At 43.6% G+C, this 71,664-nt stretch overlaps 2 protein-coding genes and 1 pseudogene across 4 annotated transcripts; 1 reads left to right on the top strand and 2 right to left on the bottom strand.

Annotated features, from left to right (window-relative positions):
• Positions 1-13,010: 13,010 nt before the first annotated feature.
• On the bottom strand, positions 13,011-23,872 carry LOC100627608 (protein SSX1). Its single transcript, XM_021080554.2, has 8 exons — positions 23,821-23,872; positions 21,172-21,307; positions 20,611-20,725; positions 20,167-20,247; positions 17,616-17,665; positions 15,368-15,506; positions 14,141-14,245; positions 13,011-13,555 (listed from the first exon to the last, which is right to left on the bottom strand). The coding sequence occupies exons 2-7, from the start codon at positions 21,238-21,240 to the stop codon at positions 14,145-14,147; spliced, it is 555 nt and encodes a 184-aa protein (XP_020936213.1). The 5' UTR covers positions 21,241-21,307; positions 23,821-23,872; the 3' UTR covers positions 13,011-13,555; positions 14,141-14,144.
• A 7,341-nt stretch (positions 23,873-31,213) lies between these two features.
• Positions 31,214-32,414, bottom strand: LOC100627709 (retinol dehydrogenase 12-like; annotated as a pseudogene).
• A 7,972-nt stretch (positions 32,415-40,386) lies between these two features.
• On the top strand, positions 40,387-62,832 carry ZNF630 (zinc finger protein 630). Of its 3 annotated transcripts, none has more exons than XM_013990881.3 (4): positions 40,387-40,722; positions 60,052-60,178; positions 60,429-60,524; positions 60,707-62,832. In XM_013990881.3, exons 1-4 carry the CDS (start codon positions 40,387-40,389, stop codon positions 62,428-62,430), a joined length of 2,283 nt encoding a protein of 760 aa, XP_013846335.2. In that variant the 3' UTR covers positions 62,431-62,832. The 3 variants fall into 3 exon arrangements, with proteins under 3 accessions (XP_013846335.2, XP_013846334.1, XP_020936045.1); XM_013990880.3 differs by lacking the exon at positions 40,387-40,722 and adding an exon at positions 40,780-40,974; XM_021080386.2 differs by lacking the exons at positions 40,387-40,722; positions 60,052-60,178 and adding an exon at positions 40,780-40,974.
• Positions 62,833-71,664: the final 8,832 nt, after the last annotated feature.

Genomic DNA, 71,664 nt, shown 5'->3' with positions numbered 1-71,664 from the left:
CCATGGCCTCACTCGGTGGGTTAAGGATCCGGCGTTGCCGTGAGCTGTGGTGCAGGTTGCAGACGTGGCTCGGATCCCGCATTGCTGTGGCTCTAGCGTAGGCTGGTGGCTACAGCTCCGATTGGACCCCTAGCCTGGGAACCTCCATATGCCGCGGGTGCGGCCCTAAAATCAAAAGCCAAAAAAAAAAAAAAAAATTTGCCTCAATAGGAAAATGGACATTTTGACGATCAAGGATAGAGGAAAGCAATAGAAGAACCAGTAGTAGAATAGATTAAGGCTAATATTTTTGGACAACGAAGGCAGTTCAGGTGATTTTTGCAGTGAACTGCTTAGCTCTGTAAAATATATACTTCCTTCACTTCTATGAAATCTTCAATAAATTATCCTTTAAATAAATTATCCACAAAGATTGCCTTGGGGAACAACAAAAAAATTTTTTTTGAGAATGAAACAGATTGAGTCCTGCACCAAAATTGGTGCAAGGGAACCTGCAAAGCAGAGCTTAGGGAAGCAGCCAGGTTTCAGAAGCCCGCTACATGAAGAAGCCCAGGCTGGCCTGTTGGAGGATGAGACCTCAAGAAGCAAGGACTCATTCTAGCTGAGGCCTCAACCCACCTGCCAGCTGACTGTAGTTATACCAGTGATCCCAGGCAAGACCAGTAGAAAAATTGCCTGGCTTAGCCTAAATAGGTGGCCCACAGGATCCTGGGCAAATCAAATGTTTCTTGTTATAAGCAGTAATAATAATAATAGTAATAACCATTTAGAAAATGAAATGGAGAAAAATTACGTTCATATAGTAACAAAAATGCACAACCTATCTTAAAAGAGACAATTGGGAGTTTCTGTTAAGGCTCAGCGGTAATGAACCTGACTAGTATCCATGAGGATGTGCCTTCCATCCCTGGCCTCGCTCGGTGGGTTAAGGACCCCATGTTACCTCGAGCTGTGGTGTAGGTCACAGACGCGGTTTGGATCTGGTGTGACTGTGGCTGTGGTGTAGGCCAGCAGCTGCAGCTCTGATTCGACCCCTAACCTGGGAACTTCCATAGGCTGCAGATGCGGCCTTGAAAAATCAATCAGTCAGTCAATCAATCAATCAACAAAAAGAGACCATTGGAGCAAGAGACAAATATAGCGCACATGCCACCTCACATCCCACTGATTCAGGAGGAAAAGTGTTTTTAAAGATAAATTCTTTTTAATATTTTTATTGTGTTTAGAATTCTGGGTTGACAAGTTTGTTTTTTTTCCTCTCAGCATTTTATTTTATTTTGTCCTTTTGCCTTTTCTAGGGCTGTACCTGCGGCATATGGAGGTTCCCAGGCTAGGGGTCGAATGGAGCTTCAGCTGCCAGCCTAGCCACAGCCACAGCCACGCCAGATCCGAGCCATGTCTGCGACCTACACCACAGCTCACGGCAACGCCGGATCCTTAACCCGCTGAGCAAGGCCAAGGATCGAACCCGCAACCTCATGGTTCCCAGTCGGATTCGTTAACCACTGAGCCACGATGGGAACTCCTCTAGGGGCTTCTAATGACCGTGAACTCCCTACCTGCTACCTGAGAGGGGCCCTGAGGATAGGTGTGGGGAATGCTCAGAAAGAACCAAATCAGAGCCTGAGGTTCCTTCAGCCTCCACAGTAATAATGAAAGAGAGAAACACATTTGTAGAGAGGGGACTACTTGTAGCCTGTCATCTGCTCCATGGCCAATCGCGCCACAGTGAGGTTACTCAGATGTCCTACTCACTCGTGGAAGGTCTGAACCAGTAAGACTTTTTAAAAAAATAATAGCACCTATTTATTTATTTTATCCTTTGCCTTTTTAGGGCCACGCCCACGGCATATGGAGGTTCCCAGGCTAGGGGTCGAATACGAGTTGTAGCTACCGGCTTACACCACAGCCACAGCAACACCGGATCCGAGCTGCATCTGCAGCATACATACACCACAGCTCACGGCAACGCTGGATCCTTAACCCACTGAGCAAGGCCAGGGATCGAACCCATGTCCTCATGGATTCTAGTCAGGTTTGTTAACCACTGAGCCACAACGGAAACTCCGAACCAGTAATACCTTGATCCATGCATTTTATGAATACAATATTTAGATAAAACTGTAAAACATGTAAAACGTTGTCCAAAGCATCATTGACCTATGTCACGGACTCAAAAACTCTGTCCCCACAAGCACATGTGTGGCCCTAAGGGAGACTGCATCTTAATAGAGCCAACAGAGTAAAGTGAACTGGACTAAATCTAGGCAATATTATGGAGCCAGTGGTTTTGTCTATACCATATGTAGTTTTTTTTTTTTTTGCCTTTTGAGGGCCGCTTCCCATGGCATATGGAGGTTCCCAGGCTAGGGGTCGAATCGAAGCTGTAGCCGCCGGCCTACACCACAGCCACAGCCACTCGGGATCCAGGCCACGTCTGTGACCTACGCCACAGCTCATGGCAACGCTGGATCCTTAACCCACTGAGCAAGGTCAGGGATCGAACCCGAAACCTCATGGTTCCTAGTCAGATTCATTAGCCACTGATCCACGATGGGAACTCCAAACACTGTATGCAGTTTTGTACGTAGCAACTGTCTCCTAGTCTCCTGTCTGCCTCTGTCCCCCACCCAGTACCCTCCTGATTTCTAAAGTCTAGTGTCCTATCAAAAGTAGATTTTTTTTTTTTTTTTTTTTTTTTTTGCTTTTTGGGCTGTACCCGCAGCATATGGAGGTTCCCAGGCTAGGGTTGAACTGGAGCTGTAGCCACTGGCCTGGACCACAGCCACAACAACTCGAGATCTGAGCCACGTCTGCGACCTACACCCCAGCTCACAGCAACACTGGATCCTTAACCCACTGAGTGGGGCCAGGGATAGAACTTGCATCCTCATGGATCCTAGTCGGGTTTGTTAACTACTGAGCCCCAACGGGAACTCCAAAAGTAGGAATATTATGATGACTGCTTCCCATACAATTTCTTCCACAGTGTGGTTGGTTGGCTGACTTTCAATGCAAATGGCACCCGCCCCCAGCAGTGTACCCCAGCCTTCTGTCTCTAATGGAAAACCACATCTGTCTCCCTTTATTGTTCCTTCAGCTGTGTACCTGAGCATGGGGTCTGGCCACTTCTCTGAGTCTCAGATCACCACTGCTCTCACGGGTCCTCGGGAGAAACAGAGACAGGAGCAACAGATACCTAGAAATAAATCTAACCAAAATGTGCAGGAGTTCCCACTGTGGCTCAGTGGGTTAAGAACCTGACTAGTATCCATGTGGATTCGGGTTCGATCCCATTGTGGCTCAGGGGGTTAAGGATCCAGTGTTGCCATGAGCTGTGGTGTAGGTCACAGATGTGGCTTGGATCCCGAGTGGCTGTGGCTATGGCTGTGGCTGTGGTGTAGGCTGGCAGCTATAGTTCTGATTCACCCCCTAGCCTGGGAACTTCCATATGCCGCAGGTGCAGCCCTAAGAAAAAAAAGACCAGAAAAAGTGCAAATGGTAAATGCAATAAATTATAAAACTTTATAGAAGACATAAGAAAGATCTCATAAATGGAGACATAACCTAAGTTCTTGGATAGGAAGACTCAACAGCATAAAGATATCATTACCCCCAAATTGATTTATGAATTCAATGAAATTCCAGTCCGAATCCCAAAAGGGACTTTAAAAAAAAAATCGTGCAACTTGACCAGCAGATTCTAAAATGCACCTGGATGTGCAAAGGAGCTAAAGAAGGACTTACCTTCATATTGTGGAGCTACGGTCCCTGACATCGTGTGGGGTGGGCACAGGGATCAGCAGACTGAACATGGGACTGAAGAGAAAGCCGAGAAACACACCCAGACACAGGTACCCTTGACATTAAGCTGAGCAGGCCCTTGGAGCCGTGTGAACAAGAGGACACACTCACTGTCAACTTTCTCCCTTGAGATGATGACAGGAACCCTGTCTCTCGCTTTGTCAGCTGTTCCCACAGAGTTCTGTACAGTCAAGTCTTAGTAAGTGCCTTGGGATGAACTGACTCAGAAACTATACCGTTTTCCTACTTGCCTCCCCTCGCTGAGTGCCTCTGTCTAATGGCTGAAATCTCTCCGTGTATTGGTTTGCTTTGTTAATTTATTTTTCTGCTTTGCTTTTCAGGGCTGCACCCGCAGCATTCTGGACATTCCCGGGCTAGGGGTCTGATCGGAGCTACAGCTGCCAGCCTGCACCGCAGCCACAGCCACGTGGGATCCAAGCTGTGTCTGGGACCTACACCACGGCTCACGGCAATGCCGGATCCCCAACCCACTGAGTGAGGCCCAGCATCCAACCTGCATCCTCAGGGATGCTAGTCGGATTTGTTTCTGCTGCGCCACAATGGGAACGCCTGTTTGTTTCATTTTTGGGGGTTTTTTGTTTGTTTCATTATTTTTTGGTTTTTTGTTTGTTTCATTTTTGGCTACCCCACAGGGGCATATGGAGTTCCTGGGCCAGGGATCAGATGAGTGGCAGTTATGACCTATGCTGCAATGCCTCAATGCTGGAACCGGCGATTGAACCTGAGTCCTGGTGCTGCAGAAGGCACAGCCGATCCCATTGTGCCATAGGGGGAAAATTCCTGAAATCGCTCCATTTCAATACCATTTATTTAGCCAGAGGCTTCAGCCTGGGCACTGCTGACATTTGGCGCTGGATGATTCTTTGTTGGGGGGACTCATTGTCCTCTGCATTATAAGATGTTTAGGGGCATCCTCGACCTCTGCCCACAGATGCCTATAATCTTCCCCCGTCAAATTGTGACAACCAAAAAATGTTTCCAGACCTCCTTGGATGTCCCCTGGGAGACAAAATCCACACCCGCCCTCCCCCATTGAGAACCACTGGGATGGGCACTGCCCCGACACCGCATTCTCTTTTATGATGCCACACCCTCCTTGTGACTGACTTTAGAATAGTCACAAATGCCCTAGCTCTTTCTCTTCCCAGAGGACTGTGCTCTCTCACCCCCTCGAAGGTCAGACTTGGCCACTGGATAAGCCAGTTCATGCTTAGCGACATTCTCTTTTCCCTCTGCTGGGCCTCCCGAGTGGTTGCACTGTGTCCCTAGGTCTTAGCATGAGGGTGTGGATAATGCAGAGAAGAGCCCCAGTCCACCTGCGGCGGACAAGCAGCATGAGTGAGAAATAAGCTCTGGTTGTCTGTCATTTCTGTATAACCCCATCTGTTCTGAGCTGCTATCCTGCCCCACCAAAAGGATGAAGCCTGGTGTGAAAAAACAGAAAAAAAATACGTAGATGGGTTTCTGCCTCTGGTTCCTGGCACAGAACTCCTATAACCTGTGCAATTTCCTATGTGATAAGAGCACTAGCAGTGTCTTTTGTTCTAAAGAGGTGGCTCTGGAGGCGGGGCTCCTGCAGGAGGGCTGGTTACCAGAAAGACCAAGCCCTGATTACAAGCTTGAAATTTCCAGTCCCATCCCCCATCCTCCAGCAAGGGGAGAGGGTTGGTAATGGAGTTAATAATTGATCATGCCTATGTGAGGAAGCCTCCATAAAATCCCAATAGCATGGAGTTCTGGGAGCTTCCGGGTTGGTGCACCATCTACACTGGGAGAGTGGGCACGCTAACGCCCCATGGGGACAGAAGCTCTTGTGCCCCGAACACTTCCAGACGTCATGGCAGGTATCTTTTCATCTGGCTGTTCACCTCTGTCCTTTATCACATCCTTTATTGTATGATAAACCAGCACGTGTGTTTCCATGAGTTCTGTGAGCTCTTCTAGCAATTGACTGAAGTCAAGAAGGGGGTCATGGGAACCTCTGATTTACGGCCAGTTGATCAGAAGGACGGTGGCAACCTGGGTCTGCCAGTTGGCATCTGAGATGGAAGGGGCACTCTTGTAGGACTGAGCCCTTACCAGGTGGGGTCTGCGTTCTCCTTAGTGTCAGGATTGAATTGGATGGTAGGATTCCCAGTTGGTGATGCAGAGAAATGCTCTGCTGTGGGGAAAAAACCCTACACATCCTACAAGTGTGGTAGTAGTGTGAGGTAAAGAAGAGACATAGGAGTGTTCTCCCCAGACATCTGGGCTGGCCCACCCCTCCATACACCCCTGCCCTGGTCGGGCCTGGGCCAGGGGAGCAGGAAGCCTCCAGGTGACCATCTTCCAGGGGCCTTGGGCTCAGTGGGGCATCATGGAGCCTTCTTGAATATTCCTGGAAGGACTCTGAGCAGCCAGTCACTTGGTGGATGCACACTGGGACCCTGGAGAAGGACTCTGCAAATGCAGGGTGTGACTCATGTGCCATAGAATATTTTATGGCTCCGGAACAGAATTGCATATCCTTTTTTTTTTTTTTTTCTTTTTGAAGTCTGTCAACATTCACCTTTAAGGCTTCTTGGTTTCATGCCAGGTACAGAGACAACCTTAGCCACCCACTAGATCCTACAATCATTCTCTGCTATGTAATTTTTTTTTTTTTTTTTTTTTTTTTTAGGGCCGCACCCGAGCATATGGAAGTTCCCAGGCTAGGTCAAATTGAAGCTACTCCACAGCCTGCTCCACAGCCATCGCAATGCCAGTTCTACCTACACCACAGCTCACAGCAACGCTGGGTCCTTAACCCACTGAGTGAGGCCAGGGATTGAACCTACATCCTTATGGATACTAGTTGGGTTCGTTTCTGCTGCACCACAATGGAAACTCCTCTGCTATGTAATTTTATATAATTTTATGTTTAGTAATCTATTATATTGACATTGATTTGTGTACCATGAAACGGATGTAATTTTATTTTCTTCTGATTTTATTGTTTTAGTATTTTCTTTTTTATTTTCTATATCTAGGCTATGAACAGATACTACCTTCTGACAAGAGAGTGGCTACCTTCTAGAGTAATTTTGACCATAGTTAATGGTAATAAATACCATCATGGGAACCTGGAGAAGAACTTTCCATATGATGGAAAACACTGGAATATTCAATACATTGTGTTAAGGCTTTGGAATTTTACCCTAGAAAGGGCAAAAAAAATGTAGGAATATTTACCCCGAATTTTTTTTGTCTTGTCTTTTTTTTTGGGGTGGGGGCTGCACCCGCGGCACATGGAGGTTCCCAGGTTAGGGGTCGAATCGGAGCTGTGGCTGCCAGCCTATGTTACAGCCACAGCAATGCAGGATCTGAGCCGCGTCTGCAACCTACACCACAGCCCATGGCAATGCTGGATCCTTAACCCACTGAGTGAGGCCAGGGATCGAACCCGAAACCTCAGGGTTCCTAGTTGGGTTCGTTTCCGCCGAGCCACAACGGGAACTCCTGATTTTTTTCTTTTTAAAAATATACATAATAGGAGTTCCCGTCGTGGCACAGTGGTTAACGAATCCGACTAGGAACCATGAGGTTGCGGGTTCGATCCCTGGCCTTGCTCAGTGGGTTAAAGATCTGGCGTTGCCATGAGCTGTGGTGTAGGTAGCAGACGCAGCTCGGATCCTGCGTTGCTGTGGCTCTGGCGTAGGCTGGTGGCTACAGCTCCGATTAGACCCCTAGCCTGGGAACCTCCATACGCCATGGGAGAGGCCCTAGAAAAGGCAAAAAGACAAATATATATATATATATATATACACACACATAATAAATATATACTTTTTCAGATTACTTTCCCTTATAAGTTATAAAATATTGAGTATAGTATCCTGTGCTATAAATAGGTCTTTGTTAGTTCAGAATTGCATGTTCTAATGAATTAGAATAAAATAACAGTACATCACAGAACGGAATAGAAAATATTGGAGGGTACCATATGTATAAGTGTCAGTATTGTTTTGTGAAGTATTCGTATTTATTTATTTATTGTCTTTTAGGGCCACACCCGTGGCATATGGAGGTTCCCAGGCTAGGGGTCTAATCGGAGTTGTAGCTGCCAGCCACAGCCAGAGCCACAGCAACACCAGATCCGAGCCACGTCTGCAACCTACACCACAGCTCACGGCAACGCCAGGTCCTTGACCCACTGATAGAGGCAACCTCATGGTTCCTAGTAGGATTCGTTTCTGCTGTGCCATGATGAGAACTCCTATTTATTTAGTCTTTTTAGGGTCACACCTGCAGCATATGGAGGTTGCCAGGCTAGGGGTCTAATCGGAGCTATGGCTACCAGCCTACACCACAGCCACAGCAACACCAGATCCGAGCCTCATCTGTGACCTACACCACAGTTCACGGCAAGGCTGGATCCTTAACCCACTGAGTGAGGCCAGGGATTGAACTCACGTCCTCATGGATACTAGTCAGGTTTGTTACCGATGAGCCATGATGGGAACTCCCAGCATTTGTTTTATTTATTTGTTTATTTGATTTTTTAGTTTTTGGCTATGCCCATGGTATATGGATGTTCCTGGGCCAGGGATCAAAGCCATGCCCCTGCAGTGACCAAAGCTGCTGTAGTGACAATGCTGGATCCTTAACCCACTGTGCCAAGAAAGCATTTGATTTAGAGTTATTTGTGAAATGTGTTCTTTACTGTGGGTCTTAGTCAATAAAGCTCAAAACTGTTTTCTTGTGACAGATATACTGTTTTCTCTCACATGTCCTTTCACTTTCCCGTTTCTCTACTAGGAATGGGGATTTGCTTTAGAAATAGTTTTTTTTAATTATTGAAAGAGAAACAAAATAGAAACTGGAAGTTTTTTTTCCATTCTCTTGGGACAGACCATGATGGAAGATAATGTAAGAAAAGGAATGTATATATGTGTTTGACTGGGTCACTTTGCTGTACTGCAGAAATTGGCACAACATTGTAAATTAACTATATGTATATTTAATTGCTGCACCTGTGGCATATGTAAATTCCTAGATAGGGATTGACTCCAAGCTGCAGCTGCAACCTACACCACAGCTGTGGTAATGCCAGATCCTTTAACCCACTGTGCCCAGAGGGGAACTGAATCTAAGCCTCTGCAGTGACCCAAGCTGATACAGTCAGTCTTTTTTTTTGCTTTTTTTTTAGGGCTGCACCTGCAGCATCTGGAGGTTCCCAGGCTAGGGGTCCAATTGGAGCTACAGCTGCTGGCCTACACCACAGCCACAGCAACACCAGATCCGAGCCACATCTGCAACATACACCACCCCTCACGGCAAAGCCGGATTCTTAATCCACTGAGGGAGGCCAGGGATTGAACTCGCAACTTCATGGTTCCTGGTCACATTCATTTCTGCTGCACCACAACGGGAATTTTTGCAGTCAGAGTCTTAATTCTAAATCAACTATACTTTAATTTTTTTAAAAGGTGATTTTGGACCCTCATCAGAAGAGCACATGTCTCCACCTTGGACCCTAGGCTTGATGAGGGGAGGAGGCTGATTGGGGGTGTACTTGGGACCACATAAGGCTGACTTCTGGGGTCAGACCAGACCATAGTTTTCCTGCATCTCAAAGTTTGGATCTGTCACATGGAGAAGGAGGAGGAAGAGGAGGAAGAGGAGAAGGGAAGGAAGGGAGGCAGGGAGGAAGGAAGGAACTCTATCTACCCAAGGAACCTAAGGAAAAATGCTCCGTGTCATGACTCCAGAGGGTTTTCAAGCCACCCTTCCCTGCACCTGTCTCTTGTGCTGGGGAATCCAGCCAGTGGATACCATCTTACTTGGGAGAAAGAAAAATCAAATCCTTCTGTATTTCTTTTGCAGGTTCTCTTCTTTATTTGCATGGAGAATAAACTATGCAATGTCTATTAGCAGAACATTAAATCTGGGTAATGGAGAGCAATATCGGAGTAAAATAGAATTTGTTTCCTCTGTGGCACGGGTAGAGTGACCTCACTGACCTGGGCAGCACCCACCTCTCCATGCAGTGCCAGGCAGGGTGTGCTTACAGTTCTGGGGGACCTCTGCCCCTGGACAGCTGATGCCCTCATACCCTCCTTCCTGGCACCCTCTCCTGCCAATGGCTGTGCCAGCGCACACTTGACCCTGGGTCTCCCTTGCCTGTCAGCCCCTCTTCCACCCCCCTTGTGTATCTCTGTCCTCCCCTGCCCCCACTACCACCAGACCCTGCCTCTCCCTCCCTGCACGCTCCATCTCTGGGATGCCTTGTCTTGGAAAAATGACTCCATATCCTCAACTCTGAGATTTGGGGCAGAACTAAAAGCTCATTCAGGTCTCTCTCCACCCCTCATATACATACCTATCGTCCTCAGCATCTCTGAAGTCACAGTGAGTTCCAAACCCAGCCCTTCTTACACATGCCAGCTGTAGGAACTCTGATAAGAAGCTTGACATCTGCCCGTGTCTCCATCTCTCGGGCATAACATCTCTATCGACATATAACACCTATAATATCATAAGGATGATAGTGTCTGTGCTCAGAGGTTGGTTGTCAAGATAAATGGGAGATGGAGTCCCCATCCTGTTGTAGTACAGCAGTAATGAACCCGACTAGTATCCACGAAGACATGGGTTCAATCCCTGGCCTCGCTCAGTGGGTTAAGGATCCGGCATTGCCGTGAGCTGTGGTATAGGTTGCAGAGGCGGCTCGGATCTGGCATTGCTGTGGCTCTGGTGTAGGCTGCCAGCTGCAGCTCGATTTGCCCCTTAGCCTGGGAACTTCCATATGCCTCAGGTGCGGCCCCAGAAAGACAGAAAAAAAAAAAAAAAAAAGATAAATGGGAGAATCCTTACCAGGGGCTTAGAATCAGACCAGGCACTTTGCAAACATAAGATGGATATTAATGCACTTTATATGATTGTTATGGAAGGTGGGCTGAAAGGGGGAGACCCCAGTGGACCTGACCTCCCTCATTCCTGCAGACTTGGTTCCTGGCCTGGGGTCCAGACCCCTGGGCCTGGGACCTGTCCCACACAAATGTATGACCTTGAGTGACAAGACATTATTCTCAGAGGAGTAGGTGGGGACCCAGGCAAACTGGGATGTCCTTGCTATGCGGCCTCCAGGAGCTTGCTCTGTGGGGAAGGGCATCCCCATGAAGAAGGCTGTGCCTTGGGGAACATGTTGATCAGAGTTTATGTGGGCGTCCACATCTGTCCATACACCCAGCCATGTCTTCTTCCTCACCTGTCTGTCCTGGCCCATGACAACTCCCAGCTCTAGAGCTCCACAGAGTGGTGCTTCTCTGAGGCTCTTCTCCATCTCTCAGAGCAAGGTCCTCTTGGGCAGGGTCCCCTATCCCTGAGGGCTTTGGGAGACTGAGGCCCAGGGCTGCTGTGTGGACAATGATCTTGCAGTCCTGCACCTGTCAGAGAGTGTTCAGGGGATGGGGTAGACCCACTTTTGGCCCAGAAACCGTGGCTCCAGCCTGGAGTCACTGGGACCAGTTAGAGTCCAAGGAGAGACTTGAATCTCCTTCTCCAAGAGCCAATCATTTGCTGGTTTACGGTTCCTCCCACCTTGGATCCCAATCTTTTGAGATGAGGGGATGGGTCCAGAGGTGGGATGCAGGCAGAGCTAGGGGAGATGGAGGCCCCTGCAGGAGAGTGGAGACCATCCAAGGTTGGACGAGAGCCAGGCGGCCAAGGTAATGGGCAGTGGATGGTCAAAACAGTGCAACACTGCCTCCATCTGGGGCTGCTGTTTGATGTCCCATGCAAGTCACCTTGGATCTCTGTTGGTAGCCTTAAGGTCTCCCGACACACACAGGGGTTTGTTATGAAGTAGACTCCTCTCTTCCCTTTCCCAGAGCTCAGGGGTCCCTCTGGCAGGGGATTGTCCCATTCACAACACTTCCTCCCCACCCCAGCTCCCAGCCCTTGGTTGTAAGATGGGCAATTTCACGCCTTTGTCCAGTGGGCTTTTCTATCTGTTGCTCCCCCGCATCATGACTAAATGGACTCTTCCATTTCTGTCTACCACGGGGCCCCACAGTGGACCTCTCCTTCCTTATTCCTCCACATTCCCATTCCCCAGTTGATGGCTTTATTTGCGAGGCGTGGGGGGTGCTGTGCCTGTGGCATGTGTATATAAGTTCCCAGGCCAGGGACTGAACCCAGGCTGCAGCAGCAACCCTAGCTGCTGCAGTGACAACGCCGGATCCTTAACCCACCGTGCACGAGAGAACTATTCCCTGGTTGACAGTTCCATCTGTCTTTGCCCACGTACTCCTAAATAGACTGTCCTGGCCCCTGACCCTGAAGATCTTACAAAGAGCAAAGGCCAAGGTGTCCAACCACTGGCAGAATCCTGCCCCAGGTCTGGGGTGTAGAGCATCCATCAAAATAAAAACTAGAGGAGTTCCTGCCGTGGCGCAGCAGAAACAAATCCGACTAGGAACCATGAGGTTGAGGGTTCGATTCCTAACTTCACTCAGTGGGTTAAGGATCTGGCGTTACTGTGGCTGCAGTGTAGGGAGTTGTGGTGTAGGTCGCAGACATGGCTTGGATCCTGTGTTGCTGTGGCTGTGGTGTAGGCCGGCAGCTGTAGCTCCGATTGGACCCCTAGCCTAGGAACCTCCATTTGCCATGGGTGCAACCCTAAGAAGCAAAATAAATAAATAAATAAATATAAAAAGAAAATGAAAAGAAAAAAAAATTAAAGGGGAGTCCCCATTGTGGCTCAGCGATAATGAACCCTACTAGTATCCATGAGGATGTGGGTTCAATCCCTGGCCTCACTCAGTGGGTTAAGGATCCCAAATCGCTGTGAGCTGTGGTGTAGGTCACAGATGGGGCTCGGATCTTGCATGGCTGTGGCTGTGGCATAGGCTGGCAGCTGCAGCTCTGATTCGACCCCTAGCCTGGGAACTTCCATATGCCACAGGTGTGGCCCTAAACGAACAAACAAATAAGTAAATAAAAAAAATAAATAAAAACTAGAAACATCCCCCGCTTGACTGTCACTTCCACGTGGGCAGGGACAGTTGTTTATCTTGTTCCCTGATGACCCAGAACAGCGCTCAGTTCATTGTTGGGAGAATGAACCCTTGGACACAGCGATTCCCCTTCTAAGGATCTGAGCTAAATAAACACTCACACATGGGCACGGGGTTGTGGGCACAAGCACAGCAGGAGCAAACAACTAGGAAAAACTTGTAAATGTTTATTCATTGTCAGTATCTGACGCAGGGTAAATTGATAATGGAGCTTTGTAGCATGGGGCACCTGCTGAAGAGGAAAGAGGGTGAGAGAGACTTGTCCAGGACATGCTGCTTGTCCCGGAAAAGCAGGTGAGAGATGCTCATAGTGCTATCTTGTGTGTGTGTAAGTGCAGAGAAAAACATTTGGGATCAAACATCTAGAACTGCCCTTGGTAGTCACATCTGGAGAGGGAGATCAGTGCCGTTCTGTGCAAGGTATACCTGACAATACTTGTTTTTTAAGGTAGATGCATGGATACACAGACAGAAATACATCTTGGGCATATATCTTGCTCATTAACACAACTCTAAAATCTAACAGCACATTTGGCGCATAGTAAAACAAATCATGTTTAACTTTTCACTGTTGTGAACTCTTTCTTTCACTCGCTATACACCTGATGGCCAGGAGTTCACAGCCATGCCCATGTTCATGAAAGGCCACCAGGTTCTGCTTCTTATCATGGGCACTTGTCACATCTCTGAGGCTGAGGCAAGGAAAGAGAAAGAAAATAAGTTGCCGGTGCGCTCCCGTTGACTGATAGATCGCTATTCAGCTCCACATTCTGACCTGCATGACCCTGTGCACTCTGGTGATTCTGCCCTGCCTCAAGGTCTATGTGCACCTCCCACTGCTCATGTGAAGTTCCTGGGCCAGGGATCGAACCCATGCCACAGCAGTGACCCGAGCCGCTGCAGTGACCATGCTAGATCCTTAACTCACTGAGCCACCAGGGAACTCCTCTCGCTGCTCCTTAAGACCACCCTTCAGGCTGCAGCAACTCCCTCACCTGTCCTGTGCATTTCTAGGCTAAAGCAAGGTATGGCCTACACATCAGGGGCCCACCTGGGGTTTAGGAGCCCACAACATCCCGGGTAGGGAGCATCTCTGGATATACAGAGCAGGGAGTAGAAAAAGCACGAGAAACCTCATCGTTTAGCCTCAGAGCTGCCTCTCCAGGGATTTGGAGAAAGGGGTGATTTAGGGAACAAGTGACAAGGTGGGATGTAAGTACCATTAACAGAATGGTGCATTTTGCAGGGATGTGGGGATCGACTGAAGGGTCACTTACAGAGTTAGTCATCTTCCTCGGGATCGCTGATCTCTTCATAGATCACTGGGTACTTTCTTTCCCGCAGTCTGTGGGTCCAGACATTAATCTTGCTTCTCCCGGATCCTGAGGTGGAGACACGTTGGTAAATGGGGGTTGGGTGGGTTGGGGAGTGTTGGGCCCTGTTATGTCAGATAAGGAGATGCCTCCTCCCTTCCAAAAGGCCATGGGCCTTCTGTAGAGTCTGTTTTCCCCACCTTCTCGCTCAGAGAGGTTGAGATGTCAGATACTAAATATACACCAAATGCCAGTTAGAGTTGTAGCTTCTGGCTCCTTCTATTGTCAGGTTATTTATTTATTTAATTAATTCATCTTTTTAGGGCTGCACCTGCAGCATAGGGAGGTTCCCAGGCCAGGGGTCCAATCGGAGCTGTAGCCACCGGCCTACGTCCCAGCCACAGCAACACCAGATCTGAGCCGTGTCTGTGACCTACACCACAGTTCACAGCAACACCGGATCCTTAACCCACTAAGTGAGGCCAGGGATCGAACCTGCATCCTCATGGATGCTGGTCTGATTCGCTTCTGCTGAGCCATGATGGGAACTGCTATTTTATTTATTTTTATTTCTTCTTCTTCTTCTTTTGGTCATGCCCATGGCATGCAGAAGTTCCCAGGCCAGGGATGAACCTGTGCCACAGCAGTGACAAGGCCAGATCCTTAACCCGATGAGCCACCAGGGAACTTCCACTGTCGGGTTTAGACTCCCAACCTCTTTACTTACCAGAACATTCATTCAGACCTTCTTTCATTCAGCGGAGATTTGTTAAGGGCATTCTGTGTGTCAGGCATTGAGCTGAGGGTGGGGGTAAAACTTTAAGACATGCTCCCAGGGTATCACAGACGGAATAATCACCTGAGCACCTTTCATGTTGTCAGGCCTTCTAGATTCATCCGAACACCTTGTGAACAAACTGTGAACTCAGATTCTTCACTTCCCTTTTACAGACCAGGAATCTGGAGCCCAGAGAATTTGGAAGACTCGTCCCCATTTACACGGCTTTCATATCAAGGACAGCTCAAGTCTGTAACTCTGGAAGCCAGTACTAATGTCTCAGCTGGAGCTGGGCCAGTTCCTCTGTCCAGTCTGGCCCCCAGGCCTGTGCAGGATCCATCGCCTGCGCCCGGCACACACTTGAACACGGCCAGGGAAGCCAGAGCCGCTGTTCCCAAAGAGCATCCTCTTACCTGATGTTTCCTTACTCTGCTGAGCAGAGGCACTCGCTTTTCCCAGGAGGCATGGCTCGCTCGGAGCCTTCTCTGAGCCAGATGTTGTTGGTCCTAACTCCAAAAGATTTTTTTCCTTTTCGGGCGTCTTGGGCATCACCTTTTTTAATGCGGAGGTCACACAAAAATGGTATCAATGGCATTTCTAGCGTTCTGTAGAGCTTACAAAGTATCTTCACAACACAGTACCTTAATTAACATGCGCCACAAGACAGGGAGATCATGATATTACCTGTACCTAAATTAACGAGGAACCGGGGAAGTTAGGAGGAAAAGGAATGGCCTAAAGGAAGGGTGTTTCCAGAACTAGAACGCTTGTCTTCACGCTCTTTCCAGACTGACACTCTCGCCAACGGCAGAAGTCTCCATGTGAGCAGGAGTATGGTACACAGAAGATTTGGGGAAGTAGACCATTCTAAGAATCCACGAGGTCTGTGAAAGCCAGGAGGGGCTTCTATAAAATATAATGGATCGAATATAAGCTAGTAGAAGGCTGCCAGGACGGTCAATGTAAAAATGTACAGAGGAGACACAGCGCTGCTGGGCAAATGGTATGGGGAAGATGAGTATTAGGGAAGGGAGAGGAATGGCATGGTTCGTGGAAATTAATGTCGATGGCAAAGAAAGTGGTGCCAGATGTCACACGCTCTCCTACCCCGGCATGAACATTTCGTGTGGAAGTAGGTGACACCCTGTACCAATTCTACTTCTGTCAGGGTGTGTCACTGGCCAACCATCTTAAGCTAGCCTTCATTCGGTGCCTTCGTTTCTGCAACAGTGAACAATAACTGTAAAACTGGCTCCCTTGTTTATGGATCAGTGAACAATAACTTTATTTTTTGGGTTTTTTTTAGGGCTGCACCTGCAGCCTATGGGGGGTCCCAGGCTAGGGGTTGACTCGGAGCTGTAGCCGCTGGCCTACGCTGGAGCCACAGCAACTCCAGAGCCGAGCCACGTCTGTGATCTACACCACAGCTCATGGCAATGCAGGATCCTTAACCCACTGAGCAAGGCCAGGGATCGAACCTGCATCACATGGATGCTAATCAGATTGGTTTCCGCTAAGCCACAACGGGAACTCCGAACAATAACTTTAAAACCAGCTTCACGTCCTACTGTACAGCACAGGGAACTATATCCAATCTCTTGGGATGGAACATGATGGGAGACAATATAAGAAAGGGAATGTGTGTGTGTGTGTGTGTGTGTGTGTGTGTGTGTGTATGTACATATGACTGGGTCACTCTGCTGTACAGCAGAAATTGGCACAGCATTGTAAATCAACCATAACCAATAAAAATTTAAAAACCCAGCTTGGCAAAAGAACTTTCTGAGCTTATAAAGGCTGTTCAAATGTAGTAGTAATAAAAACGAATACTTCCTTTCATGATCCTTCTTTAAATTCTCTCCTCAACTGTGTCCACACTGGCACCCAACCCCCATATCCCTTTACCCTCTAAACTAGAGTTTACTCTGCATCTGTGGAATAACTTATTCAATAAACCTCTGAGGGTCCCCCTGGGCTGGGACTGAGGCTTTAGAGATGCCTCGGGTGCAGACAAGACCCCGAAGGAGCTCACAGTACGGAGGGGCCGACAGTCCAAGTGATTTCCAAGCAACAGGAAAGGGGCCCTTTCACTGAGCAGAGGGGAGCTGGTACTTCCTGCTGTGAGAGTGGGTGTCTAAACGGAAGCCAAAGTGTCAGCAGCATCTGTGGAGTGTGACCCTAGGGAAAAGCCTGAGCTTCATAAGCATATGAAAAAGTTCATGAATTTGGAAATGGTTTGAGACTTTGGATTAGACAACTAGCACTGCCACGGTGGTCTCAAGCAAATTATTTAACATCTCTGTACCACAATATCCGCATCTTTACTATTATTTAATAATAATAATAATAATATCCTCGTTATTATTGGGGGATAATAATAGTAGCAACATCACAGGGGTTATCCCAAGGACTAAATAAATTAATCCAGGTGAATTGCTTAAAATAATATCTGGCATCACTCTGAAAACAAAAGAAGTATCAGCCATCGCACTTGTTAATTATTATTAAGCTGTTGATACTACATTAGGCATCGTGATAAAGAGATCAGGAAAGGGAGGCAGTCGGGGCCAGGCAATTTTCAATACTTTCCCACTTTTACCCGTATTCACATCCTTGGAGAGATAAAGGGTCTCTGGTCCTTTGGATCTAGGAAGTACTCACCTCCAGGTATTTTCTCCCTCTTAAGTTGGAAGCCTCCTTAGGAGGTTCATCTAAAAGGAGGAGATTTTTCTTTGTTAGTAAATATTCCCAAACTGCAGAGACACTCGTATAGCATCAGAGAATTCTGCAGCAGAGGGTTACGAGTCCACTCATTGTCAAGGAGTTATTTTGAGACCGGCCCCTGAATTATAATGGGTTATGCATTTATTTGCAGCATCAATTCATAATTTTCCTTCTGATGGTTTATGAAACACGACCTAAATCCCATCACTGCCTTGTCCTATTCCATTACATATTTCTTACCTTTTTCTCCAAAGGGTTAGCTTGATTGGCTGGGAATCTGAAGTATAAAGATGGGGGCATCTTCAACTTAAAAATCACTGTCTAGGGAGTTCCCGTCATGGCTCAGTGGTTAACTAACCCGACTAGGCTCGCATGAGGATGTGGGTTCAATCCCTGCCTCATTCAGTAGGTTAAGGATCCTGTATGGTGTGAGCTGTGGTGTAGGTGACAGGTGAGGCTCGGATCCTGCATTGCTGTGGCTATGGTATACGCCGGCGGCTACAGCTCCAATGTGACCCCTAGCCTGGGAACTTCCACATGCCACCAGTGTGGCCCTGAAAAAAAAAAGCAAAAAAATAAAAATAAAAATCAATGTCTACTTAAAATGGTGAATTTTATAGTATGTCAATTACACTTCAATAAAGCTGTTAGGTGTATGATGAAGCATGCATGATTTAGTCCAGCAATTCTGGAATATTTCCAGTATAAAGACACCCCTTTAATGTCAAAAACTTTGTAGATACTCATGCACTAGATTTTAAGCCCTCGTGCAGTAATTTTGGTAGCTTGCGGAATCTGGCCTGTTTAGCTGGGGAGTCATAGGTCTATTGAAGACAGTGAACATTCTGACCCTATCTTCTTACGACTGTGTTGCCAGAGCAAAAGAGCAAGTGAACACATCCCATCACCTTTTAAAGTGAGTACATACTATGCTCAAACGCACAAATATTTCTAGAATTTTGTCATTTTTTAAAACTCTACATTACCTCTGTTCACTGACAAGTAGAGAAGGTCAGTGTATGGAGGAGTGCTCTCTCAAATTCTCTCCCAAGCTCAACACACAGGATCAGGTTTGACTAGGAGTGTGATGACTATTTGGTTTCGGTAAAACACAGGGGAATATGAGTTCCCGCTGTGGCACAGAGGGCTAAGGATCTGGCATTGCCGCAGCTGTAGCTTGGATTCAGTCCCTGGCGTGGGAACTTCCATATGCTGCGGGTGAGGCCAATACACACACACACACACACACACACAGAAATAGCCATATGTCATTACATAACACATGAACCACTTTCTCTTTTAAGGTATTTATACAATACCTACGCACTATTATGAAATCTAGTCCAGAAGTTTTGGGTGGATCAACACTTTAACTTGTTCTTAATCATCCTGTGATTCATTAATGATGTTTAGCAAGAACAATAACTCTTTTTTTTTTTTTGGCTTTTTTAGGACCGCATCCTTGGCATGTGGAGGTTCCCAGGCTAAGGGTCGAATCGGAGCTACAGCTGCCGGCCTACGCCACAGCCACAGCCACGCAAGAGCCGAGCCGTATCTGTGACCTACACCACAGCTCATGGCAATGCCGGATCTTTAACCCACTGAGTGAGGCCAGGGATCGAACCTATAACCTCATGGTTTTTAGTAGGATTCATTTCTGCTGCGCCGCAATGGGAACTCCAAGAACAATAACTCAAAAAAAGGGAAAGGTTTCAAACATACAGAAAATTATGGAGAATGATACTGGAAACACGAGTGCATCTACCATTGAGTCTAGTTAGATTTCAACATTACCTCACAACTACTCAGATCATTCTGATCTCTTTATTCAAAATATGACAAAACACTATGAACAAGTCACAGGTGAAGCCGTCTGTGCAGTCCTCACTGATTCCTGCCCTCCTTCCTTCTCTATTTCTTTACTTCAGAATGTGATGATATGATGGGCTTTATTTTCATTCAGGTTTTCATATATTATCCATGATAATATATCCATATATTATCATATATTAACCATGTACTTATTATCCATAATACATATAAAATTTATTTATTTTGCTTTTTAGGGACTCACTTGTGGTATATGGAAGTTCCCAGGCTGGGCAGCAGTCGAATCGTTAGCTGCACCTGCTTGTCTATACCACAGCTACAGCAATACCAGATCCCAGCCACATCTGCAACCTATGCCTCATCTTTTGGCAACACAAGATCCTTAACCCACCGAGCAAGGCCAGGGATCTGGTCTGCAACCTCATAGATACTGGTTGTGTTCTTAACCCACTAAGCCACAACGGGAACTCCAAAAATATACATTCTTGTTTTGTATGTTTTAGGATTTTATATGAATGGCCTCTGACTGTACTTAACCTTCTGCATCCAACTTTTTTCACTCAACCATGATGATTTTGAGGGAATAAACTCCTGAGAACTTTTCCCCATCTGTACCCCAACGTAGGTGGGCTTCAGGAGACCCTTTCCTGCCACTCACCCTGATCTTCAGAATCATGCCCACTGGATTCTATGGTTTGTTTCCTAGGACACATGAAGGTTGGTGGGGTGGCCTTGAGACCTAGAAAGATGCAAAATATTTACTTCTTTGACAGACAACCTGAGAGGAGGGTGGAATGGTGGGACACAGAACCAACAGTAAAGCTCATCAGCTGTGGGGTGGGTGGGTGGGAAAGCAGAATCAGGACCAGGAGGAGAGAAACACACAGGATCCAGGTATGACATTTCTGTGGCCACTCCCAGACCATAGACCTGCACAAGATATAAATGAGCAGAATGCCTAGAAGCTGCCCTGGGATTTCTTCCCACACAAAAGCCAAGTGTGGGAAACGTGCCACAGCCTAAGAGGATGCCATGGCATGGCATATACAAAGGGACGGCCATTTTGTTCCCAGCCTTGTCTGGATCCAGAACTTCCTGTTACCTAGACCAGTCATGGTGTCATAGTTTCTCTTCATATACACATAGGTGATTTTTTCTGAGTATCCCAGCTTTGCCCATTCTTCCTTAGAGAAGTATTTGGAAATATCATTGAAAGCCTAGAAAAGAAAGAAAAATAAATCCTGGCAGTGACTCAGCCAAACATCTCTGACATACAGCTGGGAATTCTTCCCTGGCTGCAGGACCTCCATGTTAGATTTGTAAATTGGAGATAATATTCCCTCCTGGTTGATGTTATGGCCAACTGAGAGAACACGGGTAACATAACCTAGGCTCTTGCCTGACATGCAGTAGGTGCTTAATGCTGGTGGCATGCTCTCCTCTCACCTTCCAGAATGGACTGAGAGTCACCCGGTACAATGCAAGGTCACAGATCTTGTATCCAGGGATGCTAAGCAAGGACAGAGGGAGGGTGGGAAGCTCTGAATCTCCCCCTAACACCTTGCTCTTTGTTCCCAGTGCCTGTGACCTTTCCCCCCTCAGAAATCTAGTCACCCTACACTGTTCCCTGGGCCACTCCTCTGCCCCCTCCAGATTGCCTCACCTTGGATTTCTTCTCCGATTTCTGGGCATCTTCCCTGGCCCTTTGCGCAAAGTAGCTGCCTCTGTTCATGGTGCTAGAAATGGTTTGATCTAGCAGTAACACACTCTGAGTCTCTCCAGTCACAAGGTCAAAGGTTCTGGGAGGGGAGAAAGTGCTTATAGAAGGCCACACTCAAGTTAGTCACTTGTAATTAAGGTTCTACTTTTCTCCATCCTTGGCTTATCTGTCCCTGAATAAAGATATGGGGGGAGGATCAGATGAGATTAGGGAGCTGGAGGTCTCTGGGAGAAGTACTGGTTAGGGATGACATGTTTTCTGTGGGCATGATCAAAGCAGCATTGGGTCTTTGAAGGAGGTTGGTTACTGTTGTTAGTAGTTTGCCTGGAGATTGGCTTATCCTGAAAGAAATATATGAAGATCCTTGTTGGTGAAGCAGTGAAGTGAATGTATAGTTTTATTGAGGGAGGGTGTTTCGAGGTATAGGGGCAAAGGTAAGTTCCAGAGATAATATGTCGTCTCTGAATGATGAATTTCAGTTTACAGGTAGAGGAATGTGGGGTTTTGCTCTGCTGGAAAGAAATGAAGATCGCTAATATGAGTGAATTTAGAGGCTATTACTAGACCCAAATCAATAAAATTAGAAATAAAGGAAAAGTTACAACCAAGACCGCAGAAATACAAAGAATCGTAAGCGATTACTGCAAAAAACTACACACCAATAAAACGGACAGCCTAGAAGAAATGGACAAATTCCTAGAAATGTACAATCTCCTGAGACTGAATCAAGAAGAAATGGAAAATATGAACAGACCAATTCCTATTAATGAAACGGAATCAGTAATTAACAACTCCCAACAAGAAAAAAAAAAACAAAACAAAACACCTCCCAACAAACAAAGTCCAGGAGGAGTTCCCGTTGTGGCTCAGTGGTTAACGAATCCGACTAGGAACCATGAGGTTGCGGGTTCAATCCCTGGCCTTGCTCAGTGGGTTAAGGATCTGACGTTGCGGTGAGCTGTGGTGTAGGTGGCAGACTCGGCTCGGATCCCGCGTTGCTGTGGCTGTGGTGTAGGCTGGCAGCTACAGCTCCGATTAGACCCCTAGCTTGGGAAACTTCATATGCTGTGGGTGCGGCCCTAGAAGAGACAAAAAGACACACACACGCGTGCGGGCACACACACACACACAAACCAAAAAAACCTTCCAAAGTCCAGGACCAGACAGCTTCACAGGTGAATTCTACCAAACATTTAGAGAAGAGTTATCATCTATCCTTCTCAAACTATTCCAAGACATTGCCAAGGAAGGAACATTTCTGAACTCATTCTATGAGGCCAGCATCATCTGATACCAAAACTAGACAAAGATATCACAAAGAAAGAAAATTATAGGCCAATTGTTGCTGCGGTGGCTGTGGCTTAGGTTGGCAACTGTAGCTCCAATTCAACCCCTAGCCTGGAAACCTCCATATGCTGCAGGTTTGGCCCTAAAAAGCAAAAAACAAAAACAAAAACAAAAAAAAACACCAACCAACCAACCAAAAACAGATGAATGGATAAATAAGCTGTGGTGTGTGTGTGTGTGTGTGCGTATGGTATACACATACATGTGGTATACATATATGGTGGTATATATATCTTGTGGTAGGTACACACACACACACACACACACACACACACACACTGGAATATTATTCGGCCGTAAAAAATAATGACATTTTGTTATTTGCAACAACATAGATGGACCTGGAGTGTATTATACTTATGTCACACAGAGGAAAACAAATGCTGTATAACATTTCTTATAACAAATGCTGTATAACTTTCTCTTATGTGGAATCTAACAACTATAACAAACTAGTGAATATAACAAAAAATAAACAGACTCACATATATAGAGAACGAACTAGTGGTTACCAGTGGGGAGAGGGAAGGGAGGAGGGGAAAACAGGGGTAGGGCATTAAGAGGTACAAACCACTATGTATAAAATAAATAAGCAATAAAGATATATTGTACAGCACACGGAAATATAGTTATTATTTTGTAATAACTTTAAAGGGAGTAAATCTATAAAAATACTGAATATTGTATACCCAGAATTAATATAATGCTGTAAATCAACTATACCTCAATTTTTAAAAAGGCTATTATTAGGTTACTTGAAAATTATTAGAGTGAAGAGAGCTGGGATCTCTGAGACGATAGGACCACCCATCACTCAGTTTGAGAATGTAGGATGTTTCAATGTAGCAACTATCGCTCCCCGAACTGATGGCATAGGGAGGGGAGGGTCTGAAGCCAAGAATATTGCTTATTCATCCCTAAGGAAGCAATACGAGTCCCTTAGAGGTTATTATCTTTAGCTGAGGAAATATAGGGGTATCTGCCTGATTTGGGGGTTTACAGGGCTGAGGGCAGTTTTGCTTCCCTCATGAAGAGCAATTAGGGAGTCTCACAGACTGAAGATAGTTTTAAGTCTGCCTGACTGGGATTGCCCTCAACGGTTTTAAGTCATTTCTTAGCCCTAACGATCTGGAAGACATTTAGAGATACAGAAAATACCCAACTGCTTGAGTTATTGGCAGAAGCTCCCAGCTTTTCTACTTGCCCCCCTGCATCTGTCTACAGCTGCCCTCAGAGAGAACCTACCTCAGAGGTGAAGCCACCGCCAAGTGCCGCTCCACGGGGCGATGAAATCCCACAATGCAACTGCACAAGAAAAATCAACCAATTAGAACAGTTAATGAACTTGATCTGGCCAATCGGACATCAGGAAAGTGGGCGGGGCAAGTGAGGCAGGAGTGGGGTCTCCTGGTCTAGGTTCCAGGGACAGAAGGGCCGTTTCAAAGTAGGCGGAGACTTCAAGTTTCCCGCTCAAAGCAAGATTGCTTCCCGCCAGAATTGGCCTTTCCAGATTCCGTAGGCACGTCAGTACGCATGTTCAGATGTTGCGCGTGCTTAGATGTTCCATTTCCGTTCAGCCTGCATCTTCCTACCCTCTGCTGTGAATTTGCTGTTTAGTTTTAATAAATGGTATATTGGAGGCAGGCCGCCATCTCAAATCCTTCCCTTCAGTCTCCAGCTTCCTAGGGCCTCTTAGGACCTCTCCAATAACTGAAGAATTTTAAACTAAAAACAAAACCAAAAATCAAACAACTTTCCATGTGTGCTTTTTATGATACGTGCTTTCTCTCGGACACCCAATAACCAGAAACATGCTTTACCCCTTAATACTAATATTTACAACAATAGTATTACAAAGAATATCCATGTATTTAGGGTTTGCTCTGTCCCTGAGGGGGCTCAGAAGTCACTTTTTCTAGGAAGTTTTTCATACCCCCACGTCCAATAGGTCTCCAACACCCCCTGGGCTTTCCATCACAACCCCGATTTAAATTCCTCCTCCTTCTTAAGGCAGGGAGGACAGGGCAATGACCTATGTGCCAAGCACAAAGCCATTTTTTTCCCCAACTGCCTCTTGAGTTAATTACTGTTATCATCCCCACTGTGTAGATGCTGAGACTGAGGCACAGAGTGAACACAATCAATGGGTAGTAGAGCTGGAGTTCACCCCAAATTGGATTGAGTCTGAAGTCTGTGCTTATACTCACTCTTCTATATTGTCTCAAATATTTATTGGTTGGTAGAATGAGGAAATGAGTGAATGAACCTTAAAACTAAAAAGGACTTTTAACATAATTTATATAATCATCCATAAACATCTATCATTTTATGTGGCTGATGTAACAAATTGTCAGAAATTTTATGGCATTGGAGTTCCTGTTGTGGCTCAGTAGGAATGAATCTGACTAGGAACCGTGAGGTTGCAGGTTCCATCCCTTGCCTTGCTCAGTGGGTTAAAGGATCTGGCGTTGTGAAGAGCTGTGGAGTAGATGACAGATGCGGCTCAGATCCTGCATTGCTGTGACTGTAGCATAGGTCAGCAGCTATAGCTCCGATTCAACCCCTAGCCTGGGAACCACCATATGCTGCAGGTGTGGCCCTAAAAAGCAAATAAATAAATAAATTTATTTATTTATTTTGTGGCATAAAACAAAAAAATGTATGTAGATATGTTTTTGGATGTTCCAGTGAAATGTCCTGATCTTTTTTTCTAACAGTTATGGAAGCCAGAAGTCTGAGATTAGTTTCTCTGGGCTGAAATCAAAGTGTCAGCAACACTGTACTCCTCCTAGAGTCTCTAGGAGAGAAGCTTCTCATTGCCTCTTCCAGCTTCTGGTGGATGCTTACATCCCTTGGCTTGTGGCTGCATCATTCTAATCTCTGCCTCTGTGGTTATACTGCCTTCTTTTCTTCTGACTGTGTCAAATCTCCCTTGGCCTCCCTCTGATAAGGACACTTGTGATACATTTAGGGCCCACCCAGATAATCCAGGATAATCTACTTATAGCAAGGATCTGAAAAGTCCTTTTTGTTGAAAGGTAGCCCTCATAGGTTCCAGGAATTAGTGTGGGGCTGTAATCAGTCTGCCCTTTGGTCCTCAAAGATTCACATCCATCACACATGCAACATACATGCACTCCATTCCCAAATCCCCAAATTTCTCAAGTGATTGCCGTATCAACTCAAGTCTGAAATCTCATCTAAATATTATCAGCTCTGGGAGATCCCTGGTGGCTCAGTGGGTTAAGGGTCCAGTGTTGTCATTGCAGTGGCTCTAGTTACTGCTGTGGTGCAGGTTCGATTCCTGGTCCAGGAACTTCTGGAAACTTCCTATGTGCAGATGTGGCAAAAAAAAAAAAGTCAGTTCAAGAGTACCAAATCTCATCATCTACAATAGGTATGGTTGGAACTCTGGGTAGAGCCATCCTGGAGCAAAATTCCTCTTTGGACTTGGACAGTGGAAAACAAGTTACCTGTTCCCAAAATACAGTGGTGGGACAGGCATAGGATAGTAACTGTAGATATTCTCATTTCAAATAGGAGAAAATGGAAGAAAAGGAATGAGTCACTGGTCCTAAGCAATTCTGAAATTTATCAGAGCAAATTCCGTTGGGTTTAAAGTCCTGGGAATAATCTTTCATGGCTTGAGGCTCTTTCTTATAGGCCTATAGCTCTGCCTTCAGAGTCATTCTTCCTTTCTCTTGAAGTATGGTGTATGTTTGCAATTGAGTAGGTTTTTGTTTTGTTTTGTTTTTGGCTGTGCCTGTGGCCAGCCAAAACACTGGCTACACTTTGCAGATGTGATTAAAAATCCTTGCTATATCCTTGCATGTGGAAGTTCCCCAGGCCAAGGATTGAACCTGTGCCATAGGCCACTGCAGTGGCAACACTGGATCCTTATCTGTTGTGCCACAAGGGAATTCCTCAAGTGAGTGGTTTTATCAGCCTTTTTCATGCCTGTAGCATTTTGGAAGTCTGGCAATCTTCCTCCATTTTGCCTTTCCTCTGTTTTGTTTAGTTCAATCTAGTAATATTTCTGATCATGTAACACTCTCAAAAACTGTTTGGGTTTTCCACATATTCACAGAGATTCATGCCATTAGACAAGATGGTCCTCCACATATCCTTCCTAGATTATCCTATCTCTATTCTTGGGTATGGCTGAGATGACTGAAGAGATTCATGAGTAATAGTCTAATTTCTTCAGTACTAGCAAACACAGTCACACACTTGACCTCTTCTCCAGAGTACATTTTCCTGAGATAAATCTCCCTCTCTCTTTTTTAGTTGTCTTTTTGGGGCCACACCCATGGTATATGGAGGTTCCCAGGCTAGGGGTTGAATCAGAGCTGTAGCTGCCAACCTACCCCACAGCCACAGCAATGTGGGATCTGAGCCACATCTGCTACCTACATCACAGCTCACAGCAACGCTGGATCCTTAACCCACTGGGTGAGGCCAGGGATCAAACCCGAATCCTTACAGATACTAGTGGGGTTCGTTAACCGCTGAGCCATGATGGGAACTCCGAGAGTAAATCTCTTAAGTTAACGTCTTTTGCAATCTTTTTTTTTGTCTTTTGTCCTTTTGTTGTTGTTGTTGTTGTTGTTGTTGCTATTTCTTGGGCCGCTCCCGCGGCATATGGAGGTTCCCAGGCTAGGGGTTGAATCGGAGCTGTAGCCACCGGCCTACGCCAGAGCCACAGCAACGTGGGATCCGAGCCGAGTCTGCAACTTACACCACAGCTCACGGCAATGCTGGATCGTTAACCCACTGAGCAAGGGCAGGGACCGAACCCGCAACCTCATGGTTCCTAGTCGGATTCGTTAACCACTGCGCCACGACGGGAACTCCGTCTTTTGCAATCTTGATAGACTGAGAATTCTCCAAATTATCAAGTCCTGGATCCCTCTTGCTTAACAGTTTTTCCCTTTTTTTTTTTTTTGTCTTTTTGCCATTTCTAGGGCCGCTCCTGCGGCATATGGAGGTTCCCAGGCTAGGGGTCCAGTCGGAGCTGTAGCCACTGGCCTACACCACAGCCACAGCAATGTGGGATCTGAGCCGCATCTGCAACCTACACCACAGCTCACGGCAACACTGGATCCTTAACCCACTGAGCTTGGCCAGGGATCGAACTCACAACCTCATGGTTCCTAGTCAGATTCGTTAACCACTGAGCCATGACAGGAACTCCAGTTTTTCCCTCAATTTATCTCCTTCCTTTGACATTTTACTATATGCAGCAAGAATCAATCAGACTACACCTTCAACACTTTGCTTGGAAATCTCTTCAGCTAAATATCCAAGTTCATTGCTTACAAGCCCTGCTTTCCACACAACTATGGAACACAATTCAGCTAAATTTTTCTGCCAGTATGTAATAAGAATTGTGTTTCCTCAAGTTTCCATGAGCATGTTTCTCATTTCCTTCTGATCCTTTATCAATAGCACCTTTAATGTTCACATTTCTACCATTTTGCTTATGACAATATATGTATTCTCTAAGATGATATAGGTTTTCTCTTCCATCTCTCTCTCTTCCAAGATCTCATCAGAATCACCTTCAGTGTTTTTATTCCTACTGACAGTCTTTTCAATTCAATCTAGGATTTTTCTATCAAGTTTCTCAGCAGGAGTTCCCATCGTGGCTCAGTGGTTAACTAATCCGACTAGGAACCATGACGTTGCAGGTTCGATCCCTGGCCTTGCCCAGTGGGTTAAGGATCCGACATTGCCGTGAGCTCTGGTGTAGGTTGGCGGCTACAGCTCTGATTAGACCCTCTAGACTGGGAACCTCCATATGCTGTGGGTGTGGCCCTAGAAAAGACAAAAAGACCAAAAAAAAGTTTCTCAGCATTCTTTCAGCTTCTACCTATTATCCAATTTCAAAGTCACTTTCATCTTTTTAGATATATATATATACACATATATTTTGTCTTTTTGCTATTTCTTCGGGCCGCTCCCATGGCATATGGAGGTTCCCAGGCTAGGGGTCGAATCGGAGCTGTAGCCGCCAGCCCACGCCAGAGCCACAGCAACGCAGGATCCGAGCCGCGTCTGCAACCCACACCACAGCTCACAGCAACGCCGGATCGTCAACCCACTGAGTGAGGCCAGGGATCGAACCTGCAACCTCATGGTTCCTAGTCGGATTCGTTAACCACTGCGCCACGACGGGAACTCCCTTTTTAGATATTTGTTAATGGCAACATTCCACTTTTTAGCTACTAAAATTTGTATTAGTTTCTTGTGGCTGCTATAACAAATTACTAAAAACTCTGTCACATGAAACAACAGAAATTAATTTTCTCATGATTCTGGAGGCCATGAATCTGAAATCAGCATCGCTGGCTAAAATCAAGGTGTCAGCAGGGCTATGCTCTATCCATAGACTCTAGGGAGAATTCATTCTTTGCCTCTTCCAGCTTCTGATTGCTGTTGTTATTCCTTGGTTTCAGGTGGCATTACTCCAGTCTTTTTTTTTTTTTTTTTTTTTTTTTTAGGCTGCACCTGCAGCATATGGAAGTTCCAAGGCTAGGGGTTGAATCAGAGCCACAGCCACCGGCCTACACCACCGTTACAGCAACACGGGATCCGAGCTGCATCTTCGACCTATGCCACACCTTAGGGCAAGGCCAGATCCTTAACCCACTGAGCGAAGCTAGGGATTGAACCAGCATCCTCATGGGTACTAATGGGGTTCTTAATCCACTGAGCCACAGTGGGAACTCCTGATTACTCCAGTCTTGAAGGCCAGCATCCTCAGGTCTCCTTCTGTTCCATCTTTTTATTCATTATTATTATTATTATTATTATTTGCTTTTTAGGGCTGCACCTGTGGCATACAGAAGTTCCTAGGCTAGGGATCCAATCAGAGCTGCAGCTGCTGGCCTATGCCACAGCCACAGCAACACCAGATCCAAGCTGCATCTGTGAACTATGCCGCACCTTGTGGCAACACCAGATCCTAAACCTGCTGAGTGAGGCCAGGGATTGAAACACACCCTCCTGGACACTATGTTGGGTTCGTTACCACTGAGCCGAAATGGGAACTCCCTCTCTGTTCCACCTTCTCATGGCCTTCTCCTTTGAGTATCTCTTCAAATCTCTCTCTGCCTCTCCCTCCCTCCTTTCCTTCCTTCCTTCCCTCCTTTCATGAAAATGCGGTCTTTATTTTCTCTAGAAATTGAGGTAAAGGAACTCTTTAGAAAAAGAAATCATCTGCATGATTGAAAATGAGAAGGTCCTAACGATGTAATTATGTCAATTATATCTCAATAAAGCTGGAAAAAGTTTTTTTTTTTTTGTCTTTTTGCCATTTCCCAGGCTGCTCCCACGGCATATGGAGGATCCCAGGCTAGGGGTCAAATCAGAGCTGTAGCTGCTGGCCTACACCACAGCCACAGCAACTCGGGATCCGAGCCGCATCTGCAACCTACACCACAGCTCACGGCAACGCCAGATCCTTAACCCACTGAGCAAGGCCAGGGATCGAATCCGCAACCTCATCGTTCCTAGTCGGATTCGTTAACCACTGAGCCACGACGGGAACTCCTGGAAAAAGTTTTTTTAATCTTAAAAAATAAGAACTGGAAAAAGAAAATGTGACGGTCCAGCCCTGTACAGTGGCTCCAGGATGCTCAGAGGAGGAACTAAAGTTAGCCGAGGTTAGCCAAGGTTTTCCTGAGTTGTTCAGACTCCAGAGTGTGACTAGTATTCCAAAGAGAAAAGAGATCAGTCAAAAGTTTGAGTCCTAGAGTTCCCGTTGAGGCGCAGCAGAAATGAATCTGACTAGGAACCATGAGGTTGCGGGTTTGATCCTTGGCCTTGCTCAGTGGGTTAAAGATCTGGCGTTGCCGTGAGCTGCAGGGTAGGCCAGCAGCTGTAGCTCTGATTCGACCCCTAGCCTGGGAACCTCCATATGCCTCAGGTGCAGCCTTAAAAAGAAAAAAAAAATAGATTGAGTCCTACAGTCTCTGGAAATATGTAATCCTGATGCTTCTGTCATCTCAGCTGAACATGTTGGCTGGCATTTCTGATTATTGGTGAGGAAATTGCCCTCAGTTTCCAAGGATCCTCTGCATTCCCTGTGACCTAAGATCTGCCCAATTCTTCTGCTCCAAGAGGGCAGCTTACTCATGAAAGTCTTGGAGAAGAATGCTCAGCAGGCATGAGGATCTCCATGCTATGAGCCAGTTTCACAAGAGGGCTGGGTATACAGAAGTTATTTATTTATTTATTTATTTATTTATTTATTTATTTATTTATTTATGCCCTTTGTCTTTTTAGGGCTGCACCTGCGGCATATGGAGGTTCCCAGGCTAGGGGTCTAATCGGAGCTCTAGCCACCAGCCTATACCAGAGCCACAGCAAGGCGGGATCTGAGCCGCATCTGCAACCTACACCACAGCTCATGGCAATGCCAGATCCTTAACCCACTGAGCAAGGCCAGGGATGGAACCCGAAACCCCAAGGTTCCTAATAGGATCCGTTTCTTCTGTGCCACGATGGGAACTCCTATGCAAAGATTTCTTAAAGGGTCAGGAGAACCAGAGCAGAGCAGGGTGGTCCTTCTCCTTGGTCCCCTTTCATTATGGCATAGACTGGGCTTGATAAGGCTGTGTCTCTGCCACCAGCTCTACTCCCACTGGATTCCTAGAAGCTCACAGCTGACATTCCACAGGCTCTCAGACATTTGTGACTTCAGGCCCTTGGAGATACCCCAGTCCTCTTGCAGTCATTGAAACCCTTGGCACTCAGGGGCTCCAGGCTCTCAGCCAGGATGCAGTGCAGTCTGGTCCGTGTCCCCTCTCACACTGACTTGACAAAGGTGGCAAAGAGCTGCCAGAGCAGGCCCAGCAGGAATGAGTGCTGGACCAGCTCAGAGTGAACTATGCCTGGGTGCTCTGCCTAAGGGATACCCCCCCCCATCCCTTGGAGCCTCTTGGCCAGCTCCCAAGTCAAAAGTACATTGTCCAGGAGTTCCTGTTGTGGCTCAATGGGCTAAGAACCTGACTAGTATCCATGAGGATGAGGGTTCGATACCTGGCCTTGCTCACTGGGTTAAGGATCTGGCGTTGCCACAAGCTGTGGCATAGGTTGCAGAGGCGGCTCAGATCCCGTCTTGCTGTGGCTGTGGTGTAGGCCAGTGGCTGCAGCTCTGATTTGACCCCTAGCCTGGGAACTTCCATATGCTGCAGGTGTGGCCCTAAAAGCCAAAAAAAAAAAAAAAAAAAAAAAGAAAAAAAAAAGGACATTGGCCAGTTTGCTGCGGTATTACGCAAAACCCTGGCTGCGGTGCTTCTTGCTTCGAAGGTTGTTGAAATCAGATCTTGCCAGCATGGTGAGCTACTGATGACAGGCTCACCACCCGTGCAGAAGCAAGTGAGAAGGAAGTGGCCCAGGCAGTTGATTCCCAGGTGGGTTTCAAAGCCATCGGCTGTCTTGGAATATGAACACATCATCACTCCTGTGTTGCTGATCAGAATACGGAGCTGCTTTTTGCACTGCCAGAAAGCTCTCAGCAAAAGCTCAGATGGATTTGGTATTGGATAGGTCCAATTTCCACACCAGCACCTGGGAGTTCTTTGTATCAGCTCAGATTTCATGGGCAGCCAACTTCCACTTCAATACATCTTGGCAGGCAATGAATACTCCTCTGCTAGCGAGCTTGCTGGCCGTCTCCGTGCTGATGCATGTTGGCTCTGGAGATCACCGCTACCTCCTGGGAAGATTCGCATTTGTTCTCCAATCCCACCATCAAAGAATTTCCTAAGGGACAGAGCTATCATGTAGAGGAAAGAAAGGAAGGATGTGAGCCGTCCTAAGATATCCAGCATCTTTTCAACTTCTTTAGTTGCTACTGCTTTAGCAAAACACTGGCTTTGGCTCCAACTCTGGCTCTGGCTCCTGGTCTGGCTCCAATTCTTGGCTGCTTCTCTCTGCTTCTGCCTCCCACTCCTTGAAGCTCTTTTCTCTCCTGGGCTCTCAGCAACAGCTTGGCCTGCATCTCTTATAAGGATACATGTGGTTGCACTTAGGGCCCACTCAGATAATCCAGGATAATCTCCCCATCTCAACAGCCTTAACTTAATCAGATTTGCAAAGAACCATTTTCCAAATAAGGTAACATTGACAGTATCCAGGGATTATGACCTAATATCTTTAGGGGCCATTATTCTGCCTATTGCAAGGCGTAAGTCAGACACCTTCTTCTGAAGTTCTGGAGTCACCGGGTTTGGGAAGGAGGGACTTGAGCTCTCTGAGGCCAAATGGGGTAGAAGGCAGTACAGCCTATGTGGGAGGGATGTGGGCTCTGTAATTAGACAGACCTGGGTTCATTTCCCAGTCCCAACACCTGATGACTGAGTGACCTTGGGCTAGTACTTCCACTTCCTTGACTTCCATTTCTTCTTCTGTGAAATGAAGTAATAACTGCATCCCCCTCACAGGGATGTTGTAACTTGTGCTGGTAAAGCACTTAGCATAGGGCGAGGCGCATTGCGAGTGATCAACAGACAGAAGCTGTTGTTATTATTACCTGATGAACATGGCGATAATAATACTGTGCATTTATTCTGTGCTCACTCTGTTTTGGGTTCACAAGGAATCTTAAGAGATGCTCTCAGCAGCAGGTGATGTAGATGTCACAGATGTGGATTCAAGAGGTCAGGATTTGTCAGACAGTCAACAAATAATAGAGGAAGAAATGAAGACAGGGTCTGGTTAATCCTTCACCACCATGTTAGTCTCCACACCACAACGCTAGGACGGGATTGGAAACCCCAGCACTGGTAGAGAGCACGTATAAATGATGGTCACATCTACAGGCAAGAAAGTCTATGGCCAATGGCATGGAGGGACTTGGCAACTTTCAGGGCTACAGACTGTGATGTAGGAAACCAGGATGGTGGAGGTCTCTGTGCTTAACACCTTTCCACCAAGGGAACCAGAGAGACTGCACTAGTGATGGTGACAGACCCCTGTGGGAGAGCAATGCCTGCACAAGGACCTAGGATGCTGTGGACTTATTTTTTTTTTTTTTTTGTCTTTTTAGGGCTGCACCCGTGACATATGGAAGTTCCCAGCTAGGGGTTGAATCAGAGCTTCAGCTGCAGCCCCTACACCACAGCCACAGCAATTCGGGATCCAAGCTGCATCTGTGACCTACGCAGCTCATGGCAACGTTGGATCCTTAACCCATTGAATGATGCTGGGGTTTCAACCCCAGTCCTCATGGATACTATTGGGGTTCATTACCACTGAGCCACGATGGGAACTCCAGCTATGGATCTTCTGACTCCTGGATGAATGACTGAAAAGGCTAGCACTATGTGGCTGTGCTATCACTTTCCAATGATTCCCTAGAACATTGTTCAGTGAGCCGGAGATTCTTTTGCTCTATGGTGTATTTCCAGGCCAGGGATTGAACCTGTGCCATAGGAGAGACCTTTCCAGCAGTGAAAACACTGGATCCTTAACCCACTGAGCCACCAGGGAATTCCACCACTTTTTTTTAAAAAAGTAAACTTTATATTGAAATATAACATACAGGTGGAATTTTGCACAAATCATAAGTCTATCACTGGAGAGAGGTAGGGGAACTCAGGATTTGAGAGTTGGTGTTATTTTCAAGATAAATCATTGCTACTGAGTATGAGATCAGAAAAATATATCTGCAAGTTTTATATTTCAACACCTTAGACTTTCTTTTTCCCTTCCTTCCTTCCTTCTTTCCTTCCTTCCTTCCTTCCTTCCTTCCTTCCTTCCTTTCCTTCTTTTTTTTATGGCTGCACCTGCAGCATATGGAAGTTCCTGAGGCAGGGACTGACTCTGAGCCGCAGCTGTGGAAATGCCAGATACTTTAACCCACTGTGCCACAGCAGAAACTCCTAGACTTACTCGTATGTATTTCTCGCATGACTAACCATACAGATTGTTGCTATATATGACATTTAAAATAACATCTTTAGGGAGTTCCCGTCGTGGCTCAGTGGAAACGAATCCGACTAGAAGCCATGAGGTTGTGGGTTTGATCCTTGACCTTGCTCAGTGGGTTAAGGATCTGGCATTGCCGTGAGCATGGTGTAAGTCACAGACAAGGCTCGGATCTGGTGTCATTGTGGCTGTGTGGTGTAGGCCAGCAGCTGTAGGTCCGATTGGACCCCTAGCCTGGGAGCCTCCAGATGCAGCGGGTACGGCCCTAAAAGACAAAAAGACCAAAAAAACCGCAAAAAACAAAACAGGTTTATTGACATATAATTGCCATACAATAAATTGTACATATTAAAAGTAGATGATTTGATAAACTTATATTATATATAAATATATTCACCATAATTGAGTTAGTAAACACATTCATTCCCTTCATCTCCATTAGCCCACACTTAAGCAACTACTGATTTACTCAGTCACTAAAGATTAATTTGCATTTTATAAAGTTTTATATAAATAGAAACATATCCTATTTGTAGGGCCGCCTTCACTAGGTGTAATTATTTTGAGATTTATCTATGTTGTGTTGTATAGAATAGTCCAATTTGTTTATTCATTTGTTCATGTTGATGGACATTACATTATTTTCAATTTTTGATTATTATAAATAAGATTTCCATGCAAATCTCATACAAGTCTTCATCTTCATAGGGACATATAGTTTCTGTCCTCCTGGGTGAAAATCCAGAAGTGGAAATTAAACCCTCCAACTTTGTTTTTATGGTAGGTTTGTCGTTAGATTTTTTTTTTTTTTTTTTTTTTTAGCTGCCCCACGTTATGGAGTCCCCAGGCCAGGGGTCAGATGGGCCAGGGATCAGATCTGAGCTGCGGTTGTGACCTATGCCGCAGCTGTGGCAACACTGGGTCCTTAACCCACTGTGCCAGGCCAGGCAAAGAACCTGCCACCCAGTGCTGCTGAGATGCTGCCAATCCCGTTGCAGGTGGGAACTCCGTGTTGTTGGACGTTTTTCTTTTTGGTCTTTTTAGGGTCACACCCGTGGCATATGGAAGTTCCCAGGCTAGGGGTTGAATTGGAGCTTCAGCAGCCGGCCTACAACACAGCCACAGTAACACAGGATCCAAGCTGCATCTTCAACCTACACCACAGCTCATGGCAACGCTGGATACTTAACCCACTGAGTGAGGTCAGGGATTGAACCCGCAACCTTGTGCATCCTTAGGCTCATTACTGCTGAGCCACAATGGGAACTCCTACATTGTTAGATTGTTAAAGAAACTACTAACCTGTTATTCAAATTGGTTGTACCATTTTATGTTCCCATTAGCAGTGTATGGGAGTTCTGGTTCTTCCATATCTATGCCAATACCTGCTATGGTCATTTTAATTTTAGTGATTCTAATAAGTGTGTAGTGGTATGTCTTTATGTTTTAAATTTATATTCCCCTAATGACAGTGGTTCTGAGCACCTTTTCATGTATTTATTTGTCATCCGTATATCTTCTCAAATCTTTTGCCCATTTTTTATTGGACTATTTTCACATTGTTGAGTTTTGTGAGTATTTTTAAAATTCGGATACATGTTTTTCAAAGACTTCTAGTCTGTGGATTGTTTTTTAATGATCTTAACTGTGTCATTTAAAGAATGGATTTTTCAGGAGTTCACGTCGTGGCTCAATGGTTAACGAACCTGACTAGTATCCATGAGGATGAGGGTTTGATCCCTGGCTTCGCTCAGTGGGTTAAGGATCTGGCGTTATAATAGAATGGATTTTCCAGCTTTGATGAAATCTAATTCATCAATTTGTTCTCTTATGAATTGTGCTTTTGTTGTCAAAACAAAGAAATATTTGCCAGAGTTCCCATTGTGGCTCAGCAGCAAGGTATGGATCCAGGTACATTCTTTGCATATGGATAGCCAATTGCTCCAGAGCCATTTGTTGAAAAAGCTATCCTTTCTCCACTACAATGCCTTTGTACCTTATAAAATCAGTTGTCGGAGTTCCCATTGTGGTTCAGTGGTAGTGAACTCGACTAGCATCCATGAGGATGTGAGTTTGATCCCTGGCCCCACTCAGCAGGGTAAGGATCGTGCATTGTCGTGAGCTGTGGTGTAGGTCGAAGATGTAGCTTGGATCTGGCATTGCTGTGGCTGTGGTGTAGGCTGACAGCTGCAGCTCTGATTCGACCCCTAGCCTGGGAACTTCCATATGCAGCGGGTGCAGTTCTAAAAAAAAAAAAAAAAAAAAAGAGCAAAGAAAGAAAATCAGCTGTCTCAGTTGTCTATGCATGTGTAGGGTTATGTCTGAGTGTCTACTATGCTGTGGTCTGAGCATCCTGCCACCCAACAGCAAGACTGATGTGTTAATGGGGCTGTGGCACCTTGGTCCCTACAACAGCCTCCCAAGCCAGCTTGATAACCAAGCACAGCACTCGAAGGGTGGTGGCACTGCCCAGGCTCAGCACCCATTCTAGCTGGATGTTGTGACTCATACTGCCTCTGGGTAGCAAAATCCAGATGCTGGTCATCGAATCCTGAATAATTCATCAGGTCCAGAATAATTCTGGCCCAGAAGTTCCTGTGGCCTTACCAGACCCTGGACCCTTATTCCCTTCAATCTGCAGAGCTGCAAAGCAAAGCAGCTTAGGCCATCTGCCAAGAAACCTGGGACACAGAATTCTCCCCTGAGGCTTTTGAAGAAAAATTTCACTTCATTTTTTATTAGAGTATAGTTGATTTGCAGTGTTGTGTCAGTTTCTGCAGTATGGCAAAGTGACCCAGTCATATATATATTCTTTTTCTCATGCTATCTTCCATCATGTTCTATCCCAAGAGATTGGATGTAGTTCCGTGTGGTGTCCAGTAGGACCTCAGTGCTTATCTATTCTATTATTATTATTATTATTTGGCCTTTTTGCTATTTCCTGGGCCGTTCCCGTGGCATATGGAGGTTCCCAGGCTAGGGGTCCAATCGGAGCTGTAGCCACCGGCCTACACCAGAGCCACAGCAACGCAGGATCGTTAACCCACTGAGCAAGGGCAGGGACCGAACCCGCAACCTCATGGTTCCTAGTCGGATTCGTTAACCACTGCGCCACGACGGGAACTCCTGCTTATCTATTCTAAATGTAATAGCTTGTATCTAACTCCAGACTCTCCATCCATCCCACGTCCTCCCTCCTCCTCCTTGGCAACCACAAGTCTGTTCTCTATAGTGTGTCCTGGTGTCTTGCTACCTGGAGGCAAAGGGTCTGAATAACGACCTGCTGGGGTATGGACAGCACAGAGAGGGGACACTTTCTTTCTTTCTTTTTTTTGTTTTGTCTTTTTGCCTTTTCTAGGGGTGCTCCCGTGGCACATGAAGGTTCCCAGGCTAGGGGTTGAAGCAGAGCTGTAGCCGTTGGATTACACCACAGCCACAGCAACAGGGGATCTGAGCCGCATCTGCGACCTACACCACAGCTCACGGCAACGTCGGATCCTTAACCCACTGAGAGAGGCCAGGGATTGAACCTGCAACCTCATGGTTCCTAGTCGGATTTGTAAACCACTGAGCCACAAAGGGAACTCCAAACTTTTTTTTTTTTGTCTTTTTAGGGCCGCACCGGCGACATGTGGAGGTTCCCAGGCTAGGGGTTGAACTGGAGCTACAGCTGCCAGCCTGCGCCACAGCCACAGCAATGCCAGATCTGAGCCGAGTCTGTGACCTACACCACAGCTCACGGCAATGTCGGATCCTCAACCTACTGAGCAAGGCCAGGGATTGAACCTGCAACCTCATGGTTCCTAGTCAGATTTGTTTCCACTGTGCTACGATGGAAACTCCGAGGGGACACTTTCTTTAGCTCATTCCCTAGGGGATCAAACGTGTGTCCCTCACTCCTGCCCTGAGGATACCTCGACTGTTCCTGGGCAGAAAGGCAGTGTCTCTGCTTCCCTTAGTCCCTCCCGACTCCCTCCCCAGGGCTGTCCATTTGGGGGCAAGGCATCAGCCCACATTCTGGCTTTTTTATCCCCCTTGGGAGTGTTCTGCACAGGTTTCACAGGACATGTGAATTTATTCTGAAGGGTCAACAGTAGGGACGCAGTGGGACAGATGATAGTGCAAGGGCTCCTTCAGAGAGGCTGGGACAATCTGACAGATTCTCCATGATCCCTCTCCAGTTTTGCCTGTGAGTTGAGTGGCATTCCTTGGCCAGGAGACTCTCCGCCCTTGCCTTATTAAGTTGCCTGCTCTCCTTTATCTGCTTTTCTCTTTCTGACACTTTGTCTTCATCTCTTTCTTTCCCTTCTTCCTCTTTCAACCTCTCAGACTCCTCCCTCCCTCCCTCCCACTCTCCCTCTTCTGTCTCTCTCCCTTTCACCTCGTGTCTAAAGCTGCAGCATTTGTAGCCAATGTCCAAATCCTAATACAATCACAAACAGGGCCAGTGACATTACCTTTAAATGCCTGTTGTTGTCACATCTTGAGACCCCAGCAGGACCTGGACACCCTGCTGAAGTCACCAATGTATCATTTACTTCCTGCCTGGAATGAAACAGCTCACGGCAAACCACCCCTGGAGATGTGGCATCAATCACATAGGAGGGAGCAAGAGATGAGGAACTCTCAGCATCATCTTTCCACTTTGGACCAGGCTCCTGAACTGGAAAGGGCCCATCTGCTCAGCCCTCCTCACTCCCCATTCTGCAGGCTTTTGTAATGAGGTTTTTTTTTTTTTTTCTTTACTAATACTTATAAGCTTTCTGCTTTTGCAAAACAAATATTTCCCTTTTCTTTTCTTCCTTTTGGCTTTTTAGGGCCACACCTGCTGCATATGGAAATTCCTAAGCTAGGGGTCTAATTGTAGCTGTAGTCGCAAGCCACAGCCACAGCCATGTGGAATCCAAGCCGTGTCTGTGACCTACACCACAGCTCACCGCAACAACAGATCCTTAACCCACTGAGTGAGACCAGGGATTGAACCTGCATCCTCAATGGATACTAGTCAGATTCGTTCCCACTGAGCCACAACAGGAACTCCCAACATTTCCATTTTCAAAGCCTCTCTGGATTGACTTTGGAACTGGGCCACGATTCCACCATCAGAGCCCTCCTGGTTTGACCTTGAAGTGAACTTTTTGATAAGTTTTCTCCATCCATAAACCCTGGTGGGGGTCTTGAACCCTAGGATATTCTTAAATACTGCACCATCAGGGATCCTCTATCTTGTAGATATAGAACTTATGCATTTGTTAACTATTCAATTCTGTTCTGGGCTGACTTCAATCTAGCGCTTTGTTAGGTTTTCTAAAATCGATGCCCCTTAGGTTTTACCTTGAACCTCTGACTCTATTAACTCAGTTTTTGTTTTTTTTTTAAACGGTAGCACCTGCGGGCTAGGGCTCCAATCCGAGCTGCAGCTGAGGGCTACGTCACAGCCAGGGCAACACCGGATCCCAGCCGCATCTGCGACCTAAGCCGCAATTTGCGGCAACGTCGGATCCTTAACCCACTAAAGGAGGCCAGGGATCCAACCCGCATCCTCGCAGAGACAACTGTCTGGTTGGGTCCTTAACCAACTGGGCCACAACGGGAACTCCAACTCTTTCAGATTTCCAATGGGGTGCAAAAGGCCGCCCGCTTTAAAGGACGTGGGCAGAAAGCCTAGGCTGTGATTGACAGGAGGGGGCGGGCCCTTCTGTGTTCGAAGGAGCCAATGGAAGACCAGGGACGCAGAGAAGTCAGGGCCCTGACTGAAAGGAGGGGGCGGGCCTTGACCTGAGGAAAGAGCAATAGGAGGGCAGGAGGGCGGTGATAGGCTCCGTGTGGCGCGCACGGAGCGTGTTCTGAGTTCCCCAAGCGAATACAAACTTTATGTTAAAGTATTCTTCCTTTTTTCCAGATGCTTTGGAAGTGAGGTTCCTCAGAGCAGCCTCTGAGGCAGTGCTTCCACTATCTGGCCTTAGCACGCCCCCTCTCCCCCCACCGGGTTCCCACCGAAGGCCGCAGCAGGTCGCATCGCCACGCCTTCGCTCAGGAGGTGCCTCTGCTGACGGCCGAGAACGCCCATTCTCCCGCCCGGGACAGTCGCGGCGCTCCCGAGCCGCACACTGCTTTCGAAGCACCGGTTCCGAATATTCTGCCTCGGAAATATCACGGGCTCCAAAACGCCTATTTCCCCTGGCTGGAATGACAGCCTCCAGAAGCAATGTGAGGCACTAGCCACTTCCCGGCCGGTACCCGCGTTGCTGGCGCAGAGCGAATGACGTCATTTTGTTACTGGCAGAGCTGGGCTCGGCGGATGGTTCTGAGCGGGCAAAAGCTAAGCGAATGCGCCATCCAGACCCACCGAAGAGGGCTGGAAGGGGAAGGGATTTTCGGGGGATGTTGAGCCCATTTGTGCAAGCTGGGAGCCCGGCCTGGCTTGAGAAGGAGCTTTTGGGTCCTGAGAGCAGAGTCAGGGTGAGGGGCCCGGCTGAGTGATGGGGGGCTGTGTGGTCAGTGACGGGGTCTTGTGGAAGGACGAATGAGGGGGTCCTTTGGACTGAATGATGTGAACATCAGTGATGGGGAGTCTGTAGGATCAGGGATAACGGTGTGCGGGATATGCGATGGAGACTTTATGGGGGGGGCGTGAAAGAGGATCTGTGAGGTGAGCAATGCTGTCTGTAGGGGGAAAGATGGGATTTCAAGGGGACGAATAAAGGGGGCCTATTGGGTGAGTGAAAAGGGCTCTGGAGTGAGTGAATCTGTCGAGTGAGCAATAGGAGGTCTGTTGGGTGAGTGATGAGGGTCCATGGGTACAGGAATGGAAGTGTGTAGGGTCACGTTGGGATCCTTTGGGGTGGTTCTTTGAGATCAGTAATACATCCGTGAATAAACAAAAGTCCCAGCCCTTGTGGTTTCGATATTGTAATGGAGGAGTCGGTCAGTGAGGATTTGATTTATGTTTCCCTAGTGGCTACCTTTTCATATATGTATTGATCTCTTCTTGGAGATCCTGTTTTGCGAGGTGCCTGTTCAGACCTTTTGCTCATTTTTATATTGCATTGTCTGCCTTTTCCTTATTGATTTGTAGGAATCGTTTTCATATATTCAGATTCCACTCTTTTATTGGTGATACGTGTTTTGCAACTATCTCATTTTTTGGTTTCTCTTTTTCATCTTGTGGCTTTGAATATTAAGACTTTAAGGAGTTCCCATCGTGGCTCAGCGATACTGAACCTGACTAGTATCCATGAGGATGTGGGTTTGATCCCTGGCCTTACTCAGTGGGTTAAGGATCCCGCATTGCTGTGAGCTGTGGTGTAGGTCACAGATGTGGCTTGGATTCCTTGTTGCTGTGGCTGTGGTGTAGGCGGGCAGCTACAGCTCCAATTCGATCACTAGCCTGGGAACTTCCATATGCCCCGGGGTGTGGCCCTAAAAAGACAAAAAAAAAAAAAAAAAAAAAAGATTTTAAGTTAATTTTAAACTGTAAAGCACGATGTAATTTTAACGTTTTCTTATTCTTGAGTTAAAAAACAATGTCATCTGTAACTTAGAAGGAGAATTAATTTTGTAGAGCATCCAGAAGCATACTGAGGGTTGCATCTCTGAAAACCGTGGTGTCACAACAGCTAGGGAGTTGTTCTCTGCTTTTTGTTTTGTTTTCTCTCTCTCTCTCTCTCTCTCTCTCTCTTTCTTTCTTTCTTCTTTTTAGGACCAAACCCACGGTATAGGGAGGTTCCCAGGCTAGGCATCCAATCAGAGCTGCAGCTGCCAGACACAGCCACAGCAACACCAGATCCCAGCCGCACCTGCAACCTACGCCACAGCTCACAGCAATGCAGGATCCTTAAGCCACTGAGAGAGGCCAGAATCAAACCACAACCACATGGTTACTAGTTGGATTTGTTTCTGCTGCGGGACCACAACGGGAACTCCTGCTTTTTGTTTTCTTACCACCTTGCCCTCTAATCACTGGCTGTGTGCTCTTAGACAAGTTACTTTCCCTGTCTAGGCCTCAGCATCCTCTCTAGGAAATGAGGATGATGGCAAGGCCTCTCCTGTGAGGCTTGGGGTGATAATTAAGTGAGTTAATACCTGATTATTACCTATTCACTATTTTGTAGCACTGATCTTGTATATATTTAATGGATCTTCCATGAACTCAAGGTTAGAGCTGTTCCTATGATACCCAAGAAAATCCAATGAAAGAAATTAAACACCAAGTAATAAGATTGTGTCAGGTAGAGTTGAGCCTTGGAAGGCCCCAAGCCATGCTAATATCTTGGGGGATGGAAGTTTGTTTGTTATTAGACAGTTGGAGGCATGACCTTGTGGCCTGACTCTTCCTCATTTTGTGGCTATTTTTCCAAGCCATTATCTTTATTTCCATAGTACTACATAGTTTATGGAAATTTTTAAACATTCCCAAAAATTGAGGGAACTGTATAATGAACCCCCCTTATGCACATCATGCAGCCTCATCAATCATCAACTTATGGCCGATCTGTTTCATTTAGACCAGCGGATGGAAAACTGCAAGCAGTGGGCCAAATCTGGCTCATTGCTGTTTTTATACAGCCATAAACTAGGAATGGTTTGCACTTTTTTTTTTTTTTCTTTTTAGGACTGCAGGTGTGGCATGTGGAAGTTCCCAGGCCAGGGGTCGAATTGGAGCTACAGCTGCTGGCCTACACCACAGCCACAGCATCGAGGAATTTGAGCCACATCTGTAACCTACACTGCAGTTTGCAGCAACACCAGATCCTTAACCCACTGAGCAAGGCCAGGGATTGAACCTGTGTCTTCATGGATACTAGTCAGGTTCTTAACCTGCTGAGCCACAACGGGAACTCCGGTTTGCACATTTCTTAATGGTTGGAAAAAAGTCAAAAAAAGGATGATATTTTGTTGTATATGAAAATGATGCAAAATTCAAATTATAGTACCCACAAATGAAATTTTATTGGAACCCAGCCAGTGAGCTTAATTGCTTTGTGCGTTGTCTATGGCTGCTCTCAACCCGTAACAGCAAATCTGAGTAGTTGCTGCAGAAGCCATAGGCTTCACCATTCTGAAGTATTTGTTATTTGGCTCTTTACAGAAAAAGTTTGCCAACCCCTAACCTAGACCACCCATTCATTTCTTCCTCCAAGATTTTTTCCTTTCTTTTTAATTGAGGTATAACATAAAATGCACAAATATTAAGTATACAGCTCATTAAATTTTACATATATATTCCTTATTATTTCGAAACAAATCCCAGACATATTGTTTTATCCATAAATACTCCATTATGTATCTGTAAAAGATCAGGACTTCAAGGTCTGTATCATTATTCAAGGTAAGATAATTATTAACAATAATATCTTCAGAGCATCAGTAGTTAAATTCCTTAATAGCAAATATCTACCCAGGGCTCAAATTTTAATGATTATCACAATGATTTTTTTTTTTATCTGTTCAAATTAAGCTTCCAGACAAGGTTCATACTTCATATTTGGGTGCTGTTATTTCTTTCTTTCTTTTCTTTTTTTTTGGTCTTTTTGCCTTTTCTAGGGCTGCTCCCTCGGCATATGGAGGTTCCCAGGCTAGGGGTCGAATCGGAGCGGTAGCCACCGGCCTACGCCACAGCCACAGCAATCTGAGCTCTGATCTGAGCTCGCGATCTGAGCTCTGAGCGGCGTCTGTGACCTACACCACAGCTCCTGGCAACGCCAGATCCTTAACCCACTGAGCAAGGCCAGGGATCAAACCCACAACCTCATGGTTCCTAGTCGGATTCATTAACCACTGCGCCATGATGGGAACTCCGGGTGCTGTATTTCTTGAGCCTCTTAATTGTCTATAGTGTTACTTTTAGTGATTACCTGCCTTTCCATCCTTTTGAGGACATTTTCTCAGTCCTCAGTGCCTAGGCATTTAGGTTATTTTCAACATTAGGGCATTAAAGACAAAGCTGTGATGAAGGTTCCTGCAGTTAAATCTCTGCACACATCTATGATTATTACCTGAGGACAAAGTTCTAGAAATGGAATTACTGGTCAGATGAGAACCACGAGTTTTCAATGAATGAACAAGCAACATACTTCACATCCAGCTACTGAAGTGTGGATAACCCAGCTTGGTCTCTGAAGACTCTTCTATATCTGCCCAACCCAGATTGCTTTCTAAAGAGGAAAAGAAAATGATTGAGTCCCAGATAAGTTGTTTATTTGTTTCCCACTTGGTTTTCTCAGGATAAAATGGGAAAGGGCAATTAGGTGAACATAAGAATTAGATAAATTTAGAGGGAATAGAAGATCAAGATGCAGCTAAAATTGCTGTGAAGGTATACAGATCATCTTTTCTTACTACATATAAAGTGAGCTAAACACTCTCTGTGAGCTTCCTGGAAGCCACAGTGAAAAGGGCAAACAATCAGGTGATTTGCATTCGCCATCAGGAGAAATCTGTTCATCACTCATATCCTCAGTAAGTCAAGATTTCTGGGCCTTGAGCCTAAGAAATTTTATTGTTAAGTTTTCTTAAAGGGCAGTGGTTTTCAGCTCACTGTGCTATCTTGTTCCAAAGAAGCTGTTTTTAGTTAAAAATTTCTGGCAGAGTCTAGGAATGTGCGTGGTTTTCTGGTTCTCTGTGGCTCCTCTGCTGTCATCTCAGTGTTTGTGGGGTCACGCTCTAATTCAAGGGCATCTCCTTTGCTCTTCCAGTTGAGTTTCTATTATTTTTTTCTCCTTGCAAGGGTAATGTGTATGTGGGACAAAGAATGTAAACCATATAGCAAAGTAAAAAAATCAGGAAGTGAAATATCTCCGCAGTCTAACTTCTGCCTTCTTCCCTGGCATAAACGGTATTATGTAGTTTGGGGATGATCCTTCCAAACTCTATTATTTACACATTTAACCTACTCTATATGTGTAGGTGCGTATGTATAAATATGTGTGAGAGAGCATATTATTTTCATGTATTTTCCTTAACCACACCAAAAACACACCATATTTTCTGTTATGCAACTTTTTTTTTAACCTCTTGGTGAAATATATCCAATAAATGTAGCTTGAATACATTTTATTGTAGAAATTTCAATTTTGAACATGTACAAAAATAGATTTTTTGTTTTGTTTTGTTTTGGGCTGGGTACATGGCATGCAGAAGTTCCTAGACCAGGGACTGAACCTGCAACATAGCAACCCAGCTACAGCAGTGACAATGCTGGATTCTTCTTTTTTTTTTTTTTAATATTACTTTTGCTTTTTTCTAATCTGGTGAAGTTTATTTAATTTATTTATTTATTTATTTATTTATTTATTTATTTATTTATGTCTTTTTGCCTTTTGAGGGCCGCTTCCCACGGCATATGGAGGTTCCCAGGCTAGGGGTCGAATCGGAGCTGTAGCCACCGCCCCACACCAGAGCCACAGCAACACGGGATCCGAGCCGCGTCTGCAACCTACACCACAGCTCACAGCAACGCCGGATCCTTAACCCACTGAGTGAGGCCAGGGATCGAACCCACAACCTCATGGTTCCTAGTCGGATTCGTTAACCACTGAGCCACGACGGGAACTCCAATGCTGGATTCTTTTTTTTTTTTAACCATTAAATATTTTATATAGCATAATAAAAAGAATAACTTAACTGGTAAGAATAACAAAAATAATATACCCTCTGAAAATAAGTAAAATATAAAATGCATAAATTGGTTAATAAACAGTGTAACTATATAAATATGTCCTCACGATTGTTACTTCTTATTGATTCTTCAGTATAGGCATTACACCATTCTAGGTGATGTGATAAACAAAACATTATAGACCTTACATTGTACCATGGAGAGAAATGGTTATTAATAATACGATTGTAGAATTGTATTATTTAATTGTACAGTTGCATTATTTAATTATAATTATCATAAATTCTTTGATGGAGAGGAAATCAGAATCAGATATAAGAAGACTTCAGCATTTGAAGAATGATGTCAAATGATTCCCTTCATGGTGGATTATGCACTTATTTACTCTGAGATATATTTCTTCTCCAGAGATTCCTTGTTTGTGTATCAATTGCAGATTTTTTGTTTGCAGTTATTCTGAAGTTTTAATATAAGCGTCTATATGTATATGAGATTGTTTTAAGTTGTTGTTCTCTTAACTGCAAGTTCATCTCCAGTGTCCTGCATTTGTACCCACCTCTTCTCATGATTCCTGATTTTGGTGGTATAATTGTGCATGGATGATTTCGTATCTTTACTGAATATATACCTTCACTGGTGAGCCTTGTCATTTGTGGAATTTTTGTTTCCTGTTGCTGTAGAGAAGTTCCTTTAGTATTTGTTGTAAGGCTGGTTTAGTGTTGCTGAATTCTCTCAGCTTTTGCTTATCTGTGAAGGTTTTGATTTCTCCTTCAAATCTAAATGAGAGCCTTGTTGGATAGATTAATCTTGATTGGAGGTTTTCTTCCTTTCATCACATTATCATGCCACTCCCGTCTAGCCTGCAGAGTTTCTGCTGAAAAATCTGCTGATAACATTATTGAGGTTCCCTTGTATGTTACTTGTTTCTTTTCCCTAGCTGCTTTCAAGATTTTCTCTTTGTCTTTAATTTTGGTCAGTTTGATTAATATGTGTCTCAGTGTATTCCTCCTTGGGTTTATTTTATATGGTACTCGTTGTGCTTCCTGGATTTGAGTGAGTGGTTCCTTTCCCATGTGAGGGAAGTTTTCGGCTATTATCTCTTGGAATATTTTTTCTGTCCCCTTCTCTCTCTCTTCTCCTTCTGGTACCCCTATAATACAGATGTTGGTGCATTTCATGTTGTCTCACAGTTCTCTGAGACTCTTCATTTGTTTTCAGTCTTTTTTCTCTTTTCTGTTCTGCATCTGCAATTTCCACTAATCTGTCCTCCACCTCACTTATTCGTTCTTCTGCCGCCTGTATTCTGCTGTTAACTGCCTCTAGTGAATTTTTTATTTCAGTTATTGTATTTTGCATCTCTTCTTGTTTAAGTTTTATATCTTGTATCTCTTTGGTCAGTGTTTCCTGTACGTTATCCATCTTTGCCTCCAGTTTATTTCCAATGTCTTGCATCATCTTCAGCATCAACAATCTAAAGTCTTTTTCCTGGAGGCTGAGAATCTCCTCATCACTTAGCTGCTTTTCTGGGGTTTTTCCTTTCTCCCTCATCTGAGTTATAGTTCTCTGTCTCTTCATTTTTATAGGTTTTTGGTGTGGTGACCTTTTTACAGATAATAGGGTTGTAGCCTCTCTTACTTCTGGTGTCTGCCCTCCTTGTGGCTGAAGTCATTATGGGGGCTTGGTGTAGGCTTCCTGATGGGAGGGGCTGATGCCTGCCCACTCACTGGTAGGTGGAGCTGATTCTAATCCCTCTGGTGGGTGGGGCTTAGTCTCTGGATGGGATTAGAGGCATCTGTGTGCCTGAGGGGTCTTTAGGGAGCCTGTTTACTGAGGGGTGGGGCTGTGATCCCACCTGGATTATTGTTTGCCCTGGGGCTTCTCAGCACTGACTGACAGGTGGGGCCAGATTTTCCCAAGGTGGCCACCTCCAGAGAAAGGCACAGCTGCTGAATATTCCCAAGAGCTTTGCTTCCAATGTTCTTCCCTCACAGCAAGCCACATTCACCCATGTTTTCCCAGGATGACCTCCAAGAACTGCAGTCAGGTTTGACCCAGATTCCTATGGAGACCTCGCTCTGCCCTGGGACCCAGTGCACGTGAAAGTCCGTGTGTGCATTTTAAGAACGGGGTCTCCGTTTCCCCCAGTCCTGTGGAGCTCCTGTGCACAAGCCCCACTGGCCTTCAATGCCAGATGCTCTAGGGGCTCTTACTCCCAGTGCCGGATCCCCGCACGTGAGGGTTTGATGTGGGGCTCAGAACTCTCACTCCTGTAGGTGAGTCTCTGTGAACCAGTTAGTTTTCACCAATGCTGGATTCTTAACCCACTCCCCCAACATAGATGTTAGGGAAGTCCTTTGTACTTCTCAGCCAGCTACAAATTTTATCATCAGGTGGCCGGACTTGCTTTATCTAACATGTGTCTCCACATACCCCTATCATCATTGCTATCATCATCACCATTGTAACCATCATCATCACCTAGCCAGTCCCTTATTAATATTTTGCTTAGGATTTTTACTACTATGCTCATGAGACATGCTGGCTTCCCATTTTCCTTTCTTGTATTATTCTCATCATGTTCTGGCATCACAGTTATATTGGCCCCATATAACAATTTGGGAAGTATTATCTGGAAGAGTTTGGGAAGGTTAGTATTTTTGTTTTCTTACATGTTTGGAAGAATTCTCCAGTGAAGTTATTAGGGTGTGGAGTTTTCTTCATAGGTAGGTTTTATTTTTTTAGTTTTTTAATATTTTTTTTGGTCTTTTTAGGGTCGCACCCATGGCACATGGAGGTTCCCAGGCTAGGGGTTTAATCAGAGCTGCTGCCTCTGGCCTATACCACAGCCACAGCAATGCCAGATCCATGCCACATCTGTGAACTACACCACAGCTCATGGCAACACCGGATCCTTAACCCACTGAGTGAGGCCAGGGATTGAACCTGCAACCTTATGGTTCCTAGTTGGATTTGTTTCTGCTGCACCACAACGGCAACTCCATAGGTAGGTTTTAAATTATGAATTCAATGTATTTAAAAGATATAGTACCATTCAAATTACCTTTTTCTTTTTATGTTGGATTTGGTAAATTGTGATTTTCAAGTAATTTGTCCAGTTTGTCTAAGTTAGGGGTCAGTATAAACTTTTTCTCCCCCCCCCTTTTGAAAGTGTTTAAAAATCTAATGAAGAGGGTAAGATAAATACACAAATTGGAGTTCCCACTATGGCACAGTGGGTTAATGATCTGGTTGTCGCTGTGGTGTTGCCAGTTTGATCTCTGGCTTAGTGCAGTGGGTTAAGGATCCAGCATTGCTGCAGCTGTGCCCTAGGTTGCAGCTGCAGCTCAGATTCACTTCCTGGCCTGGGAACTTCCATATGCTGGAGGGGCGCCCAAAAAAGAAAAAAACCCCCACATATTAATAAACACAGGATGTGGTAATAAATATGTTATGAGAGAGATACAAGCAAAACATTGACCAAGGTTAAAAAAGGCAAAAACCTAACAACAGTGAGTAAAGTGTTAACTTCTCTATATTCCACTAGACTAGACCACTCTTAGCATGTCCAGTTCCCAATACAAAATAGGCATTTGATAAATGTCTTTTTGAGTGAACAAAGTGACCATGTCTCTTCCCAGGCCTCAACAAGCTGCTAATGACCTAGTCTACAATTCTTTCTTTCTTTCTTTCTTTCTTTCTTTCTTTCTTTCTTTCTTTCTTTCTTTCTTTCTTTCTTTCTTTCTTTCTTTCCTTCCTTCCTTCCTTCCTTCCTTCCTTCCTTCCTTCCTTCCTTCCTTCCTTCCTTCCTTCCTTCTTTTTTTTTTTTTGTCTTTCTGCTATTTCTTGGGCCGCTCCCGCGGCACATGGAGGTTCCCAGGCTAGGGGTCGAATCGGAGCTGTAGCCACCAGCCTACGCCAGAGCCACAGCAACGCGGGATCTGAGCTGCGTCTGCAACCTACACCACAGCTCACGGCAACGCCGGATCGTTAACCCACTGATCAAGGGCAGGGACTGAACCCGCAACCTCATGGTTCCTAGTCAGATTCGTTAACCACTGCGCCACGACGGGAACTCCTATTCTTTCTTTTTTAAAATTGAATTTTATTATCATTATTATTATTTTTTAGGGCTACACCTGCAACACATGGAAGTTCCTGGGCTAGGGGTCAAATTGGAGCTGCAGCTGCCAGCCTATGCCACAACCTTTTTTTTTTTTTTGGTAAACTTTTTCTGTAGATGACCAGATGGAAATATTTTTGGCCCTGTGGGCCATATGGTCTCTGTTACAGTCACTCAGATCTGATATTGTAGGTTGAAAGCAGCTATAGATAATATGTAAATCAATGAGCATGGCTTCGATGCAATAATATTTTATTTATGGACACTTTAAAGTTGAATTTCATATAATTTTCACATATTACAAAATATTCTTTTTACCTTTTTTTCCAACCATTAAGAGTGTAAAAACCACTCTTAGCTTGTGGGCCAGATTTGGCCTGTGGACCATACTTTACTGTCCTCTGATCTGCATTCTCAAATTTCTTGTCATAAAATAGGTCATAGTATCCTTTTGCTATTCTTTTAATGTTTTTAGGATACCAGCCTCTTGTTAATGGTCCTTTTTTATTGTTTCTAGTTTTTTTCTTTGATTAGTAATAGTAAGAATAATAAAAATGATTACAGCCACTGTCTTCTGAAGGCTTACTGTGTGCCAGGCACCATTATAATAAATTTTAATGGAATTAACTCATCTAATTTACCCAGGAATGCTTTGTGCTAGGTACTATTATTAATAATCCCTATTTTTTTCAGATGAAGAAATTGAGGCATGGCTATATAGTTCTGGCTAGTATATAGTCTAGCCAGAACTATAAAGTGTTGAAGTCATAAATAAGGAAACAACCTTATAAATACATCTTTGTGTATTTGTCAAGCACTTATGGAGGCCAAATTCTTAGACATGAGTGTGCTAGGTCAGAGAGCAAGCATGTGTAAAATTTAAAGAGTATTTCTCAAATTCTATTTTTATTTTGAGTGTTCAGTTTCTACATGTGGCTATAAATAATTTACTAGGAGGTCTATTTCCCAATATTTCCCCACTACCAGATAGCATTAGTGCTTTTCATTCTTGCTATTTTTATGGTTGAGCATTATATCTTATTTTCATTTGCTTTTCTTTAATGATTAAATGGGCATCAGCATATTTTCACACATCATTTGCCATTTTGTGTTTCTCTGCAAATCTCCCCTTCTTTACTTTTGCTTATTGCTTCCTAACACCTTTTTTGTATAAGTAATATGAATTTTGGAGTACATACTAAAATTTTTTTTGGCTGGGCGGTGATTTGTCTCTCAACCTTGTTGCCTGTCCTCGAGGGAAGGTGTTTTGGCCATGTTTCTTTCCTGCTGTATCCCTAGTGCTTATAACAGTGTCTGGTATTCAGCACGTGCTTACTGAGTGGATGAATAGTTTTTTCACTTAACAGTATATCTTTTTTAATAATACTTTTTATTTTTTCCATTAGAGCTGGTTTACAGTGTTCTGTCAATTTTCTACTGTACAGCAAGGTGACCCAGTCACACATACATGTGTACATATTTTTTTCTCACATTATCATGCTCCATCATAAGTGACTAGGAATAGTTCCCAGTGCTATACAGCAGGATCTCATTGCTTATCCATTCCAAAGGCAGTAGTTTGCATCTATTAACCCCTCATTCCCAGTGCATCCCCACCCCGGCAACCACAAATCTGTTCTCAATGTCCATGATTTTCTTTTCACTTAACAGTATATCTTAGAGATTGTTGCATATCTTTCTATGTAGAGTTTCCTTATTGCTTTTTATGGTTCCATATGGTATTTCCTTGTGGGGATTGAAGCTTAATTGATTCATCCAATCCCCCATGAGGCTGTTTCCTTTTTTATGCTATTATAAACAGTACTATAGTGCAGTACCTTCAAATGTGCTCTTTTGGTCACATACATGAAACTTTATATAGAATAATTTCTAGAAATGGAATTGCTACTCAGGGGATATGTACATTTAAAATTTTGATGGGGGAGTTCCCGTCGTGGCTCAGTGGTTAGTGAATCCGACTAGGAACCATGAGGTTGTGGGTTTGATCCCTGGCCTTGCTCAGTGGGTTAAGGATCCGGTGTTGCCATGAGCTGTGGTGTAGGTCACAGACGCTGCTCGGATCTGGCGCTGCTGTGGCTCTGGCATAGGCTGGCGGCTACAGCTCCGGTTAGATCCCTAGCCTGGAGACCTCCATCTGCTGAGGGTGCGACACTAGAAAAGACAAAAAAAAAAATTGAAAAAATTAAAAATTTTTGATGCATATCGCCAAATTAATTGCCCTTAAAATCTATTGTACCAGCATATACCCACAATCTGTGTGCTTAACATCTTCACCAACTCAGTAACTTATCAAACTCTAATCTTCAATAATATATAAAGGAAACATAATGTCTTGTTTTAATTTGCATTTCTCTTCATGTGAATGAAATTGAGCACCATTTTCCATGTTTAGAATTCTCATTTGCATTTCCCCTTCTGTGAACTGAAGGTCATGTCCTTTGACTGTTTTTTAAAAATGTTAAGTTGTTGGTCTTTTTCTTCTTGCTTTATAGGAGCTCTCTCTCTATATTGAGGACATTAGCTCTTTGTCCATCCTCTGGGTTGTGCATATATCTTCTCCCTAGTTCATTGCTTGTGCTTTGTTTATGATGTATTTTGCCATGCAATTCATAAAGTAGTCAAACTGATTAGTTCCCCTTTGTGGCATCTGTGTTTTATAGCATACTTTGTTAGAAGAGTCTTCTCCATTCTACAATTCTTTTTTTCTTTTTCTTTTTCTTTTTTTTTAATTTTAGTTTTCTTCAGGGCCGCACCTGCGGCATATGGAGGTTCTCAGGCTAGGGGTCTAATCGGAGCTATAGCTGTCGGCCTATGCCACAGCCACAGCAACACCAGATCCGAGCCACGTCTGTGACCTATACTACAGCTTGTGGCAACACCACATCTTTAACTGAGCGAGGCCAGGGATCAAACCTGCAACCTCACGGATCCTAGTCGGATTCGTTTCTGCTGTGCCACGGCAGGAACTCCTACAATTATTTTTTGAAAAACAAATCTAGCTCTCCTGTCTTTATTTTATGGCTTCTTTTTCTTTGCATAAATTTTTGCTAGATCTAAATTTTATTTTTGTGAATAGTATGAAATAGTGTATCCAACTTTTGATTTCTTTTAATAACTACCCAATTTTTTTATTTCCCCAATACATTATTTTTTTTCTACTGTACAGCATGGTGACCCACTTACACATATATTTTTTCCCCACATTATCATACTCCATCATAAGTGACTAGATAGAGTTCCCAGTGCTATACAGCAGGATCTCATTGTTAATCCACTCCAAAGGCAATAGTCTACACCTATTAACTCCAACCTCCCAGTCCAACCCACTCCCTCCCCCTCCCCCTTGACAACCACAAGTCTGTTCTCCAAGTCCATGATTTTCTTTTCTGTGGAAAGGTTCATTTGTGCCTTATATTAGATTCCAGATATAAGCGATATCATATGGTATTTGTCTTTCTCTTTCCGACTTACTTCACTCAGGATGAGAATCTCTAGTTCCATCTATGTTGCTGCAAATGGCATTATTTTATTCTTTTTTATGGCTGAGTAGCATTCCATTTTGTATATATACCACATCTTCCTAATCCATTCATCTGTCAATGGACATTTAGGTTGTTTCCATGTCTTGGCTGTTGTGAATAGTGCTGCAATGAACATGTGGGTTCATGTGTCTTTTTAAAGGAAAGTTTTGTCTGGATATATGCCCAAGAGTGGGATTGCTGGGTCATATGGTAGTTCTATGTTTAGTTTTCTAAGCTACCTTCATGCTGTTCTCCATAGTGGTTGTACCAGCATACATTCCCACCAACAGTGCAGAGGGTTCCCTTTTCTCCACACCCCCTCCAGCATTTGTTATCTGTGGGCTTATTAATAATGGCCATTCTGACTGGTGTGAGGTGGTATCTTGTGGTAGTTTTGATTTGCATTTCTCTAATAATCAGGGATGTTGAGCATTTTTTCATGTGCTTGTTGGCCATCTGTATATCTTCCTTGGAGAAATGTCTATTCAGGTCTTTTGCCCATTTTTCCATTGGGTTGTTGTCTTTTTTGCAGTTGAGTTGTATAAGTTGTTTGTATATTTTAGGGATTAAGCCCTTGTCAGTGGCATCATTTGAAACTATTTTCTCCCATTCTGGAAGTTTTCTTTTTATTTTCTTTTTGGTTTCCTTTGCTGTGCAAAAGCTTGTCAATTTGATTAGGTTCCATTGGTTTATTTTTGCTTTTATTTCTGTTGCTTTGGGAGACTGACCTGAGAAAACATTTGTCAGGGTGATGTCAGAGAATGTTTTGCCTGTGTTCTCTTCTAGGAGTTTGATGGTGTCTTGTCTTATATTTAAGTCTTCCAGCCATTTTGAGTTTATTTTCGTGCATGGTGTGAGGGTGTGTTCTAGTTTCATTGATTTGCATGCAGCTGTCCAGTTTTCCCAGCAATACTTGCTGAACAGACTGTCTTTTTCCCATTTTATGTTCTTGCCTCCTTTGTCAAAGATTAATTGACCATAGGTGTCTGGGTTTATTTCTGGGTTCTCTCTTCTGTTCCATTGGTCTGTCTGTCTGTTTTGGTACCAGGACCACACTGTTTTGATGACTGTGGCTTTGTAATATTGCCTGAAGTCTGGGAGAGTTATGCCTCCTGCTTGGTTTTTGTTCCTCAGGATTGCTTTGGCAATTCTGTGTCTTTTATGGTTCCATATAAATTTTTGGATTGTTTGTTCTAGTTCTGCGAAAAATTTCATGGGTACTTTGTTAGGGATTGTATTGAATCTGAATATTGCTTTGGGTAGTATGGCCATTTTTACCATATTAATTTTTCCAATCCAGGAACATGGAATATCTTTCCATTTCTTTACATCTTCTTTAATTTCTTTGATTAATATTTTATAGTTCTCAGCATATAAGTCTTTTATCTCCTTGTTCAGGTGTATTCCCAGGTATTTGATTTTTGGGGGGGCAATTTTAAAAGGTATTGTTTTTATATTCCTTTTCTAATATTTCATTGTTCGTATACAGAAATGTGACTGATTTTTGAATGTTAATCTTATGTCCTCCTACTTTGCTGAATTTGTTGATCAGTTCAAGTAGTTTTTGTGTGGAGTCCTTAGGGTTTTCTATATATAGTAGCATGTCATCTGCATACAGTGAGAATTTTACCTCTTCTCTTCCAATTTGGATTCCTTTTATTTGTCTGATTGCTGTGGCTAGGACTTCTAATACTATGTTAAATAAAAGTGATGAGAGTGGGCATCCTTGTCTTATTCCAGATTTTAGCTGGAAGGCTTTCAGCTTTTCTCCATTGAGTATTATATTTGCTGTGGGTTTGTCATAAATGGTTTTTATTATGTTAAGGTATGTTCCCTCTATACCCACTTAGGTAAGAGTTTTTAATGGCTGTTGGACTTTGTCAAATGCTTTTTCTGCATCTATTGAAATGATTATGTGGTTTTTGACTTTTCTTTTGTAAATGTGGTGTGTGACATTGACTGATTTGCATATGTTGAACCATCCTTGTGAACCTGGGATGAATCCCACCTGGTTGTGTTGTACGATCTTTTTGATAATGTTGTTGGATTCGGTTGCTAAAATTTTGTTGAGAATTTTTGTATCTATATCCATCAAAGATATTGGCCTATAGTTTTCTTTTTTGGTGGTATCTTTGCGTGGTTTTGGAATTAGGGTGATGGTGGCGTCATAGAATGTCTTTGGGAGTGTTCCGTCTTCTTTAACCTTTTGAAAAAGTTTAAGGAGGATGGGTATAAGTTCTTCTTTGTATGTTTGGTAGAATTCGCCTGTGAAGCCATCTGGTCCTGGACCTATATTTGTAGGGAGTGTTTTTATAATATATTCAATTTCATTTCTAGTGATTGGTCTCTTCAGTTGATCTATTTCTCCTTCATTCAGTTTTGGCAGTCTGCTAGTCTCTAGAAAGTTGTCCATTTCTTCTAGGTTGTCAAATTTGTTAGCATATAATTGTTCATAGTATTCTCTCATGGTTTTTTTGTATTTCTGTAGTATCCATTGTGACTTCTCCATTTTCATTTCTTATTTTGTTTATTTGGGTTTTTTCTCTCCTCATCTTGGTGAGTCTAGCCAGAGGTTTGTCAATTTTGTTTACCTTTTCAAAGAACCAGTTCTTGGTTTTACTGATTTTTTCTGTTGTTTTTTAATCTCTATTTCATTGATTTCCTCTCTGGTCATTGTGATTTCCTTTCTTCTGCTGATTTAGATTTTGTTTGTTCTTCTTTTTCTAATTCATTTAGGTGGTGGGTTAAGTTGTCGATTTGAGATTTTTCTTCTTTTTTGAGGAAGGCCTGTATTGCTATGAATTTCCCTCTGAGCACTGCTTTTGTGGCCTCCCATAGATTTTGAGTGGTTGTTTCTTCATTATCATTTGTCTCAAGGTATTTTTTTTATTTCTTTCTTGATTTCCTCATTGACCCATTGGTTTTTTAGTAGCATGTTGTTTGGTCTCCATGTAAGCAGTTTTTTCTCATTTCTTTTCCTATGGTTGATTTCTACTTTCATGACATTGTGGTCAGAGAAGATACTTGAAATAATTTCTGTACTCTTAAATTTGTTGAGGTTAGCTTTGTGCCCCAGTAAGTGATCAATTCTTGAGAATGTTCCATGTGCCCTTGAGAAGAATGTATATTCTGATTTTTTTGGATGTAATGTCCTGAAAATGTCGATTAAGTCTAACTTTTCTGTTGTGTCCTTTAGGATCTCTGTTGCCTTATTGATTTTCTGTCTAGAGGATCTGTCCAGTGATGTGAATGGGGTGTTAAAGTCTCCTACTATGATTGTATTCCCATCAATTTCTCCTTTTCTGTCTGTTAGTATTTGTTGTAGGTACCTGGGTACTCCTATATTTGGGGCGTATATATTGATGATTGTAATATCCTCTTCTTGAATGGATCCTTTAACCATTAGTGTCCTTCTTTGTCTTTCTTTATGGGCTTCGTTTTAAAGTCTATTTTGTCTGATATGAGTATCACAACTCCTGCTTTCCTGTCTTGTCCATTGGCATAAAAAATATTTACCCATCCACTCACTTTTAATCTATATGTGTCCTTTGCCCCTGAGTTTCTTGCAGACAGCAGATTGAAGGTTTTTGCTTTTTCATCCAATCTGCTACTCTGTGTCTTTTGATTGGAGCATTCAGTCCATTGACATTTAAGGTGATTATTGATAGATATGTATTTATTGCCATTTTAAACTTTGTTTTCCAGTTGATTCTATGTTTCTCTTTTCTTTTTTCAGTTGGATGGTTTCCATTTATTTTATGCTTGAGTACTTTTCTTTTCAGTTTTTGTGAATGTAATGTTGAGTTTTGATTTGTGGTTGTCCTGTTTTTTTTTAAGTATGTAATGCCTTCCTATGTCTGTTTCCTTAGCTTGATAGTCATATAGGATCAAATGCATCATTAAAATAAAAAAATGACCTACATTTTCTTACTTTCCTTCCCCACACTGTATGATTTTGATGTCTTTTTTTTTTTTTTTAATTTTTTTTTTTTTTTTGGTTGATGTCTTTTTTTTTTTTTTAACATCTTCATGTTTAGTTCTGTATGTTGGCTTATTTAAGTGACTTCTTTCCAGCTGTGGTTTCCTCCATCCTAATTCTTCTTCTTTTTTAATTTAGAGAAGCCCTTTCAGTATTTCTTTTAGAATGGGTTTAGTATTGCTGTACTCTTTTAGCTTTTATTTGTTGGAGAAATTATTTATTTCCCCTTCTATTTTAAATGATATTCTTGCTGGATAGAGTATTCTAGGTTGCAAATTTTTTTCCTTTCAGCACTTTACATATATCTTGCCACTCCCTTCTGGCCTCTAGTATTTCTGTAGAGAAATCAGCTGATAGCCTTATGGGGGTTCCCTTACAATTAATGCTTTGCTTTTCTCTTGTTGCCTTTAGAATACTCTCTTTATCTTTAACTTTTGCCATTTTTATTATAATATGTGTTGGTGTGGGCCTGTTTGAGTTCAACTTGTTTGGGACCCTCTGTGCTTCCTGTATCTTGATATCAGTATCCTTTAGATTTGGAAAGTTTTCAGCCATAATTTCTTCAAATATATTTTCAATCCCCTTTTCTTTTTCTTCTCCTTCTGGAATTCCTATTATGCATAGATTGGCCTGCTTTATATTATCCCACTGGTCTCTTATATTGCTTTCTTGTCTGCTGTCCTGATTGGGTGATTTCCATTATTCTATCTTTCACATCACTAATTCATTCCTCTGCATTATTCATTCTGCTCTTTATTGCCTTTAACTCAATTTGTGTCTCTGAAAATGAATTTTCTAGTTTTTCTTGGCTCCTCCTTATATTTTCTAGTTCCTTTCTAAAGGAATCTGCATTATTGTTCATATCCTCTTAATTCCTTCAGTATTTTCACTTCCTCACTTTTGAACTCAAAGTCTGTCAGACTGCAGAGGTCTGTTTCATTGTTGACTGATTTAGGTGAATTCTCCTGTTGCTATAACTGGGAATAGTTTCTGAGCTTCTTCATCTTGCTTGGGTTTTTCTTTTTTTGTGAGTTTGGGGAAGCCAAACTGTAGTCTTGTAAGGCTACTTCTGTGCAAGAATAACCCTTTGTATTTTTTGGGGGGTTACTATTTATTTTTGGTGTGGGAGTTTGAATATTTGCTGTCTCTTTCTTTGGTGTAAGCAGGCTGTTATCCCCAGGATGCTCATTGTGTTTTCAGGGAGAAGGAGACAATGGGTAGGACCATTAGTCAATGCCTGGTCATTGGGCTCTCAATAGCAGCAAGGACCTGCAGGGATGTGGTGCAGGCTACTGCTAGTTGCAGGGCCCCAGGAAGTGGTAATGAGCTCTAGGCAGATCTACAAGGTGACCAGAGCATTTGACAGTAGCAGCAGCAGGGTGCGTGAGTTCCCAGGGGAGTGAGAGCAACAACAGCTTGTGTTCAATTGCAATGCCCTGCTCTGAGGTGATTGGAATCACAGGTGGTGCCTGTTCAGGGGCCCCTAGTGGGAGTGGGCCATAACCATCTCTAGAGTCAGTGATAACTGTGGTGGTTTGCCCCTGCTACCTGTAGACCATGCATGAAACAACCCATCTCACTTAGCTCACATAGGAGATGCTATACAGGCTGCTCCTAGTTGCAGGATCCTGGGAAGTGACAGAGATCAGGCATGTGGGTACTGCTTGGAGCGTTTGGCTGTGGCAGCAGCAGGGCGGGTGTGTTCCCAGGGGTGTGAGAGCACCAACAGGTAGTGTTCAGTCACAGTGCCCTCCTTCGTGGTGTCTTTGAGGTGAATGGGGCTACAAGTTGTGTCTGTTCATGGACCCCTAGTGGTGGTGAGACACTCCCACCTTTGGAGCCAGACATAATTGCGGTGGTTTGCCTCCACCTCCTGTAGACCATGCCAGAAGCACCTCATCCTGCTTAGCCCTCACAGGAGGTGCTGCACAAGCTGCTCCTAGTTGTAGGTTCCTGAGAAGGGACAGTGATCAAGTGTTGGGCACTGCCCAGAGTGTTTGGCAGTGGCAGCAGCAGGGTGACTACCCATTTTTGTATAATCTATCTTTTCCACATTTATTTGAAATGCCACCTTTATTATATATTAAATTTCCCACTTTATTTGCCTTGATTTTTTGACTCTCTATTCTGTTCCACTAATTGTTCTTGCTAATTGCAGGATTTTACATTGTTTTTCTCATTAAGTATGTTACACAAAGTGCAAAGTAGGGCTCCTACAGATGTTGCAGTGGTAAAGGTAATTGGAATGAGCAGATTGTACAGGAATATGCTGTTATAGGAACCCCTGACATTTGAGGATGTGGCTGTGAACTTTACTCAAGAAGAGTGGCAGCAGCTGGACCCTGCTCAGAAGACGCTACACAGGGATGTGATGCTGGAGATCTATAGCCATCTGGTCTCTGTGGGTGAGGGCAAATTCTCTGTGTAACAAAGAATCAAATCCTCTTTATCTCTGAGAGCTGTCAAGATCATGACCTTTATGATTTTCCATTAACAGAATGTTTTATAGTTTCAGTTTTTATGTTTACATTTTTCTTATATCTGGTATTGATTTTTGTGAGTTAAAGATCTGTCTTTGCTGGGAGGTCCCTGAAACTGTTTCTTATCCTCATGAGTTTCATAGCTGCCAAGGCCATTGTCATTTTCCCTTAACAGGGTGTTCAGGTATAAAACCAGACATAATCTCCAAGTTGGAACATGGAGAGGACCCATGGATCAGAGAGAGTGAGTTGCCAAGGTGGACCTACTCAGGTAAGTGAGATTTGGAGAGATGGCTAAGAGGACGTTTTCTTCTTCCCTGATATGAACAGCCTCTTTTTTTCCTTCAAATTCATCAGGTCTCCTTTTAAACATCCACTTTACATCAGTCACCCTCTTAGAACTTCTGTTCATTTCTGTTTCTTTATGGTGATTTTACCTTTTTCTTCTTTCAGACAGAGAGAAAAGCCCTGACTCTTTCCAGCAGATCATTTCTGGAGAATTTTCATTTCAAAGGGAAATATTGGAAAGAACCCCAAGGGATAATTCATTGTACTCTATCTTTAAAGTCTGGCATATTGATGGTCAGATATATAGATATCAAGGAAACCAAGGTAGAGCTTTGAGACAAATCACAATCTTCAGCCATGAGACAATGACCAAGAATAGAGGCCCTAAATTTAATACATTTGGAAAAATATTCAGTGGGTGCATAGACCTTGATCCTTCAAGTAAAACACTCCATCACTTTGATTCATGTGAAAAGAGCTTGAAATCTAATTTAGACTCACTGACTTGTAATAGGAGCTGTATAAGAAAGAACCCCATTGAGAGATTTGGATGTGGGAGACTACCTAGCTATAGTTCTTCCTGTTATATGCCTGAGAAAATTCACATCAGAATGAAATCCCATGGACCTAGTCAATGTGAAAACGTTCTCAGTCAAAAACAAGCCCATATTCAGTATAAGAAAGTTCAAGCTGTGGAGAAACCCAATGTTTGTAGCGTGTGTGAGAAGGGCTTTATTAAGAAGTCACAGCTTATTATACATCAAAGAATTCATACTGGAGAGAAGCCATATATATGCGGGGATTGTGGGAAAGCTTTCAGTGAGAAATCACACCTCGTTGTGCATCAGAGGATTCATACTGGGGAGAAACCCTATGAATGTACTGAGTGTGGGAGGGCCTTCTCCCAGAAGTCACCCTTTATTGTTCATCAGAGAGTCCACACGGGAGAGAAACCTTATGAATGTTTTGAGTGTCAAAAAGCCTTCTCTCAGAAGTCACACCTCATTATACATCAGCGAGTTCATACCAGAGAGAAGCACTTTAAATGCCATGAATGTGGGAAGGCCTTCTGTGAGAAGTCCCACCTTATACACCAGATAACTCATACTGGAGAGAAACCCTTCGAATGTACCGAATGTGGGAAGACCTTCCCTCGGAAAACGCAGCTTGTCATCCATCAGAGAACGCACACTGGAGAAAAACCCTATAAGTGTAGTGAATGTGGGAAAACCTTTTGCCAGCAATCCCACCTCATAGGACATCAAAGAATTCATACAGGAGAGAAACCTTATATATGTACTGACTGTGGGAAGGCCTTTTCCCAGAAGTCACACCTCACTGGCCATCACAGGCTTCATACTGGAGAGAAACCTTATATATGTACACAATGTGGAAGAGCCTTCTCTCAGAAATCACCTCTTATTATACACCAGAGAATTCATACAGGGGAGAAACCATATGAGTGTAGTGAATGTGGCAAAACTTTCTCCCAGAAATCACCCCTCATCATTCATCAGAGAATTCATACAGGGGAGAAGCCCTATGAGTGTACTGAGTGTGGAAGTGCCTTTTCCCTGAAGTCACATCTCATTATACATCAGAGAGCTCATACTGGAGAGAAACCATATGAGTGCAGTGAATGTGGAAAGACCTTCTGTGAGAAGTCTCTGCTAGTTGTTCATCAGAGAATCCACACTAGGGAGAAAGCTTCTGAATCTACTGACTATGGGATAACCTTTTCCTGGAAATCACAGATGATCACATACCAGAGAGTGCCCATGAGGGAGAAACCCTCCAAATGCAGTGACTGTGGAAAGGTCTTCTGTCACCAGAGACACTGCACTGGACATCAGAATCCACGTAAGAGAGAAACCTTATATACTTACTGATTGCGGGAAGATTTTTTCCCAGAAGTCAGACTCAGTGTGCATGGGGAAACTCACATTGAACAGAAATCTTCCGGGTACGTTGGACATGAAAAAAAATGTGACCAACATGGGAAAAGAATCTGAAAGCCAATGGATATGTGTATATATAACTGAGTCACTTTGTCATACAGCAGAAATGATCACAACCTTGTAAATCAACTATACTTCAATAAGATTAAAAATTGTGGCACCTCCTTAACTGCAGAAGACTCAAATATTCCTAAATATGTTTGATTATCCTTCTACAGAATGATTATGTTCAGGCCTTTAGAGTGTTTTCAGTACTGTAAATATGGGATGGATTTGCTCACCCTTAAAGTATTTCAACTCCCTTAGCAGAATAAACATGTCTGGAACAATTAACATTGCTTTCGTGTTTGATCTTTAAAAGTATAGAATTCTCCTATGAATATATTTGGATATGATGCATTATTTTGAAAACTATCTCTTTGTCATCTTTATTTCTTCATCTTTTCTCTGTTTAGATTATATATGTATTTATATTGATATATCTATCCATATATAGACACATGCAGTCTTTCTAATTTCCATAAAAATCACCCATTTCCTCAAGGCTGTTAATATATTTGTGAAATTTTGAGTAACATAGTCTCTTATGATTCACTTAGTTTTCTTTAAATAGTGATTATTTCTCCAGTATCATTTCACATAGAGTGTATTTGTGATTTCTTTTTCCTCAATTAGGGAAACTAATGCTGGCATTTTATTTATTTTACACCTCTCACCTAAGATCAGTTCTTTTTTTTTTTTTTTTTTTGTCTTTTTGCCTTTTCTAGGGCCACACCTGTGGCATATGGAGGTTCACAGGCTAGGGGTCTAATCGGAGCTGTAGATGCCAAACCTACACCAGAGCTACAGCAACGCGGGATCCGAGCCGTGTCTGCAACCTACATCACAGCTCACAGCAACTCCAGATCCTTAACGCACTGAGCAAGGCCAGGCATTGAACCCACAACCTCATGGTTCTTAGTCGGATTTGTTAACCAGTGAGCCATGATGGGAACTCCTAAGATCAGTTCTTATCTTTATATCATTTTCCTGTTTTCTGATTCATTCATTTGTGCTCTTTTTCATTACAGTCTTTCCATTTGCTTTTCTATTTTTTCTAACTTCTTTAGTTGAATGTGTAAATCAATATCACCATTTTTGGTTTATTTATAGATTGTATTTTGGGCTATGTATTAATTTGAGAACAATTTTTAGCCATTTGTGGTCTAATCTGAGGGCATTTTGCTTTGGGGTAGGCGAATCCTACTGTTAAGCCAAATTTTGTTAGTAGGTATTACCGATCTATTTAGTCTTAGATGTCCTAGCATGTTTCCTGTTATGCATCCTATTTTCATTGCTTTTATGTCTTTTAATCTTTCATTATGGGGCCCTGACTTCCTTGGTACTGCTTTGGATATGTTACTTGTGTCCCAGAGCATAGCAAAGGGAGGAATGCTTCTAAAGGATTTTCAGGAAGCTAACATAATCCTGATACCCATAATCTTGATAATCCATAAGACTTGGGAGATGAGATTTGAGGCTGAAAAGAAATATGATGGCAGGACTGTGGCTATAAATGTTGAGAGGAACTTTTTTTAAAAAAAAAAAACCAAAACTTTTCCACTTAATGCTGGGATTTAAGGTAGATAATTTCCAGTCTCTTGGGCAGAGGAGGTTTTATTTCTTTTATTTCTAGCTCATTCTTCCAGTGAGCATGACGAATTTTAAAAATTGAAGTATAGTTCATTTACAATGTTGTGTTAGTTTCAAGTGTACAGCAAAAATGATTTAGTTATACATCTATCTATCTATCTATCTATCTATATATATATATTTTTTTTTTTTTAGTCTTTTTTGCCATTTCTTGGGCTGCTCCCGCGGCATATGGAGGTTCCCAGGCTAGGGGTCAAATCGGAGCTGTAGCCTCCGGCCTACACCACAGCCACAGCAACATCAGATCCGAGCTGCATCTGCGACCTACACCACAGCTCACGGCAACGCCAGATCCTTAACCCACTGAGCAAGGCCAGGGATCCAACCTGCAACCTCATGGTTCCTAGTCGGATTCGTTAACCACTGAGCCACGACGGGAACTCCTATACATCTATATATTTATCTATTTTTTTTTCAGATTCTTTTCCCTTATAGGTTTGCAGAGAAAATGGAGAAACTCAGGCGCTTTACTCCTAGGCACCATGCTGTTCTGGTGAGGAATCATGTGGCAATTATTATATAATGGTAATTACACCCGTGCGTGCACAGTAGAATAGGATGATGACCACCTCTTATGTAACAGTTTGGCAAATTGCCGGCTTTGTTCTATACCAGTATAAAAGGCGGCTGGGACTTCGCCCACCACCACTGCTTGTGAAGTCAATAAAGGTACGTCTGACCTACCTACCCACAGAGCCTCAGCTCTTTTTCAGGTTGCCCAAATCCAGATTGAACCTGCCTGGTCTCGAGAGACTGCAGTATTATAAAACATTGAATACTGTTCCCTGTGCTGTACAGTAGTTCCTCGTTGGTTATATATTTTATATATAGTAGTGTGTATATTTTAATCCCAAATTCCTAATTTATCCCCACCCCCCTCCCCTTTGGTAACCATAAGTTTATTTTCTATGTCTGTGCGTGGCTCTTTCTGTTTGGAAATAAGTTCATTTGTACTATTTTTTTTTAAGATTCCACATATAAATGATATCATATGATATTTGTCTTTGTCTGGCTTATTTCACTTAGTATGATAATCTCTAGGTCCATCCATATTGCGGCAAATGGCATTATTTCATTCTTTTTAAAGGCCGAGTGATACTCCATTGTATATATGCACCACATCTTCTTTATTCATTTCTCTCTCCATGGACATTTAAGTTGCTTCCATGTTTTGGCTATTGTCAATAGTGCTACAGTGAACATTAGTGTGCATGTATCTTTTTGAATTATGGTTTTCTCTGAATATATGCCCAGGAGTGGGACTACTGGATCATATTGTAGTTCTATATTTAGTTTTCTGAGGAACTGCCATTCTGTTCTCCATACTGGTTTCACAAATTTACATTCCCACCAAAAATGTAGAAGGGTTCCTTTTTTTCCACACCTTCTCCAGCATTTATTATTTGTAGACTTTTTGATGAAAAGCAAAAAAAAAAAAATCCATAAGAAAGAACAAAGAATCAAATCCATAAAACTTCATATTAAAATGATCAGACATAGGTTATAAAATACATACATACACACACACACACACACACACACACACACACACACACACACATTTTTTTTTTCTCAGGGCCACGCCGACAGCACATGGAAGTTCCCAGGCTAGGAGTCAAATTGGAGCTACAGCTGCTGGCCTACAGCACAGCCACAGCAACACTGGATCTGAGCCGCATCTTTGACCTACACCATAGCTCACGGCAACACTGCCAGATCCTCAACCCACTGAGCAAGGCCAGGGATTGAACCTGCATCCTCATGGATACTAGTCGGGTTCTTAACCTGCTGAGCCACAACAGGAACTCCTCAAATAAGTATATATTTAAAGTAACAAAAGAGGGCATATTAGTTTGCTAGGGCTACCATAAGAAAGTACCAGATGGCTTAAACAAAAGAAACTTATTGTCTCACAATTCTGGAGGCTAGAAGTCCAAATTCAGAGTGTTGGCAAGATTGGTTCCTTCTAAGGGACTGTTAGGGAAGGATCTTTTCAGGCCTCTTTCCTTGGCTTGTAGATGGCTGTCTTCTCCCTGTATCCTTCACATGGTCTTTCGTCTCTGCATGTTTCTGGGTCTAAATTTCCCCTGTTTATTTTATTTTATTTTATTTTATTTTATTTTATTTTATTTTATTTTTCCTTTTTAGGACCACACCCACAGTTTATGGAAGTTCCTAGGCTAGGGGTCAAATCAGAGCTGCAGCTGCTGGCCTACACCACAGCCATAGCCATGCAGGATCTGAGCCGTGTCTGCGACCTACACCACAGGTCAATACAATGCTGGATCCTTAACCCACTGAGCAGGGCCAGGGATTGAAACTGCATCCTCATGGATACTAGTCAGGTTCGTTACCACTGAGCCACAGTGGGAACTCCTCCCCATTTTATGAGGACATTAGTCATATTGGATTAAGGCTCAACTTAGTGACATTATCTTAACTTGATGACTTCTGTAAAGTCCCTATCTCCAAATAACATCACATTCTGATGGTTAGGACTTCAACATATGAATTTTGAGGGGAAACAATTTAACCCATAACAGAGGAATGGAATATATAAGAGCAAAAGAGTCCTAAATGACCAAGCAGATTTAAAAAAATTAAAGTATAGTTGATTTACAATGTTGTGTTAGTTTCACAGGTATGGCAAAGTGATTTGGTTATACATACAAATATATACCTATACTATTTTGTTCAATTCTTTTCCATTATAGTTTATCAAAAGTTAATGAATATAGTTCTTTGTGCTATACAGTAAATCCTTGATGTTTGTGTATTTTATATATAGAAGTGTGCATCTGTTAATCCCATACTCCCAATTTATCTCTTCTCCCTCCTCTTTGGTAGCCATAACTTTATTATATACATCTGTAAGTCTCTTTCTGTTTTGTAAATAAGTTCATTTGTACTATTTTTTATTTTTATTTATTTTTTGCTTTTATAGGGCCACACCTGTGGCATATGGAAGTTCCCAGGCTAGGGGGTTGAATCAGAGCTACAGCTGCAAGCCTATACCACAGCTACAGCAACATGGGATCTGAGCCGCACCTGCAACCTACATCACAGCTCATGGCAATGCCGGATCCTTAACCCACTGAGTGAGGCCAGGGATCGAACCCACAACCTTATGGATCCTAGTCAGGTTCGTTAACCACTGAGCCATGAAAGGAACTCCCTGCACTATTTTTTTTAGATTCCACATATAAATGATATCATATAATATTTGTCTTTCTGTGCCTGACTTACTTCACTTGGTATGATGATCTCTGGGTCCATCCATGTTGCTGCAAATGGCATTATTTCATTGTTTTTTATGACTGAGTAATATTCTATTGTATATCTATATACCACAAAGAATACATATATACATATTTCATTGTTTTTTATGACTGAGTAATATTCTATTGTATATCTATATACCACAAAGAATACATATACACATATATAGATATACAATTGAATATTACATATATGTATTCTTTGCAGTATATACATGTATAATAGAATATTACTCATTTATCTTCTTGATCTACTGCTGTGTGTACTTTATGACAAACTTGTGCAGAACACTTAGCATAGAAATTAGCTGATGGCTAGCTCAATCCAATTTTTCCTTAGGCCAGTCATTCTCCATCAGTCTTATATCCTGAAGATGCTTTAACTCAATCTCCCAATACATTTGATCATCAATATCAGTACTATCACATGAGTTATTTACATAAGGCAGTTGAATTCTTACCAATAGTGGCACTATTTTACCAATTATGCCAGTGTCATACCATATCACAGTATAGTCAGGGTGTAGTTCATTTCAAGTCAGTAAGAAATTATAGAGGTATTTACTAGGCCTTATCAACAGAATCAACTCTTGCCATGTGATGCCTACTGCTTTAATTCTATTTGAAACCCATTGTTTTTTTTTCTATTCTGTTTAATAACTTTCCATCCACAAAAACAAGGGCACTATATACCTGTGTACGACACAACGTGCCATGTCAGGCATGCTGCTGTTATATTTTGTCCATTATAACCAGGAACTTTTCTAAGCATTCTGTCATCAAGGTTTATAATGACATGTAAACCAGTCTGCTGAGAGCTGTAGACCACAGAGTCTGATGGCCCAGTAGGGAGTAGTTCCCAGAAATTCCTTCTCAAATGATATAGTAGACGTATCCTGAAAAAAAAATAAAAGAAGAAGCAAAAGATATTGGCATGTAGAGTTCCATTCAGTCATCAACAATTGGCCCAGTTCATCATCATATGCTATGAAGAAAATGCAACCCAGAATGATGCCACTGGGGTTACAGATTTCCATTCGAACTTAGGATCCAAAAGCAGGGATGGTCCTGGCAAATATATATAGTTCACCTTTGCAAGCATCTGATATAACTGTGCTAAGAGACCACATCATTCTTTTGCTTTGATCCTATCTCAAGGCACCAATGTAATACCGGATTTCCCTTGTGGCATAAACCGTTTATTCACTCCTTTCCCCTCAGCTACCATTTCTCCTTTTCTCCATTTGTCATTGATGGTTTTTTTTTTTTTTTTTTTGCTTTTTAGGCGCGGGCCCACAGCATAGGGAAATTCCCAGGCCAGGGATTGAATTGGGGCTACAGGCTGCTGGCCTACACCACAGTCACAGCCACAGCCACCCCAGATCCAAGCTGCATCTGTCACCTACACCACAGCTCAAGGCAACGCTAGATCCCTAACCCACTGAGCAAAGCCAGGGATCAAACCTGTGTCCTCATGGATGCTAGTCAGGTTTGTTACCGCTGAACCACAATGGGAACTCCCTGTCATTGATTTTTAACCCAAATGTTTCCACCTTTGGGAGGGATATTAAGGTCAGCTGCTGTACGGGTCCAGATTGCTGACAGCAATATCAATCTAGCAGTCCATTCCCATTTGTATGGATAGCATTATTTGGGGACAGAACTAGTGGGCTACTTTGACCAATAGGTAATAGAACTGTATTAACTGTCAGATCCTGCTGTCTTCACTAGGTATTCAGGCTGGTTTCTTTGGACCCTTTGTGTCTTTTTCTGGCTGGAAAGATAGGAATCTATGATGGTGAGTCACCTCTTCTGAGGCCAGTGCTCTGGACATTTGTTGTAGCATGGTAGTAAGGAGTTACTTTTCTTTCCAGCAAAAAGATGTTTCTTTGCCCCTGCATAAGGTCCCTTCTGTTTTTCCTCGGCTTCCCTAAAAACTGCAGATTGTGCATGGGAATTTCCTCAGTCCCTTAAACCCATGGATTTGGTGTGGGACTTTCCTGAACCCCCCAGTACCTAAAGATTGCATGTAGGTATTCACTTGGCTCTTTACCCCAGAAATTGGACTTGCATGTTCCCTTGGCTCTCTGCCCTGGAACTTGCATGAAGTGTTCCCTCAGCTCTCCAGTCTTGGTTTAACTCTTTGTTTTGTCTTTTTTTTTTTTTTTTCATTTTTGGCCACCCCATGGCATATGGAGTTCACCAGCCAGGGATCAGACCTGAGCCACAGCAGTGAACTAAGCTGTAGCTGCAGCAATGCCAGATCCTTCACCCACTGTGCTGGGCCAGTGATCAAACTCATGTCCCAGTGCTCCCAAGAGCCATGAATCCCACTGTGCCACAGTGGGAGCTCCAGTTTAACTCTTTGTTAATCCCATGGCTAACTCATTCTGCCAGGTGTCTTGTCTCCTCTTCTACCCTGCTTACTACATGTTTTGCCATTATTGCACTTACTGAGTTTAATACCTTCATAAATAGCAAAAATTTACCAAAGGCAATTGGAACTTCAACAACCTCTTTGGGATCCTTGAGGCCTTCCCAAACTGGCTCATCCAAGATCTGTCCCTTCCCATTACTTCCACTCCTTCCCTGTGGCTCCCTTAAATCCTTTGATCTGCCCCCCTTCAACCTCCTTGCCTGACTTTTTTCCTCTAGCCCTTCAGCTTCCATAGTCAGTTAGCGATTTAGGCCTCCTGACTCCATTGGGGGACTCTCAAAGGGATCAGGGACCCCCAAAACAACCACCTGAAGCTGAAAAGGTTAATTGGAAACAGACTGGCTGTTTTACCCACTCAGATATCTTTGGAGATGCTCATATGGCTGCTGGGTATCTCTTTGGTCCCTCTCTGTATTTATTCCACAGCCTTCCTAAGATAACACATTGGGTCAAAGAAGATGGTGGGAAACTTTAAGTCCTCACATTGAACAGATAACCTCAACTTGTTCCATCTCTCAGAATAATCCCGATAAAAATATAAAGTGGGGCAGAAACAAGGACTAGTTCAGTTATATAAACCAGGGAGTTTTGCATTTCTGTGTCTGTGCATGACTCAACTAAAATTTTAGAATGAAAGTTATAAAATCTTTATTTGTATCTGTATGTTATGTATTTTTTTTTTTTTTTGGTCTTTTTGCCTTTTCTAGGGTCTCTCCCGTGGCACATGGAGGTTCTCAGGCTAGGGGTTGAATCGGAGCTGTAGCTGCCAGCCTGTGGCCGCCAGCCTACACCAGAGCCACAGCAACGCCAGATCCGAGCTGTATATTCCACATACACCACAGCTCATGGCAATGCCGGATCCTTAACCCACTGAGCAAGGCCAGGGATCGAACCCGCAACCTCATGGTTCCTAGGCGGATTCATTAACCACTGAGCCACGATGGGAACTCCTGTTATGTATGTATGTAATGTGTATGTAATATTTTCTCACCTTCAGATGGCATTACCAAATTGTTCAAATATCCTGACAACTTTTGACCTTTTGCCTTCCCCAAATCTCATCTCACCTGATATCTTTTATGCTCAAAACTGTCTTTGGGATTTCCCAGAGGGCTCTGGAAAATCACAAAGGATTTGTTCTTTCATCCTGTAAAAAGAGGTGCTATAAATAACTAGTTTTATTTAATATTATAGAAATTATTATATAAATTGCATGGGAAGTGTTGTTAAAAAATACTTAGCCTTCCCTAGATTCAAGTTGGTTGTGGAGTTCCCATTGTGGCTCAGTGGTGATGAACCCGACTTGTATCCATGAGGATATGGGTTCAATCCCTGGCCTCGCTCAGTAGGTTAAGTATCCGGCATTGCCATGAGCTGTGGTGTAGATTGCAGATGCAGCTCAGATTCTGAGTTGCTGTGCTGTGGCATAGGCTGGCAGCTGCAGCTCTGATTCAAAACCCCTAGCCTAGGAATTTCTATATGCCATGGGTGAGGCCCTAAAAAGACAAAAAATAAATAAATAAATGAATAAAGAACATTGGTTGAGCTGTTTAGTACAGAGAACTCTATCTAATCTTATTCCCAATAATTTATGTGGGGAAAAATCTGAAAAAGAATGGATATGTGTACATGTATAACTGTATCACTTTGTTGTACAGCAGAAATTATCACAACATTGTAAATCAACTATACTTCAATAAAACTTTAAAAATGAAAAAAAGTTGGTTGAGTAAAATGCTATTAATATAAATATTTTAA

This window comes from Sus scrofa, chromosome X (genome assembly GCF_054392235.1).
Source record: "Sus scrofa isolate SSC_HxYL_T2T_F1_AM1 chromosome X, Sscrofa_HxYL_maternal_Yorkshire_Landrace_v2.0, whole genome shotgun sequence".
Classification (NCBI taxonomy): Eukaryota; Metazoa; Chordata; class Mammalia; order Artiodactyla; family Suidae; genus Sus; species Sus scrofa.
This window is presented reverse-complemented; position numbering and strand designations above follow the sequence as displayed.

Excerpts from the sequence above, each read along its gene's own strand:
- ZNF630 (XM_013990881.3), top strand. The coding sequence starts at position 40,387 with ATGTTAAAGTATTCTTCCTTTTTTCCAGATGCTTTGGAAGTGAGGTTC. Across the intron at positions 40,723-60,051 it reads TGACAGCCTCCAGAAGCAAT|GAACCCCTGACATTTGAGGA; the intron begins GTGAGGCACTAG and ends ATGCTGTTATAG. Across the intron at positions 60,525-60,706 it reads GCCAAGGTGGACCTACTCAG|ACAGAGAGAAAAGCCCTGAC; the intron begins GTAAGTGAGATT and ends TTCTTCTTTCAG.
- LOC100627608 (XM_021080554.2), bottom strand. The coding sequence starts at position 21,240 with ATGAACAGAGGCAGCTACTTTGCGCAAAGGGCCAGGGAAGATGCCCAG. Across the intron at positions 20,248-20,610 it reads TGACACCATGACTGGTCTAG|GTCTCAAGGCCACCCCACCA; the intron begins GTAACAGGAAGT and ends GCATCTTTCTAG. Across the intron at positions 14,246-15,367 it reads GCAGAGTAAGGAAACATCAG|GATCCGGGAGAAGCAAGATT; the intron begins GTAAGAGGATGC and ends TCTCCACCTCAG.